Below are 57,643 nucleotides of genomic sequence, written 5' to 3'. Positions count from 1 at the left end.
ATTGAGGACAATCGTAGAAAAGGTTTCAGTTGTAGTCGTCTGGCCGGAAGTCATTCTCAACTGTGAAAATGGTCTGAGAACTCAGAAATTTAAGCTACTCTGTGTTACATAAGCCCCGCCCTCAGGAAGGAGTCTACCTGAGTATCTGTTGATTAGCTAGTTTCACCTGAAACTGACCTAATAGTTTCCATGATGGCCCAGTAATCAGTAATCAGGCCTGTTGTTTTCTGGCTGCACCTCCCTCATCACTGTTAAGTACCTGATTAGCATGTGATTGGCTTGACCACGGTGTTAACACACTGTGGTAAACTTTGGGCAGATTGAATCTCAGACCACCATTTCTGTTCAAAGAGGGGTTTTCTTTTTTCACAAAAATGGCTTCTTTGACTCCTCTTTCAAACCAACTCTTCTCTCTACTCAGTTTCAGGTGAAACTAGCTAATCAACAGACACTCAGGTAGACTCCTCCCTGAGGGCGGGGCTTAAGCAACACAGAGTAGCTTAAATTTCTAGTTCCCGTCCCATTTTTTCACAATTGAGAATGACTTCCGGAGCCGAAACGTCTTGATTCTGAAAACAGCGTCCAGACGACTACGACTGAAACCTTTTCTACGAATGATACATATGTAAACAAAAAAGAAAAGAGCCAGAGACATTTTACGCGTCGCCACAGGGAGGAAGAGCAGCGAAAACGCTGCAGCAGGGAAGCCGCCGCTTTAAAATACGGAGTAAACAAAAATGTCCATGTTGCACTGAAAGGCATCCTGGGAAAAAGTTCTGAACCTTGGAAATATAAATGATCGTGTCGTTGACGATGATAGATACCGAACCAAGATGTTATTGACATTGGTATGAGACAATCAGATCAGTGGTTAGACGTGATAAGAGAGCTCTAGATGACCTTTAGATGCTAACGCTAGCTGGTATATAAATGTTAAGATTTGTATGCACCCCTCTCTGATAATGGGCACTTTGGCTGTTATTTTTCTACCTTTCTAGTTAAACATACACATACTTTTGGCTGCATGCACAATAAATATGAAAGTTTCACTAAAGAAACCTCCGTATTTATGTTGTATACCGTCAGAATCAGAATCAGAATCAGAAATACTTTATTGATCCCCGTAGGGAAACTCTTTGTTCCAGTAGCTCGTCTTTACGTCAGTGCACACAGGAGAAAACGATATTATACACTATAAACAGGTCAGAAATAAATTAAGTATCATGTCGGTATAAGTATAAGATAAACTAAGTGTCGAGTACCAAGTGGGTTTACTGGTTGATGGTGAAGTACAGTATAAATACAATGTAACTAATTATGTAATAAATAATAGTAAAAGCGGAGGTGCATGTACTGTCGAGAGTAATTGAGGTATATCCGTAACAATAAATAAGAAAAACTAACAAGGGAAAACTAATATTGCACGGCAGTAGTACACAGAATATTGCACAATTATTATTAATTATGGCGGAGATGTAATGCTCAATGTCCAGTTTAGTGACTTCGGGTCCTACAGACTGACACTTAGAGGGAGGAGTTAAAGAGTCTGATGGCCACAGGCAGGAATGACTTCCTGTGGCGCTCTGTGGTGCATTCTGGGGGGACGAGTCTTCCGCTGAAGGTGCTCCTTTGTTTAGCCAGCACGTCATGGAGCGGGTGGGAGACGCTGTCCAAGATGGCGTGTAGTTTACCCAGCATCCTCCTCTCTGACACCACCGCCAGAGAGTCCAGCTCCACCCCCACAATGTCACCGGCCTTACAGATCAGTTTGTTGAGTCTGTTGGCGTCCGCTACCCTCAGCCTGCTGCCCCAGCATGCAACAGCATACAGGACAGCACCGGCCACCACAGACTCATAAAACATCTTCAGCATCGTCCGGCAGATGTTGAAGGACCTCAGCCTCCTCAGAAACAGAGGCGGCTCTGGCCCTTCATGTAAACAGTCTGAGTGTTCTTGGTCCAGTCTAGTTTGTTATCCATGTGTACTCCCAGGTACTTGTAGTCCTCCACACTGTCCACACTGACCCCCTGGATGGAAACCGGGGTCACTGGTGCCTTGGCCCTCCGTAGATCCACAATCAGCTCCTTTGACTTTGTCGCATTGAGCTGCAGATGGTTCTGCTCACACCATGAAACAAAGTTACCCACCACAGCCCTGTACTCCGTCAGTATAATGAAGCTGCTGTAAAGAGAATATACTGTGTTTTTTTTTTCAAACTTTCACGTGTCTCACGTGCAGTTTTTGGAGATAAAGTCAAAATATTTTTTTCAAATGATTTAAATATGTAAAATTACAAAAAACGTCCATCTTTGGCTGCAGTGAGCAGAGGGGAATGAGCTGTAGTTCGCGTTCCGGCCGGTGAGTGGCAGCAGAGTGTCGTGGCGCGTTCACACCACCGGAAGTGGTAGAAGAAGAAGGAAATCCCAAACAAACCTTCCACATGTGGCTCTGTGGACAAACTACAGCTAAAATTTAAAACTACAAGATAAAACAGTTGTTTTAAGTGAAAATGGACGACGAAGATACGGTAATTTATGCTGCACATTTCTGTTACTTTGATAAAAGAGGTAACGTTACCAACTTGTAAGCTAACGCTAGCTAAGAACGAGTGCGAACTTGGTGTTAGCTAACTGTCTGTCCACACCAAACTCCATTCAATTATTTGTCGGTTTTGTGTTATTTTCGCGCGTAAGTCATATTGCAACTAACTTTTAACAAAATCTTAGAATCTTTTCCTAATTTACACGAGCCAGTTTAACGATCGGCACTTGTTTTCAACCAAAAACGTATTTTATTTGTCAACACAAGACTTGAACCTAGCTAAGTAACGTTAATGTGGACTCCAGCTAAACCTTGAAACTCTATTTAAATCGCGTTAAATTGTCCCACGGCCAGCAGTTAGTTTGCCGAATTTACTATAAAGTTGTACAAAGCTTTTCAGTACATCTTTAAACCTTATTCGAGCGAGAATGTGTTCTTAGTATTAAACAATTACAATTAAAGTTGGATTGTTGCGATGGCAGTAGTCTTAATATGTCGTTTGTTTTTAAGATGCGTTTGTGTTAACATAGAAATAATATTTAAATGAAGTAGTTTTGGTTCTCTCTCCTTTTAACTGGCAGTTTTCTAGCTAACAGGAAGCGTCAGTTTCAGGTGTTCAGCTGGAGGTCACACTTTAACTTTGTGTGAAACTAACGAAACAAAGTTGGATTTTGTCCTCAGCCGCTGCCGTACCTCCACGTTGCTGCACATGTCTGTGATCTCTGTGTGTTCAGGCCGGGTTCAGGGAGCCCTGCGCTCAGTGCTCAGCGGTGGACTGGGGCGTTTCAGACGAGGGGCGTTTCTACTGCAGATCCTGCCACATCGTCATCGAGGTAAACAACAACAACAACAACAACGACAGCTGATCTGATGGGCGCTATGACAGAAAACACCCAGCACATCTGACAGGTTCACGTAAAGTCGCTCACTCCGCCGACTTTACACTTTCGGTTTCCTGCAGCAGCTGTTTCTCGTTCTGACCGCTGGGTCGTATTCAGGATCTTTGGGAAGTCGGTTCCACCTGTGAGCTGAAAGCCGCGGACTGCTTCCCGAAGATCTGAGGTTCCCACCGGGTCTGTGTTCGTCAAGCTGATCAGAAATGAGATCACTGAGTGATTTATAAACTCGCAGCGGCACTTTGAAATCCATTCTGAGAGTAACTGGACGCCGGTGTGAAGATTTAAGGAGAGGAGTCTGTTAAAACACAGAATTTAAACTTGGAATCAAGCTGAACAATAACTTTCATTAGCGTAACGTCCTGTCAGATATTCAAATCAATTGCACATAATAAGATAAAACTGCCCGTTTCTCAGTTATTCAGTACAGATTGCTTCAACTGATGTATTAGTCATGACCAGTGAGGTTTTGTATTTCGCCGTCGAGGATCTGATCTGGAGCTCGCTGACATTTAAAGAAAAAGAACAGCTTTTATTCTGAAGTTTGCGAACAGGAGCAAACAGGAAGCAGTAGATTTTCAGACGAGTTTCAAGCATTTATTAAACATTTGTTCGTTTTTGTGTGAAGGAGGTTTTAGTTTCAGGCCGCAGTGCTGCGGTGTGTCAGCAGGTGGCGGCGTTGTGTTTCTGGACCAGTGTTGTTGTTGTTGTTGTTATAACGTGTCCAAACGTCCTCAGAGAACCAAAGAGGTGGTGGACCCGTCCTACGCTCCCGGCTCCTCCAGGATCTCCACCATCGGCAGAGGAACCAAGACCAAGAAGCCGGGTCAGTGTTTCTGAAAACACAAACTGTGCAGCTTCAGTCGCAGTTTGAAAGCAGATTTGTTTTAGATCGAATCTTTCAAAACAGACAGAACAAGAAAAGATTCATTCAAGTTAAAAGATTAAAAATGTTGGGCTGAAACAAACGATTCAGGGCAGGAAACAGAAGATTAATCAGCAACAATTTAGATGATCGATTAATATTTTTAGTGGATTTTTCAAGTGAAATTCCCGAACAATCTCAGAGTTTCTTCTTCTTGCACAGCAAACTGCGTATTTTTGGGGTTTTGGACTGTTGGTCGGACAAAGCAAGACATTGTTTTGAGCTTCTGGGAAACTGTGACGTGATTTATACTTTAAAGGAACATTAAAATAATCGCTAGTTTCAGCCTTAATTCCAACATCAGTCAACATTTTAAAGCAGCTGAGTTATAAACCGACAGACCTTCTACTAATTTATAAATGTTAAATCAGAGCTGTTGGGTCAAAGGTTTGGTTCTGTTTTGGATGATCTTGACTTCCTGGTTCTGTTTTCAGAGCGTGGTCGTCGGTGGATGATCTGCGAGGGTTTCCAGTTCATCCTGAGAAACCAGGCCAACGCTCTGCTCAGACTGGGAGTCAATCCGCACTTCAAGGTCTGACGCTGCGTGATTTAGGGGTTTAGTTAGTCCCAGGGGGGGTGGGGGGTAGGTAGAGTAGGAAACCCTGATCTCATGTGTTGTTTCAGGACGAGGTGCTGTGTCAGCTGTGGAGGCTCTACCTGCAGAAGAGTCGACAGGCCTACACCCACAACCCCGTGACCACCGCCACGTTCAAAGTGGTCAGTTCTCAAACTGCACAGATATCTGTTTTTCTGTTAGGAATAACAGCCGTAGCCTTCTAAACCTTATTTTTCACGAGCTACTTGATCCAAATACTGATTAGAAAATGTTAAAGGTCCAGTGTGCGGGATCTAGCGGGATCTAGCGGTGAAATTGAATCTTTTTATATCTCATCTTTTTTATTAGTAAAGACCAACGTACAAAACCTTCAGGTTGTTATTCAGAACTCTGAGAGTTTTAGTTGTTGAATGTTAAGTTAGTTCGCTCTCTCCTCAGCGAGGTCCGGACTCGGACAGCGCAGCTGAGTCGTCCGTCGTGTCGGCCGGTGAGACGGACGCAGAGGCGAACCTGTCCAGCGCCGCCGGGTCCAACGCAGGTAGAGTCATCGAGGCAAACTGACGCGTTGAATGTGCGACGAACTCGGCGGACGCTGGGGCGGTTTAATGAAAAATGATTGAATAAATCACATTAGCTCACAAATACGAGTGTTTCATCCGCTTCAAATGCCTCCACAGAGAGCTCCAGTGATTGGTCGCTGTGTTCGGGCTCCGTGGACGCCGCCAGCTACCTGTCGCCTCGGCTGAGGCGGACCCGCAGTCTGATGACCATGATGAAGACTCTGGCTCTGATCCACCTCGCTCTGATCTGGATCCGCGAGCCGCTGACGCTCAGCGACCTGCTCAGGTAACAACACGCGAACTTCTAAAACGATGTTAAATAGATTAAGTGATGCCCTGGAAAGCTCTCCAGTGTAGATCCTGGAAAGTCCTGGAACAGTTAGTTGATGTGTTTGGTTTCAGGTTGGTGAATGAAGGTCACGTCCCGTACGTGAACGCTTACGAAGAGCTTCCTGACGAGATGAAGCTCGAGGGCAAAGATTCTCTCATCTTCAGAGTCGAGGTCAGAAATCAGCTCCTGATACTGTAATTAATCAGATATTTAAAGGCTGTCAGCGCTTAACTGAAGCTAAAGTTGTTTTTGTCCTCAGAGTGTCCCGTCTCACCGGGTGGTGCATCAGGAGGCTCAGACTCTGGTTCAGTTCCTGCAGCTTCCTGCTTTTCCTCCAATCAGCCAGCAGAGTCTGCTGCACCCGGCTCTGCTCAGCATGCGCTACCTGACCGACGCCAACCTGCCCGGTAACAGTACCGCTGACACCGACGCCTCCGCTGATACCGACGCCTCCGCTGACACCGACGCCTCCGCTGATACCGACGCCTCCGCTGACACCGACGCCTCCGCTGATACTAACGATAACTAACGCCTCCGCTGACACCGACGCCTCCGCTGATACTAACGATAACTAACGCCTCCACTGACACCGACGCCTCCACTGACACCGACGCCTCCACTGACACCGACGCCTCCACTGACACCGACGCCTCCACTGACACTAACGCCACCGACGCCTCCACTGACACCGACGCCTCCGCTGACACCGACGCCTCCGCTGATACTAACGATAACTAACGCCTCCACTGACACCGACGCCTCCACTGACACCGACGCCTCCACTGACACCGACGCCTCCACTGACACCGACACCTCCACTGACACTAACGCCACCGACGCCTCCGCTGACACCGACGCCTCCACTGACACCGACGCCTCCGCTGATACCGACGCCTCCGCTGACACCGACGCCTCCACTGACACCGACGCCTCCGCTGACACCGACGCCTCCACTGACACCGACGCCTCCACTGACACCGACACCTCCACTGACACTAACGCCACCGACGCCTCCGCTGACACCGACGCCTCCGCTAATACCAACGCCTCCGCTGACACCGACGCCTCCGCTGACACGACGCCTCCGCTGACACGACGCCTCCACTGATACTAACAATAACTAACGCCTCCACTGACACCGACGCCTCCACTGATACTAACGCCTCCACTGACACCGACGCCTCCACTGATACTGACGATAACTAACGCCTCCACTGACACCGACGCCTCCGCTGACACCGACGCCTCCACTGATACTAACGATAACTAACGCCTCCACTGACACCGACGCCTCCACTGATACTGACGATAACTAACGCCTCCACTGACACCGACGCCTCCGCTGACACCGACGCCTCCGCTAATACCAACGCCTCCGCTGACACCGACGCCTCCGCTGACACGACGCCTCCACTGACACCGACGCCTCCACTGATACTAACAATAACTAACGCGCCTCCGCTGACACCGACGCCCCACTGATACTGACGATAACTTCGCGCCTCCACTGACACCGACGCCTCCACTGACACCGACGCCTCCACTGATACTAACGCCTCCACTGACACCGACGCCTCCACTGATACTGACGATAACTAACGCCTCCACTGACACCGACCTCCGCTGACACCGCGCCTCCACTGATACTAACGATAACTAACGCCTCCACTGACACCGCGCCCCACTGATACTGACGATAACTAACGCCTCACTGACACCGCCTCCCACTGACACCGACGCCTCCACTGATACTAACGATAACTAACGCCTCCGCTGACACCGACGCCTCCACTGACACCGACGCCTCCACTGATACTGACGATAACTAACGCCTCCGCTGACACCGACGCCTCCGCTGACACCGACGCCTCCGCTGACACCGACGCCTCCGCTGACACCGACGCCTCCACTGACACCGACGCCTCCACTGACACGACGCCTCCACTGATACTGACGATAACTAACGCCTCCACTGACACCGACGCCTCCGCTGACACGACGCCTCCACTGATACTGACGATAACTAACGCCTCCACTGACACCGACGCCTCCGCTGACACCGACGCCTCCACTGATACTAACGATAACTAACGCCTCCACTGACACCGACGCCTCCGCTGACACGACGCCTCCGCTGACACGACGCCTCCACTGATACCGACGCCTCCACTGACACTAACGCCACCGACGCCTCCACTGACACCGACGCCTCCGCTGACACGACGCCTCCACTGATACCGACGCCTCCACTGATACTGACGATAACTAACGCCTCCACTGACACCGACGCCTCCACTGATACTGACGATAACTAACGCCTCCACTGACACCGACGCCTCCGCTGACACCGACGCCTCCGCTAATACCAACGCCTCCGCTGACACCGACGCCTCCGCTGACACGACGCCTCCACTGACACCGACGCCTCCACTGATACTAACAATAACTAATGCCTCCGCTGACACCGACGCCTCCACTGATACTGACGATAACTAACGCCTCCGCTGACACCGACGCCTCCACTGACACCGACGCCTCCACTGACACGACGCCTCCACTGATACTGACGATAACTAACGCCTCCACTGACACCGACGCCTCCGCTGACACGACGCCTCCACTGATACTGACGATAACTAACGCCTCCACTGACACCGACGCCTCCGCTGACACCGCGCCCACTGATACTAACGATAACTAACGCCTCCACTGACACCGACGCCTCCGCTGACACGACGCCTCCGCTGACACGACGCCTCCACTGATACCGACGCCTCCACTGACACTAACGCCACCGGCGCCTCCACTGACACCGACGCCTCCGCTGACACGACGCCTCCACTGATACCGACGCCTCCACTGATACTGACGATAACTAACGCCTCCACTGACACCGACGCCTCCACTGATACTGACGATAACTAACGCCCCACTGACACCGGCGCCTCCGCTGACACCGACGCCTCCGCTAATACCAACGCCTCCGCTGACACCGACGCCTCCGCTGACACGACGCCTCCACTGACACCGACGCCCACTGATACTAACAATAACTAATGCCTCCGCTGACACCGACGCCTCCACTGATACTGACGATAACTAACGCCTCCACTGACACCGACGCCTCCACTGACACCGACGCCTCCACTGATACTAACGCCCCACTGACACCGACGCCTCCACTGATACTGACGATAACTTCGCGCCTCCACTGACACCGACGCCTCCGCTGACACCGGCGCCTCCACTGATACTAACGATAACTAACGCCCCACTGACACCGCGCCTCCACTGATACTGACGATAACTTCGCGCCTCCACTGACACCGACGCCTCCACTGACACCGACGCCTCCACTGATACTAACGATAACTAACGCCTCCGCTGACACCGACGCCTCCACTGACACCGACGCCTCCACTGATACTGACGATAACTAACGCCTCCGCTGACACCGACGCCTCCGCTGACACCGACGCCTCCACTGACACCGACGCCTCCACTGACACCGACGCCTCCACTGACACGACGCCTCCACTGATACTGACGATAACTAACGCCTCCACTGACACCGACGCCTCCGCTGACACGACGCCTCCGCTGACACCGACGCCTCCACTGATACTAACAATAACTAACGCCTCCACTGACACCGACGCCTCCGCTGACACGACGCCTCCGCTGACACGACGCCTCCACTGATACCGACGCCTCCACTGACATTAACGCCACCGACGCCTCCACTGACACCGACGCCTCCGCTGACACGACGCCTCCACTGATACCGACGCCTCCACTGACACCGACGCCTCCACTGACACCGACGCCTCCGCTGACACCGACGCCTCCACTGATACTGACGATAACTAACGCCTCCACTGACACCGACGCCTCCGCTGACACCGACGCCTCCACTGACACCGACGCCTCCACTGACACCGACGCCTCCACTGATACTAACGATAACTAACGCCTCCACTGACACCGACGCCTCCGCTGACACGACGCCTCCACTGACACTAACGCCACCGACGCCTCCACTGACACCGACGCCTCCGCTGATACCGACGCCTCCACTGATACCGACGCCTCCACTGACACCGACGCCTCCACTGACACCGACGCCACCGACGCCTCCACTGACACCGACGCCTCCACTGATACTAACGATAACTAACGCCTCCGCTGACACCGACGCCTCCACTGATACTAACGATAACTAACGCCTCCGCTGACACCGACGCCTCCACTGATACCGACGCCTCCACTGACACCGACGCCTCCACTGATACCGACGCCTCCGCTGACACCGACGCCTCCACTGATACTAACGATAACTAACGCCTCCACTGACACGACGCCTCCGCTGACACCGACGCCTCCACTGATACTGACGATAACTAACGCCCCACTGACACCGACGCCTCCACTGACACACCGCGCCTCCGCTGACACCGACGCCTCCACTGATACTAACGATAACTAACGCCTCCACTGACACGACGCCTCCGCTGACACCGACGCCTCCGCTGACACCGACGCCTCCACTGATACTGACGATAACTAACGCCTCCACTGACACGACGCCTCCGCTGACACCGACGCCTCCGCTGACACCGACGCCTCCACTGATACTGACGATAACTAACGCCTCCACTGACACCGACGCCTCCACTGACACCGACGCCTCCGCTGACACCGACGCCTCCACTGATACTGACGATAACTAACGCCTCCACTGACACCGACGCCTCCACTGATACTAACAATAACTAACGCCTCCACTGACACCGACGCCTCCACTGATACTAACGATAACTAACGCCTCCACTGACACCGATGCCTCCACTGATACTAACAATAACTAACGCCTCCACTGACACCGACGCCTCCACTGATACTAACGATAACTAACGCCTCCACTGACACGACGCCTCCGCTGACACCGACGCCTCCACTGATACTGACGATAACTAACGCCTCCACTGACACCGATGCCTCCACTGATACTGACGATAACTAACGCCTCCACTGACACCGACGCCTCCGCTGACACCGACGCCTCCACTGATACTAACGATAACTAACGCCTCCACTGACACCGATGCCTCCACTGATACTAACAATAACTAACGCCTCCACTGACACCGACGCCTCCACTGATACTGACGATAACTAACGCCTCCACTGACACGACGCCTCCACTGACACCGACGCCTCCGCTGACACCGACGCCTCCGCTGACACCGACGCCTCCGCTGACACCGACGCCTCCACTGATACTGACGATAACTAACGCCTCCACTGACACGACGCCTCCACTGACACCGACGCCTCCGCTGACACCGACGCCTCCGCTGACACTGACGCCTCCGCTGACACCGACGCCTCCGCTGACACCGACGCCTCCACTGACACCGACGCCTCCACTGACACCGTTAACACAACCTGCCAGGATGATAATTTCCTTGTTTCCTTGTTTCCAGATGAGCTCCACCTGTGGGTCTGCAGGCTGATGAAGCGCGCCGGTATGGCGGATCAAACATTCAACACATTCGACGCCTCGTCTCACCCCGTGCTGCCGCGGTACGACATCCAGGCCGCCGCCCTCATCATCATCACCATGAAGCTCATCTTCGGCCTGGACGACCACACTGAATGGTAGCACGCACTTTAGTTCTTTAGTTTTTTACAGAAAGTTTTCACGTCAAACGTAAAGAGTCGCTTTGGTTTGTGTCTTTTAGGGATTTATCCAACGAAGCGAGTGACCGTGACCGCACAGGTGAGCTCTTCGCCTCGATGCCGATCGTTCGTATATTTCATCAAACTCACGAGATTTACTCTTTTGTTTGTTTTCATTAAAAAAGTTTCTGCCCAAATGTAAATAAATCCTCAAATCCTTCAGGTGCAGGTCACAGGTAAGGTCAGGTTTCTCACGTGACGCCGTTTGAGCATTTTCACAACATCAGAGAATCGACAGCTGCCGCCAAACTTCTTTAAGTCAAACAGTCAAACAGATTCATTCGAAAAACAGTAAACGGAATCAATAAAGGAACTTGAATCTGTGAAATCCTTTAGAAACGCATCTCTTCTTCTTCTAAACATCCAGTTTAGGAATTAAACCGACCTAAAATATTAGTTTGTCCATCAGAGACTGTTTATGTAACGTACGCTTCTTAAAAAGAAATTAAAAATGTAAAATGGAGGGAAAATGTTTAAACTGAGACAAACTAAAGTTTAACTTCTGAACTCCGAGACCGTCGGTGTTTTTGTGTTTCACAGGTGTAATATAATATAATATAATATAATCAGTGTTTTGTGTCGACGCTGTAAGGTGAGTTTCTGCTGTGTAACAGGAAACATGTTTAACCTGAGGAGGTGGTACCGGCTGCTGCAGGCCGCTCTGATCCGAGCGCGGCAGAGGAGACGCCGCGACGTCGCCAGGTGAGATACCGACTACCTTCACACCTGAGGAGCCTGACGTCTGTAAACCGACGGTTCACTGGAATATTTGTCTGAATATTTTTTTATTTTAATCCGGAAGAATTAAAGAGAAGCTCTGTGCTCTGTCGTTAAAGGTTTGAGAAGTTAGAGGAGCTGTAAGCGACGTTCGCCGCCACTAGATGTCTCACTAGAGCGGCAGCATCTCAGACCAAAACAAATGGGCGCTACAGCGCACCAGACTCCATTGAGAAAAATGTTAATTTTACCTCTCTGTTGGTCTTTCCGCTGCTCCAACAGTCACCAGCTCTGGTCGAAATAAATCCTTAATTCACAGAGTTAGATGAGAAGAGAAACAGCTGTTATATCGTGTTTGTTTATGGGATGATTAAGGTGTTTCGGAGCTTTCTTTAAGGGATGTTTGTCCTTTTTAGTGATTTCACATTTATTCACCTTTTTTAAAGATGAATCCGTTATACTCACTAATGTACAGTGTTTGTTATTCCTCTGCCTCTCGTCCACAGGAAACAGTGGATGGCCACGAAACCTCTTTACCCAAACAGGAAGGACAAAAGTGTCGTGATGAAGAAGAAAAGTAAGAGTCTGAGTTTGAAAGTCTGACACTGAGCTAATGAAACCCCCGGAAGTGAACGTCACACTGAATCTAAAGATATACGTGTGTGACATGTCGACTCATTAATTGTCTTAAAGTCTGGTGGCGGGCAGGGGAAGATATCCAATCAGCTGCTAGTAGTGCGGTAACATCCCTCAAGGACCATACTGGTATTTCTTTATGTTTTAGCCTGTTAGCTTAAAGCTAAATGCACTTATTCAGGGTTCCCGCGGATCCCTAACTAGCCTAAAGCTGCGGGAGCGCTGCTGTCAGTGAATGCTCTGAACCTGAAGCAGCCGTGGTGTTTGTGTGTGTGCAGGAGTAGCAGAGCAGGTGCAGGTCTGTTTTGAGAAGCTGTCCTCTCGTCCGGCGGGCGTCGAGCGCGGCGATCCTTCCAGCTTCTGGTTCTGCTGGGGGGACGAGGACGGAGCCGACGGTCCCAGTCTGCACCAGAAGAAGCTGGACGGAGTCTTGACCCTGAAACACAACGTCCTGACTCCCTCTAACGCCGCGTACTGGCACCCGGCACTCAGACCCTGCAACCCCCGGTAGGCCGGCAGTGACAGCGATGCGGGCTGAAACTCCTTCGCTGAGTTTAAAGTCAGCTGAGCGATAAACTGACTTAATCCGAGTAATCCCAGGGATGTTGCCAGGCACGCGTCCTGCGTCTCTGACGCGTTGAAATCCGAAAAGGACGCAGAGAAACTCGCCGTTGATGCGTCGCCACGTGTTTCCCCCGATGATGCGAACGGACTCTGTGAGCAACAACTCTGTGTTGAAATCAGAGAAATAAACGAGAGAAACCTCGCTGTCTAAACCCCGTTTCTTACCGTCTGCGCTCGTACTGTGTCTCTCCAGCCCCAAACAGGAAGCAGCAAACCGCGTAGTTACCTTGGTAACGGCCGACAACCTCAAGTACCGCCTCGCACACACACGAGAGACGGTGAATTAGCAGCGTTATGAGTCGGTGTTTAATTCGGCGGGTGTCTGATCCACCAACCAGCACGAATTTTAGTGAGAAATCTTAGTTTCTGAAACGCTCGCTGAAATAGCGCAGCTAAACAACGGAGGCCGGCAGCGAGCTGAGGCACAAAATCCAAAATGTGAGGAGCGTAAAGCGTGAAAGAACAGAAATACGGTTTATCTTTAAGGATTATATTGATGCCAAATTGACAAGAAGACTGTCGACATGCGACGCCTTTTATCTCGCGTTTCTAGAGTCGTGTGCTTTTAGCGGACACGTAAGGAATTGTTAAAATGTCACATTTCTTAAAGGGAGTTTGGCAGAGAGCGCAGGGAGCTTCAGTTTAATTCAAACTGCTGACACTGTATGTGGCCTGTATTTTTTTATGTTTTGTCACCACTACAGGAACACTGGGTAACTGATAAAGTATGATGAGGGTGTCTGACGTCGACTGCGGTTAGTTATTGGTTTGATTAACGGTTTACAGTCGAATAATGTGAGTTTGTATTGATTACTGATCAGCTAACTGTGCTCAGTTTCTAACGGCTGCAGTAAATGTTCTTAAACTGCTTTCCTAATGAAAGGCGAGGAGCTCGATGGCGTTTGGCTCCTGATGGAAGCTCAGCTCGTTGCCCTTCAGCTCCACTTTTAACGTTTATTCCCCCAGAAAAAGCTCGTGTTTCTCTGTAACACGTGAGCTCCTCTTATTTACAGATTTGGGATTTTATTACGTTTTTAACGTACGTGAATAATTATAACAACATAACGCCAAACACGAGTTGTTGTTGTTAAAATGGCGTCATGACAACGCGCACAAAAACGCTAATTTGAGCTCAAAAGGTAACGTAGATCATCGACATCTGTGACATATTCGCGATCATTAACTAAACAGCGACGTGACTCAACCTGCGACCCCCGTGCTTCAGATCCTGCAGACGCAGAGTCTCTTCTTGTCCTGATTTCTTCTTCTCTGCAGGAAGTGCCGGAGTCATTACTCGGAGGTGGAGCCGACGCTGCCTCGGACGTTCGTCTGGCTGCTGCAGCTCTTCTCCTTCCTGCTGGACGTGAAGCCGGCGTACCTGTACGAGGAGGTGCTGAGGGTGGAGAGGCGAGTGGTCGGCAGCAAAACGCCCAGGACGACGGCGACGACCGGACCTCAGACCAGGACCGCCGCTCGGACCAGGACCAGGACTGAGACCAGGACCGGAGCTCGGACCAGGACCAGAGCTCAGACCAGGACCAGGACCAGAGCTCAGACCAGGACGCCACAGAGAGGACGAGAAACTGGAGAAACATGAGAAACCTTCAGTTTGTTCGTTGGAGCTCAGCGTTTCCTTCGGTGCGTTCAGGGACGCTCCGACATCAGAGGACTGGCGGGTTCGTCAGAAAACCCAGAAAAACCCGGAGCCTTAAAGACACGTGACGTGAAAAATCCGTTTCCCGGCTTGTGATGCTGTGTTTCGTCTCTTGTTGCGAGCTAAATGTGTCGTTTTTGAGTATTTTTTTACATCAGAATCCGTCTTTTCTCTTCCTGTAAAAACAGTTTCGACGACTCATCGTGACCTCAGCGGCGGTTAACGTCTCCCATCGGATGCCGACCCGCCCGCCGTATACAACCACACCTGACCGTTAGCGAGCGGTTAGCTAGCAGGTTGGATTTCAGCTCGTCACGTGACGGAAGCTGAAGCCTGTCCCGCTCTCTGATTGGCTGCTGTCGCTCCACGTTGAAGCAGCATCGGCTCAGGTGTGTTTTACCTGCGGCGTGATGCTCAGTGTCTTTAATAAATCCAAACGTCTGAAACTGAATCTGGAAACGATCAGCTGATTGTCAGGAAGATGATTTTTGTCGTTTGAATCGTTTTCTCTCTTTTCTGTTCGGTTTTCTGAATATCTTCGGACTGTTGGACAGAATCTTTTTCAACACGTCGAAATGGGTTTTTGGAAGTTGTGATTGACGTTTAATCGATAATAACTGTCCGCCGCAGTCCTCCACCGACACGTGAGTCGGCTGCCGAACGAGTCTCTGGATTTGTTCTTTGATCAGAAGCTTCAGACAGAGTTGTTGTTGTACGGCTTTACCTGTAAATAAATAATACAACTGTACGCACGTGTGACAACTTATTATGTTATTAATATGCTGATGTCCCTCAAAGGCAGGTAACAAAGAACTCCACACACCTGCTGCTGCACCTGAACGCCTCATTAAAGGACATGAATAAATAAATCGACACGTCTGGATTTTGTTATTTTCTTGACGTTCGGCCAGTCGAAGCTGAACTCTGATCAGTTATCGGATCGCCAGATATTTTGCTAATCAATGAATGATAAAGAAAACAACATTCTCTCTGTGTTCTTTTGTCTGTTTTATGTGTTTTTGGGCGAGAAACCGTCGTGGTGTTTTCTGACGTTTCCTGAAACGTCCTAAACAAGTAATCTATTGATCGAGACGTCGTTCTGCAGATGACTGGATAATGAAAACGGTCATCAGTTGCGTCCTAAAGCCCGAGCTGATCAGAAAACGCTGAAGACGAAGAAGCCGCAGGAAGCTGCAGTGACAGGAAGTGAGCAGCAGGCGGCGACGGCGTCATTCATCCAGCCTTGCCCGAACCAGCAGGTACGAACACACACACACACACACACACACACACACACACACACACACGACGGCGGTGAAACACGACCTCGTCTCAAACTCTCCAAATAAAATCAACAAAGTTTCTTACGGTCATTCGCCCTCATGACGTCATCAGGACGACATCTGACTGACAGGTGAAGCTCCTATGATCATATAACGACAGCGCACCTGTCCGCAGCTGATGGTGACGCAGCTTCACGCCACTTCTGTTCTGGAAACTTTCACGTGGTGAAGCAAAGTGAAAACACCCGACCGTGTGTTCAGAAAAGGAAGCGGAGAGATGAGAGGAAAAAGCTGATTAACGTCCTTCAAAGCGGTAAAGTCAAAATAAAGAAAAATGACTAAATGAATCTTTTTCATTTCCTTCAGTTTAAAGTTTTTGTGTTGCTGCTCCCTGAACAGTTCGAGGTCAGATGTAAATATTGATAAGCTTCGAGGCTAAAATCTTTCTGATCGTTTGTTGGCAGGATTTTCTGTAATTCACGTTCAGGTCGGAGGTTTGATGGTTAGATGATTAGTGATGAAAGAGTCCAGACTTTATCGTTTTATTCCCGACAAAGTCTCGTATTTTATATTTGTTATAATAGGAAGTTAAAAATAAATCACGTCAAAATTCCCAAAAATAAATAATTAACTGATAAATCCTGATTCATTCATTTTAATTTCCTGAAAAGTAGAAATTAGTTTTGTTGTTCATCTGGAAAATATTTCATCCCTCAAATGTTTTGCATGAAATTTACGTGTTTCGTTCTGTAAATTATCGATTTGACGCCTCGTTAATTACGTCGTTACGGATTTTGTTCTGGAAATCTTGAAAAAAACTAAGTTTCATCAGAAACTGAGGTAAAACGGTTGAATATTGAAAGAAATATCTGTAAAACAGTTATTTTACTTAAACTACAAATGAAATCAGTGATTGTTAAAACTCAACAGAAAACATGAAACTGTTTTTCTACAGTTTCAGAATAAATCTGGAGCCTCTGAAGATTAAATATTTCTATTTGTGTATATTAGAAGTTTTATTATTATTATTATCTTTTAGGACTTTGGTCCTCTGTAAAATTCATATTTTCACTGCAGACGAGCTGAAGGTTCAGCGTGACTTTAACATCTTTAAATGTGTTTGTCTTCTGAATATGATTTAAATAAAGCGTTATTTAACGTTTAAAATAAAGTACGTCCGAAGCGTTCGAACGTCACGTTAACAGCTGGGAGAACTCAACTGAATAAAGTTTAATTAATAAAAAATGTCCAAAATCTTTCTGTGAAAACGTTTAAATCAGCATTTCTCTCATGAGAAGAAGATAAATGTTTCACTTTCTAAAAAACCAAAACCCAACTTACTAAATTCACTGTAAAACGTTAAAGATGAAGATGAAGACGAGTGAAAAGGAAAGTTTGACAACAAAAGTTTTGACTCGAAGTTGATTTAGACGTTAACAGCAACGCCACAGATTCCTGAGACGGAGAGAAATCAAAGGTTCGACATTAGGAGGAATTACCATCTTACTGCATCTGCTGCACACCTGGGAGGCAGGTGCAACAACTAACACGTCTAACTGATTTAAAACATGCTGACTCAATATGTTCAGATCTGCAGAATGAAACCAGAACAAGACGCTAAGCAGCCAGACTGGGAAAGATCTTCAAAGCACTGAAGAAAAACAAACCCCGCATCTGTTAATGGAGATAATCACGATAGGATCAATACTTATTAAGGAAATAGTCTGATATTAATAATATTAGTCTAATATTAATGGACTTGGTTTCACGTTCTGAGGCAAATATCTACAAACGGCTGAAAACATAAAAAGCTGTGTGTGTTTTCAGTTTGAGCTCCAGAGAGGGAGACGTGAGAAACGTTTTACACCACAACACGACGAACGCTTCCTGCTGACGAAGAGCTGCAGCCGAACGCAGACGACAAGAAACAAGGAAGTGTGTGCGCGTGCTGATTGGACGTTTGCAAACAAGATGACACGTGCTGCTGGTGCATAAGCCCCGCCTCCTCTGTGTCGTCCGTAGTTTTTCACAGTTCGGTGTTTAACGTGAACTTCACGTTACGACCTCTTCTCTCGCCTGGTGGTTAGCGTAGCTTAGCATAAAGACTGGAAGCAGGGGGAAACAGCTAGCCTGGCTCTGTTCTCCTCTAAAGCTCGCTGATCAACACGTTTCATCTCGGTTGTTTAATTCAGACTGAAATGTAAAACTGCAGGTTGTGTCAGCGGTGGAAGAATCAGATGCTTCACTGCAGTAACAGTATGAAGTATAATCAGCTAAATGTACTTAAAGTATGAAGTATAATCAGCTAAAGTTACTTAAAGTATGAAGTATAATCAGCTGAATGTACTTAAAGTATGAAGTATAATCAGCTAAAGTTACTTAAAGTATGAAGTATAATCAGCTGAATGTACTTAAAGTATGAAGTATAATCAGCTAAAGTTACTTAAAGTATGAAGTATAATCAGCTGAATGTACTTAAAGTATGAAGTATAATCAGCTAAAGTTACTTAAAGTATGAAGTATAATCAGCTAAATGTACTTAAAGTATGAAGTATAATCAGCTAAAGTTACTTAAAGTATGAAGTATAATCAGCTAAAGTTACTTAAAGTATGAAGTATAATCAGCTGAATGTACTTAAAGTATGAAGTATAATCAGCTAAATGTACTTAAAGTATGAAGTATAATCAGCTAAATGTACTTAAAGTATGAAGTATAATCAGCTGAATGTACTTAAAGTATGAAGTATAATCAGCTAAAGTTACTTAAAGTATGAAGTATAATCAGCTGAATGTACTTAAAGTATGAAGTATAATCAGCTAAATGTACTTAAAGTATGAAGTATAATCAGCTGAAGTTACTTAAAGTATGAAGTATAATCAGCTAAAGTTACTTAAAGTATGAAGTATAATCAGCTGAATGTACTTAAAGTATGAAGTATAATCAGCTGAAGTTACTTAAAGTATGAAGTATAATCAGCTGAAGTTACTTAAAGTATGAAGTATAATCAGCTAAATGTACTTAAAGTATGAAGTATAATCAGCTAAAGTTAAAGTGTTCAGTGAGAGTCGTCCCTGTGCAGTAAAACGCTTCCTGTCAGTGTTTTATTATATCTGATGTTTCTGGATTCATATTCCTGCTGAATTCATGTGTGTGTTGCATTTTACTGCTGCAGATGTTTCAGGCTGAGCTCATTTTAACTGCTTTATATCCTGTTGGGTAGTTTAACCTGCAGCAATGCATCATGGTCTATGAGGTCATCACGTGTTTGCAGCGTCGCCGTCCTGTGAGAACCACGTATCAGAGAAACAGCCTGTTTTCAGCTCTGTGACGATGCGTTTCCCAGCTGATCCGAGGGGGGGTTAAAGAGTTTATTCAGCTTCAGGAGGAGGAGAGTTTCCTCAGCACATGAAGGAAACTCTTCATCCTTCAGCTCGTCACAAACACCCGGAGATACGAGGTTTTCACCGGACAGGAAGTGGATGAAACACTGTGATCTGTAAAGTGACTGAAGCCGTCAGACAAACGCAGTAAAAAGTCCGATATTTCCCTCTGAGACGAGGCCGAGTGGAAGTAAAGTACCTCGAATGTGTACTTTAGTGCACATGTTGCATCTTGTAAGTCTCGCAGGCGCTGGTTCGGTGAACGGAGTTCATGCAGGGTGTTATGGGGTTAAAATAACTTGGATACAAACGCACACAAACAAAGTGAGTACAAAGGGTTTCCTGTTTGTGTCAGACAGGAAGTGGTCATTCATCAGTGCAGGACGGCAGTCAGGTCAGCAGACATGTTGGACTCCCAAAAAAAACAAAAGTTGAGCTTCTGACCAATACAGAACTACAGATCGCAGACAGATGTACAGTTCATTTATTCTGAAAAGGGGAAATGCTAAAAATGTCTGCGTCGACTTCAACATCGACCCGTTTCGTATTTCGGGAGGTTTTAACAGACTGCCGCTCAGGAAATACCCAAAATGCACCGTATCTGCTAGAAATGAAGTTTCTGTAGAACTGAACAGCTTTCCCAAAGATGATGTGGCGACCAGCGTGATCGCTGCCCGAACGCCGAGCGCCATCCGAAACTTTCGTGACGCTAAAAGCAAACGTGTTTGGATATTTTTGGTGGAAAACAAACATTCGCAAACATTTTTCGGGACTTGCCAGAAGTTAATTAACAGCATTTCCTCGCGTTGCTGCGTCAAAACATATTTTGCTGTTGAAAATTAGCTGCATAGTTTTACCATTCATCCCTGTGACAGTCAACGTATGTAAATGATATTTGGGGTTTTTTTTTTACACCTATTTTAGTTAATTCTTCAGACTTCAGTCGCTAATAAGTTTATAACTAACATTTTCTAGCTAGACAGCTAACGTGTGAGCTTGCTGACATGTTAGCTTTAAAGGAAAACTCCAACTTTTTAGATAAATCCTCTGATTTCAGTCAAATGTTTTAGATGATACCGGTTTCGTCTCTGTGTCGAGGACGTGTTTAGCCTAGCTTAGCACAAAGACTGGAAGCAGGGGGAAAGTACTAGCCTAGCGCCATCAAAAACACACCTTCCAACAGCTCCGAGCTGTGAGATTTTCATGTGTTTTTCCTCTCTTCAGCTTATTGAATGCGTTTATTTCTGTGCAGAGGGGAAAATTTGGCTCATGGGGATGAATTTGTGGAAAAGGATTTTTTGATGACACGTTAGTTGTCGACAGGAAATGAGGGCAGAGCGATACAGGAAGTGTTTGTTGACGTTTCGCTGCTGGTCTGGAATCAGCTGCCTCTGCGGAAAAAAAAAACGTCTCATCATCCTTTTCACTGAAGTCAGCTAAACAGACGAGTTCGATGTGAACAAAGTGTGTGTGTGTGTGTGTGTGTGAACAAGGGTTAATAGTATTTATTAAAGACGAACTCATCGCCTGTGAGTTGAAGGATCAGAGGCTTCAATCAGTTTGAATCATTGATGAAGATGTGAAAAGTTTGAGGAAAGTGGAAGAAACAAAGGAAGGGAAAGAGCTGAGGATGTAAAGCTAATGTCAAAAAATCCCCAAAAACATCCTCACTTTCCAAAAGTGTCCTAACTTCTCAAAAATGTCCTCAGTTTTCGAGGGAGGAAAGGCGGGGAGAAAGGACAGGATCTAAAGCAGAAAGAGAAACCGAGGCGAGAAGCGTGGATGTGCTGAAAGGAAAGGTTGGAACAGCCAGAATAAAAAGAAAGGAAGACGGCAAAGAGAGAGACGATAAGAAAGCAAAGAAGGTGAAGAACGAAGGAAAGCGATTAAAGACACGTTTACACGATATTTAGAAGTTTCTCTGAAGTTTTCTGCCTGAATTACTTCATCTGAGAGTTTAAATCTGTTACTGAAAACAACAGCAAATAACAGAATGATGCAAAACTCCCGACCTCACTTTAAAGGGCGGCGGTTACGCTAATGATCAAACTTCACGAACAGGTGAGCGTTGATCAGGCGGAAACGAGATATAAACCACAGGTGATGTTAAGAGACTCTGATAAACTCCAGTGAAGCAAAGCTGCTGATGAAACAGACTCCGTCAGATCCAAAGTACGTGTTAAAGCTTTGCTAGTGGCGGGAGTGACGAACAGGATTCCCTGAATGAAAAGCGGACCTTTTTACCGGACGGCAGCCATATTTATCTCCTGCTGAATGTAAAATGTGACTCCAGCTGTCGGACAAACGTAGAGGAGTAAGAAGTAGATTCCCCCCCTGAAGTGTGGCAGGGAAAGAAATACTCAAGGAAAGTAGGACGACATCTAAACCGGAGCAGATATTTACATTCTTACTGTCCGGCTCTGGATACACATGTGTGGACCGAGAGATCACAGTGATCCGGATCACGTGTGCAGAAACGTTAGCGGAGTGTTTTCATCTCGACTGCAGAAAGAAAAGAAAGAAACTTTCATTGTGTGCAGCGACGGCGCGCTCGCTGCTCCACCCGCCTCGTCCTGGATGGCGGATGGAGTGTGACCTACATTCCAGTGACCCCACCCACCCGGGACCCCCCCCCCACCCCTCCCTTCCTCCCCACACACACATACAGACTCAGTGTGGGTGTGTCCGTGGTCGGTGAGGTCGTTGCTGTTTGCTTTGGAGCGAAGTCACATCTGTTGCCCCGATCAGACTCTGAGCTTCTTGGACCAAACAGTCCCAGAAACTAAATTTAGGAATTAAACACAGGACCAAACTCAGGGGCTGAAGTCAGGAACTAAACTGGGGAGCTAAACTTTTGAACTAAACTCAGGGACTAAACTTGGGAACTAAACTCGGGGACTAAACTCGGGGGATAAACTCAGGGACTAAACTTGGGGACTAAACTTGGGAACTAAACTCGGGGACTAAACTCGGGGGATAAACTCGGGGACTAAACTCAGGGACTAAACTCGGGAACTAAACTCGGGAACTAAACTCGGGAACTAAACTCGGGAACTAAACTCGGGAACTAAACTCGGGAACTAAACTCGGGAACTAAACTCGGGGGATAAACTCGGGGGATAAACTCGGGAACTAAACTCAGGATAAACTCGGGAACTAAACTCGGGGGATAAACTCGGGAACTAAACTCAGGATAAACTCGGGGACTAAACTCGGGAACTAAACTCAGGGACTAAACTCGGGGGATAAACTTGGGAACTAAACTCGGGGGATAAACTCGGTATAAACTTGGGAACTAAACTTGGGAACTAAACTCGGGGACTAAACTCGGGAACTAAACTCAAGGACCACATTCAGGGACTAACACAAGGACTAAATCTGGGACTAAGATCATGAACTACAGTCGGGACTTAATCTGAACTAAACTAAGCTCAGGGACGGAAGTCAGGGACTAAAGGTTCCTGGTCTGATCTCAGAGTACGGCGCTGGCTGCTGTATTAACCTGCATGTAACCATAGCAACAGCAGCGACGCTTCATGCTCTGTTAGCAGTAAACTAAAGTGACGATGACGTTAAACTGACTACGAACAGTTTGAAACATGGAGGAGGATTTGAACGCAGCCTCTCGTTGTCCAGTGGAGGTTTTACATGACGCGCTGACGGGCTTCCTGGTGTCTGCGTGAGGATTTGGGATAAACATTAAAACAGAAAATGCATTAGTTTGGTCTTTTTAACATGAAACAAAAACGGCTGAATTTCCAAACAGCAGCAAAGTCTGAATGTGAACGTGAGCAATGTAAGCGTGTCGGGGGGGGGGGCTTGTAGTTCCTGGAGGTCTGATTCTTGGAAGTCTCGGAGGAGGAACGACCTTTGACCCTGCAGCAATGTGCAGGGTCACACAGAGTAGAGGATTTATTTCTGACCTTTTTACGTCGGTGCTGGTTTAAGTGAAGCTCTTATCCTGACAGACTGATGACGAGCAGCAGAACAAGCCTTCAGACACACATGTTTCTATACTTTTGAGGATCCACGAGGGTCCATGATACTTCCCCTGGACCTTGAAGCGTAACTAAACCCCTAACCTCTGCTAGCTCCCTCCCTCCCAGCATGTTTAAAAAATGCAGCAGATGTTTGTAGCTGTAACTCACTAGCTAAACCTGTTTAAAAAAAAAGCTCACTAGCCATTCGTGGGGTCGCGTTTGTGGGTGCGGTAAACATTTCCATGGTAACAGCTAGCTCCACCAATCAGAGACGTCGCTGTAACGCTTCAGGACTGTGGGTAGTGTAGTACTTCACGCGATCTCGAATAAAACGTGTTTTTCCTTAAAACAAAGTTGTTTTCACACAGACTCGTGGCTTCTGCAGGAGCATAAACCATCGTTTCGCAGTCTCATAGCTCGCGGTGAGTCCGCCTTCGATGTTCACGACATTATGGCTAATAATCAAAATCTCTATTCAGAATATGAATGGGCCGAGTCCTCGCTGGAAACACAGAGAGTCCGCGGGAGCTTTGACCGCCAGAAGCACCTTCGTGGCCCTTTGTAAAGGTGCCTGTGTGGTAGCTGAGCGCTAACGTTAGCGGCTCTCAGGTGAGCGCGTGTCAGTGAGTTAGCCGCTGTTTATCGGATCCATCGAGGGAAAGAGTGCAGTCCGGTGCACAGGTCCGAACCACTGCGCCAAAATTGAGTAAGGGGTTAGCAAAAACTAGAGCAAGCTTTGCAGCTGGGAAAGCTACGGTGCCGACCCGTCCTGGCCGCTAGCTGACGAACGCTAACCGTCTGTGGAGTCGGTAGAAGTCGGTTTATATTAGGAGCGGGGTCGGTTGGCGACGAAAGCTGCGTCCAGATCGGCCAGTAGCTAAATTAAATTGCAAAGGCGGGTTTCAACCTGTCGCTCTGCATATTTATAACAAAATATGTAGAATTCAAACACTTTGCACTAAAATGTCCAGATTTGGACCTGAATCCGTCAACAACACCGCTAACTGCCCACATCCAGTGGTTCCCAGCTGAAACGGGGATTTTGTTGGGTCTCTGTAATTAATATTATAAAGAGTTCGGTCCGGACCGGCTCTGTAGGAAAAGCACAATGAGATAACTCCTGTTATGAATTGGCGCTGTATAAATACAACTGAATTGAATTGAAAAGGTTTGGAGGTTTAGTTACTCTTTAACCCTAACCTTAAATTAAACCCGATTACAGCCTTTATGCTTAAACCAAGTCTTAACGCTCAAACAGCACTTTGAAGACGTGAGAAAAAGTCACTTTATAAAATGTCCTCCCGGTCTAAAACTGTAATCGGACCTCACAAATCTACACAGTTCAGTGTTTGCTTCTTCTCTTGGTGCGGTCCTGTTAGACGGGCTCGGGTTGGCGGCATCAACTCGCGGCGCTCCCTCGTTTCCATGACAACGGCCAGCCAATTATCACCTCGGATAGCGGTGATTGAGGAACGTCGGTACATCGTGATATAATATATGAGAAAATATAACGGACTCTTCTGTGTTTTAGATCAGAGGCTTGTTTCTTCCAGAGAAGCATCGATCTGTATTAGTTACGATTAAAATAACTTAAACTTAGCTTCATTAGGCTTTTACACTTATTAAACTGTGCTAAACCTGAACTTAACGTTTACATTTCAAACTTTTGAGTTTCCAAATAATTTTTTTGAAGTTTGAAAAACAATTTTGAATTAAAAGTAATTATTTTATTTCTTCTGTCTTCCTCATCTGGACTGCAGGTGTGAAATAAAATGAACTGATTGATAGAAATTCAGATATTTTTTTGCTGCTTGTTCGTCTTTTCCTTTATTTACCGAGTACAAGTCTCACTGAGATTAAAATCCCTCTAAAGCAGAGAGACCTGGGAAAAGGCCGAACAGGCAACATGAAAACACAGTTTCAAATACAATAAACAACATAAATTAGCTACATTAGCTGTAGCAAGACTTTTACTCGCTGTAGCAGTTAGTCAGTTCTTTATTTTTGTGCTAGCAATCGTTTTGTAGCCTGATAATCCAACTGAACGTCCATTTTGCTGCATTTGATTTTTCGTTGTGTTCGTGCGAGATGGTTTCTGTTTTGGGAGGGAGGGTTCTTGCTTTCAGGCTAGTTGGTGAACTACAGTAGCTGGTGAGCTAACGAGCTAGCCAGCTAGCCAGCAGGGACCATGCTAGCGTTAGCCAGTCACAGTCATGTTCACAATAGCTCTCCTAGCTAGCTACCATTCCAATTGTCAGTTAGCAAGTTTGTTAGCTCTGTCGCTAACAGGACAGTAAGTGTCCACAGCATAGCTGTCAAACTCTGGCCCGCGGGCCAAATTTACCAAATGGCTACTAGAGCTGGCCCGCCGGTATTATACAGCGCATTCACCGCTAATACTACAAATCCCATAATGCTCTGCTGTTGTTTTGGCGCTCCACAGTAACAGCTGTATCAGCACGACGTCTTCCTGTCTCTGACTGTGTGTGAACCAGTTTTTACTCTGAGGAGCTTCGACACACACAGCTAATAGGCTACGACAGCTTCCTCCGTGTTGGCCTCTCCGGCCAATCAGAGCTCGGCTCTGTTAAGACGGTTCGCTGTTGGGGCGCGTTCGCTTCTCCGCAAAATTTGAACTCGGCTTTACTTCGTCGCCGCGAGCGATTCCACTGATTGTTGTGATTGCATTTGAACGATTTCTCTGCAAAATCGTGTCGTCGTAAAAGCTGGCGTGAACGAGAGGCGTTTCCCGACGCTCGTCACTGTTTTTGTTGCCGACTTTTCTGTCGGCTCCTTTCTGGCTCGTAATCACACCTACAGAGCTCCGACTGGCTGGTGGTCGGTGAGGTCCGGACCGGTCGGTGAGGTCCGGAGCCGGACCGGTCGCTGTGTCGCTAAAACGCTACTGTTGAGTGTTTCGTCAACACGAACGTCCCCCTCTTCGTTGTTTTGAACGTCTTGTACTGTGAGCCTGTGTGTTGCATGCTTTAAAGGTCGGTGCGTCTTATTGTTGCTCTACTTGCTTATAATCACAACAACAACTTTGTCATTTTAATCTTCTGTTTCGACAGGACGACGGATAAAAACTCATTTACTGTGAAATAAACCAATAACTGATAACGTTTGGGGGCTGTAACAACGTTAAGGAGTGCGTCTTTAGTTTTACAGAACGGGAAGAAGGAGAAATGTTTCTCCTCCCACAATGCAGTGCGGCATCTCCCGTCGTGAGTTCAGTGAGCGATGGGAGTCTGTTGCAGGTTCGTCCTGCGAACAGCTTCCCGAGCTGCTGCTTCTTCTTCTTCTTCTTCTCTGGTTTCCTCCTGCACAAGGAGTCCTGGCAGTGTTTTCTGCCTGGAAACCGTTTCGTGTGGACGGACCGCCTGTGTGTTTTTGCTTTTTCCTTTTTTTATTTCACAACCTCACTGAACTTGAAAATGAAAATGAACTCGCGTCACCCCTGCCTGCTGCCAGATCTGCTTTTGTCCCAGTTTTCTGACTTCACCCCTCTCTCTCTCGCTCTCTCTCGCTCTGCAGACAGTTACAGCAGCAGCATGTTGAGCTAATTTACTTTGAATAATGAAGCTGTTTATCGGGTTTGTGCGCGAGCTGCAGGCCGCGAGAGGAGATCTCTCCCGTCAGTCAAACGCCGATAGCTGAAGCATCACAAACAGCGTTGGGGGGAATGAAAGGAGCTCTTTGTCTGCCTCTATCAGACAGGGTGACGTATCGCCACGGGCCACCATCACCTCCACCTTCCTCCTCCCTGCCCCCCTCCTCCTCCTCCTCCTCCTCCTGTTTGTTCATGTCACATTGCTGCTGGCGGCGGTGCGGCTCGACCTCCAGCCTCTTGCAGCAGCTTAAAGGGTTAACGTGCAGCCACAACAAAGGAGCCGGCGCTGGGCGGCGTGTGCACGAGTGTGTGAGGGGGTGGGGGGAGGGCGGCGGCGGTGGTGGTGGTGCTGCCTTCTAGCCCCGCCCTGGACTTTTTATTGGAGAGGCTGTTTACAACCTCGACGCATAGGAGTCCCCGGGTTCATCGGCCCGGTGGGGAGGGGGTGAGGAGGAGGGCGGGGGAGGTAGATGGACTCGCAGGAGAGCAGAGAATAAAATGATACAGGAAGAAGACAATAAGGAAATGTGTTGAGGGCCTCCGAGCGGCAGGATCTGAGCTTTTGTTTGTCCCTTTGTCTCGTCTTGATCCTTCATTTCCTCCTCCGTTTGTTCGGCGGTACTGAACGGGCGCGCGTCCGAGTCCGAGTCCGTGCAGCACGTGAGGGGAGAAATGCTGAGGACCGACTTCACACTTTCATTTTTAATCTTTCTTGAGCGTTGACCTTTTGCACGTGCTGCGGGAACCCGTCTGCTGCGAAAGTCACAAACACACGCTCGAGTTAGCGTGGAAGCTAACCGGCGGCCCGAAGCCGTCTCCACACTCCAGTCTCGTCTAATGTCGGTTTCGCCCGTCGTCCCTCCTTTTATCCTCCGTCCGCCTGTGCGGGGAAAGACGTGCATGTTGTTTATAATCTGCGGAGAAAAGGATGTGGCGCTCCTGTGGTTCGGCCCTCCTCCACACACTCGTGTTTACATCTACATTTTACATGAGTCTCACATCAGCTTCAGCACAATATACTCACTCAGGTGGATACGACGCATACAAAACCATTCAGCCTGCAGCCAATGATTATATTTTGCTCATCATAATTTCCCAGGGTCGACACGTTTAAATCGCTCGCTCCGAGTGATATTCAGTTTACTGTCATAGAAGAGGAAGAAAACCAGCGATTAATCACATTTGAGAAGCTGGAAACGGCACATTTTTATTATTATTTAATAACTAATCGATTAATGGACAAATTGTGTCAGCTCTAATAAAAATAAGAGCTAATTCAGTTGACAACACATGTATTTTTCAGTTCATATTTTTGTCATTTCAACCATGAAACCCTTTGTTTCTTCAGCACAGGGCAGAAAAACAACAACAAAACATTAAATAAATCCAGATAAAGTGACACATTTGTATTAATAGCTTATATTTAGCATGACCATAATATTCTAATATGATTAGACTTTAAAAAAAAAAAAACATCAACACATCAAGATAACTGTTTATGAAAACATTTTATAAAAATAAGAGCTAATTAAGTCGACAACACACACATTTGTATGTCAAGTTTCAACCATAAAAACACATCAAGCGTCAGGATGACTGTTTATGAATACATTTTATATAAATATGATCGTATTTCATGTTGTCTTTTTATTATTTTAGTTAATAGTTGATGTTTTTTGTATTTTATATTGTCTCTGCAGTTGCTCACTACCTGCCTCGCGCTCGCGCGCGCGCGCGCTCGCGGGTGTCGCGGTCCCGCCTCGCGCCTGTCTGCTTCCCAGCCTTTCACCCAGTTCGAGCGCGCTGCCGGGTTCACCGGGTTTACTCTGACACCGCTGACTCCCCGGCCACGCCCCCCGACAGCCACGCACCCCGCGTCGGGCCAATCGCGTCGCGGCCACGTACTGATCACGCACCGCCTCGCCTGGGATTGGCCGGAGCCCGCTACACCTTTGCCCCTGATTGGCTGCGTGTTACCACCCGCCAGACAGCTCTGAATTTTGTTTCTGTGTTTTATTTTTTTTTTCTGGTCTTTTTGTTTTTTTGGGCGCTCCGCTCAGCTGAAGCCAGTCTGCCGGCTGAAGCTCGGCGCTTATTATTGACTGCCCGCACTCCCGACACCGTCTCTGCCGCTAGTTTACACGTTTTGTCGCGCATTGAACTCTTCCTGATGCTCAGCTTCACGGCGGAGCGCTCCTGTCAGGTGAGTTCACGTCCAGCCAAACTGCCCGTCTTAACGGCCGGTATTTCATTACAAAAGTTGCCGCTGCTGTTTAATAACGGAGCCGTTAACCTGCGCGCTCATAACAACACGCGCCGGAGCGGTAAACCGGGCTCCGGGTTAGCTTGTTGACGCTGCTAGCGGCTGCTGTTGTCTTATTTTGGCGCTGTCGGCCGGTTTATCTGAGGTCACAGTGAACCCAGTGTCTCCTGCGTGCGCGTGCGCGCGGGTGCGTGCGTGTGCGTTCACAACAGTTGCATCGCTGCATCACAAAGTTTAAAGATGCTGTCAGACTGATGGAGACCGAGCAGATTGTCTTTGTTCCGCTGCTGCTTTTAACTGATTATCTCTATTGTTTATGTGCAGAATCAGAATTTAGTTGATTGTCTTTGTTGTTGGATCAATACTGTGATGAGTGAGGAGGCTGCGAGGTGTGTGTGTGTGTGTGTGTGTGTGTGTGTGTGTGTGTTTTACCTGTTAATGGAGTAATTTTTCTCACCGTAGGTGATTTAACTGATAAATCATGAAGTATGTTAAATGTCATGTTATGCTAGAGACCAAAGTTTAGTCTTTTAATTAATGTTACCGTCAGTCAAACGCACAAAAACCTTAAATTTACAATAATGTGAAGCATAAAAGCAAGTTCATGTTCATATCTGAAGCTGTAACAAGAACTGCTTCGATGTTGAGTATTCTTGTTGTCGATTAATTTGCAAACTAATTAATTTTTTATTTAAAACCGACAGAATATTGTGAAAAATGCCTGTTAGTTTTCCCAGTTGGCGTTTTCTTACTGCATGTTTTTGTCTGTGCAAAAGTCCAAAACGCAGAGATATTCAGTTTATCATAGAAGATTTGGAAAAAAACAGCAAATATTCACATTTGAATAAACAATAACCGGTGAATATTTGCTTTAAAACAGTCTGAGTGTGAAAAATGTTGCCCATTAAGCGTCTCTCGGTCACAATTCAAATGTCAGCGTTAGAATCGATGCATTTCCTGCTGATCAACTGGTCGATTAATCAGATTCAGGCTCGGTTTGTTTTGTAGAGCTGCACCTGAAAACGGCAGCCGAGCACAACAAAGAGGCGGCGGGAGAAACAGCACGGCGAGACCTCACCAAACCGAACCAGAACCAGAACCAGAGGGCGAAGAGCCCGATCAATAAATCCTCTCTGGGCTAAATCATGTGTTGTTGTGCAGACAGGTGTCGCATGAATCATTTAAACACTTGTGCATTAATCCTGCTGGCGATGTGAATAACTGTCTCTGCATTGTTTCCTGCTGCTGTAATCTCATTATGTGTTGCTCTGCGATGTGTTCGTGGGATCCCGTGCGTGGGAAATCACAGCGCTGATATGATACTGTCTGTGTTTGTTGCAACAGATTGACTTTGTTTTCTCCAACTATACTTCCTTTTGGGAGCTTCCTCCCTCCCTCTCCCCCTCTCTCTCCCTCTCTCTCTCTCCGGGGTGAGTCGGTGCATGTTAATGGGGGGCGGGGCTTGATTCGTTCAGGGGTTTTTTAGGGGGGGGTGTGTAAGAGGGAAGGAAGAAGAAGAAAGACGAATAGACTACTGGTTGAGGACCAGCTGATGTCCACTCGACCAGGTTATTATGAAGTCGTTACCGCAAATGTCACCAGCAGCAGCGGACAACTCCTTAAACATTTTGCATCCCTGCTGCTGCTGCTGCTGTTAGTTTGTTGTCAAGTTAAACAGATTTTATGGACACAAAATAACTTTAAAAATATGTTGCAGAGACATCAAGACATTTTCATTAGAGAAGGAACAGTTCCTTACCTGGGAGCCAGTCTGAATCATGTGCAGAGAGCCATTTGGGATCCCAACTCATGAAGAAGACACTTCGTCTCATTAGCTGTCAAACTTTCTGGACACACAAGAACATCAAAAACATCACTGCTGGAATCATTAGGGAGCTCAGCCGAAACCCATTTGGGATCCCACTTCGTGTTTTAAGTAATTGTTTATCTTGTTAGCTAAGAAATCAAACGATTTTCTGGACACAAAACAACAAAAAGCAACATTATAGAGCAGGACATTTTCATTCGAGCAGGCTACCAGAAATCCTGTGGGGACTCATTTGGAATCCCAACTCTCATGTAAAGTTGCTTTTTCATGTTTTTGGCTGTTAAAACATTGCATTCCTGCTGCTGCTAGTTTGTTGTCAAATTAGACAGATTTTATGGACACAATTTTAAAAAGTATGTTGCAGAGCATCAAGACATTTTCATTAGAGAAGGAACAGTTCCTAACATGGGAGCCAGTCTGAATCATGTCCAGAAAGCCATTTTGCATCCCAACTCATATTTAATGTTGCTGTGAAAGGAAGCAGACACTTGTTCGTCTCATTAGCTGTCAAACTTTCTAGACACAAAAGAACATTAAAAACTATCATTATGCTAATCATTAGGGAACTCAGCCAAACACAGTTGGGATCCCAACTCATTCAAAGTTGCTGTGAAAAGAAGAAGACACTTGTTCGTTGATTCAGCTGCGAAATAAAACGGACACAAAAGAGCAAAACAACATTGGACATTTAATTTGAGGACAGTCTCAGACTGAATAATGAAGGAACTAAGCAGAACACATTTGGCATCCCACATCATATTCAGTATTGTTGTGAAAAGAAGACACCTTCATCTTGTTAACTGTGAAATCAAACAGATATTTTGACACAAATGAACGTTAAAAAAACATTATAGAAAGAGGGACGGTCTCAGTATGAAGCTTTAGGGAACTTAATAAACCCATTTTGGATCCCAACTCATATCTGAAGCTGTGGTGAAAAGAAGATATTTGTTCATTTGACATGTTGACTGATTGGATATAAAGGATCTTAAGAACAGCATTGTAAGGCAAAGGACATTTCAAAAGTCTGAATCAGGAGGGATCTCAGCCAAACCCATTTGGGATCCCAACTCATATTTGGTAATTAGTAATTGTGAAAATAAGATCCAGACGCTTTTTTAAAATCTTGTAAGTTGAGAAATCAAAACAGATTTTCTAGATGCAAAATAACAAAAAGCAACATCATAGACATTTTCAATAGAGAAGTACCAGAAACCATTTGGGGACTCAGCAGAACACATTTGGAATCCCAACTCTCATGTAAAGTTGCTTTTTCATGTTGTTGGCTGTCAAACTGATTATCTGAACACAAAGAAAACATAAAACACAACATCACAGAGCATATTGTCATCAGAGGAGGACACATTTGGGATCCCCGAGTGCTGTTCAGTCACTGTGAAAAGAAGAAGTGAAAGTTTGACAGACACATGAGTTTTACGGAAGCAAAATGGTGGAAAAACGTCCTTTCATCGCAATTTTAAAGAATAAAATCAGTGCTGTTAATGCTGTGTTTGAGCCCGCAAAGACTGTGCTTTTAAAAACATAACGTAACTAAAATTTGGAATCGTTTAGGTTGTATTGATTTTTGATTTCAGTTCTGCTCGTTGATTCCAGTTTGTTTTGAATCCTGCTCGTCCTCAGGTCGACCGTATGGACGGCCGGACGGCGACGACCACGGAGCTGAAGCCGTGCGTCGAGTACCACGACCTGGAGGCCGCCGAGGCGCTGGTCAGCATGAGCTTCTGGGGTCAAAGGTCGCACAAGCCCCGCCCATTGACCCCCACCTCCGATTCTTGCGACTCCATCCATCTCCACCCGGAGGGGGGGGACACTCCCAAAGACCTGATCGCTCTGTCCTCACTGGTAAGAAACATTTATTAATTCTGCCGTCAGCTTAAAAACTGAGAAATAAAGTTAACGTCGCTGAAAAATACGACTACAGATCAAAGTAATTAACTTTTAGGCTTTCGGAAATTACCATTGATTGTGTAATAGTAATGACGACGATAATTGTTAGTAAATCAAAGTAATTTATTTTGTCTTTATCTGTTATTTAAAATAAATTCAAAAACTTTATTAAAAACTTAAAAATAACACAAAAATCACCGTCACAAAAAAAAAGACTAAAGTGATGATTCAACAATTATAAAATATGAGAAGAAATAAATTATAATAACTAGGGAAAATTAATTTATCAGACTTTTTAAATATGCTTTTTTTGTGACGCTTTGATTTTTGTTTTTTATTTTTAACTTGTTTGAATTTAGTTTCCTTTTACTTGATAATTTAAGCACTTCTTTTTTCAAACAAATCACAAATATATTATAATTATTATTATTAGTAGCAGTGAAGTTGTTATAACTGTTATATTAATTAGGTTTTAGCAAAAATATGTGATGTTTTGTTCTGAATAACGTCAGAAAATAGTGAAAAACCACAATTTCCTAAAGGTGAAATCATCAAATTGCTTTTTTTTGTACGACCAACAATCTAAAACCCAGATATTCAGATTACGTCACGCGAGACAAAGAAAAGCAGCAGATCCGCACAGTTGAAAGTTTGTTGATCGATTTAATCGATTAGTCGATTCAACTGTCAAAGAATAAGAAGGCTGTAACTTCATCTTCTGCGTTGTTACCTCCCTCAGTGTATGACTCCACCTCACAGTCCGTGCTTCGCCGAGGCCTCCACCACCACCACCTCCGCTCTGAGCCCCGCCTCCAGACCAGTCTTACCCCGCCCTGGCCCCGCCCTCCTCAGTGACTCCCTCACCTGCCTCCCACAACCCTCCTCCCCCTTCACCTCCGAGACCTCCGCACTTCCACCTCAGGCGGAGTCGTCCTGTGTGGCTCCGCCCGGCAGAGCGATGGCCACCAGCGTCATCCGCCACACCGCCGACCGCCTCGGCGTTCCTCCTCCTCCTCCTCCACCTCCCTCCACCTCCCAGCCGGCAGAAACCTCCACGCCGCCTCAGCCGGGACTTCCAGAGACTCTTCCAGAGGACAAGGACGGACCTCCTCCGTCTCCTGACAGCCCGTCCTCTCCTCCCTCCTCAGCGTTGCCTCCTCGCTCCTCCCCGCTGTCTTCTTCCTCCTCTTCCTCTCCGGTCCTCTGCCAGGTTTTCCCGGTGAGCAGCCGGACGGGGATGATCTCCGCCTTCGTCCAGGCTCCGGTTCAGGTGCAGACTCACGGGGGGCCCAAGCCCATCCTGCCCCAGTCTCCTTCCAGCTTCGCCCAGCCTCTGCTGGTGGGCCCCGCCATGACGCAGGGGACCGTGATGTTCGTGGTTCCCCAGCAGCCCGTCCCCCAGGCGCCGCAGGGCCCGCAGACTGTCATGACCCTGGGCAACACCAAGCTCCTCCCCCTGGCCCCGGCTCCCATTTACATGCCGACCGGAGTGAGCGGCGGCGCCTCCCAGGCCGACTTCTCCCGCAGACGAAATTATGTCTGCAACTTCCCCGGCTGCAAGAAGACCTACTTCAAGAGCTCTCACCTGAAGGCTCACCTGCGCACACACACAGGTAAGACGCTGAGGCGTTACAGTTCACCTGTCTGCCGTCCGGGTCGCAGGAATGTTTTGTCTTGTTTTTCAGATAAACTGAAATATTAACTAGCAGTTAAACGCCACGCTAGCTGCTCAGTGAGGCTGCGCTCCCGTACGGTGGCTAAATTAAACGCCACGCTAGCAGTTCAGTGAGGCTGCGCTCCCGTACGGTGGCTAAATGAAACGCCACGCTAGCAGTTCAGTGAGGCTGCGCTCCCGTACGGTGGCTAAATTAAACGCCACGCTAGCTGCTCAGTGAGGCTGCGCTCCCGTACGGTGGCTAAATTAAATGCTAGCAGTTCAGTGAGGCTGCGCTCCCGTACGGTGGCTAAATTAAATGCTAGCTGCTCAGTGAGGCTGCGCTCCCGTACGGTGGCTAAATGAAACGCCACGCTAGCTGCTCAGTGAGGCTGCGCTCCCGTACGGTGGCTAAATTAAACGCCACGCTAGCAGTTCAGTGAGGCTGCGCTCCCGTACGGTGGCTAAATGAAACGCCACGCTAGCTGCTCAGTGAGGCTGCGCTCCCGTACGGTGGCTAAATGAAACGCCACGCTAGCTGCTCAGTGAGGCTGCGCTCCCGTACGGTGGCTAAATGAAACGCCACGCTAGCTGCTCAGTGAGGCTGCGCTCCCGTACGGTGGCTAAATTAAACGCCACGCTAGCAGTTCAGTGAGGCTGCGCTCCCGTACGGTGGCTAAATGAAACGCCACGCTAGCAGTTCAGTGAGGCTGCGCTCCCGTCGGTGGCTAAATTAAATGCTAGCAGTTCAGTGAGGCTGCGCTCCGTCACGGTGGCTAAATTAAATGCTAGCTGCTCAGTGAGGCTGCGCTCCCGTACGGTGGCTAAATGAAACGCCACGCTAGCAGTTCAGTGAGGCTGCGCTCCCGTACGGTGGCTAAATGAAACGCCACACTAGCAGTTCAGTGAGGCTGCGCTCCCATACGGTGGCTAAATTAAACGCCACGCTAGCAGTTCAGTGAGGCTGCGCTCCCGTACGGTGGCTAAATGAAACGCCACGCTAGCAGTTCAGTGAGGCTGCGCTCCCGTACGGTGGCTAAATTAAACGCTAGCAGTTCAGTGAGGCTGCGCTCCCGTACGGTGGCTGTACGCTGCTGCCACAGCTAATAACCCCACAGGATTACACAACGCTGCAAACAGGGCTGTTTCTTTTCGCTCATGAACGATTAGTTCTTTCCCTTGTCCAGGTGCTGTGACCTCTGACCTTTGAACTCCTAGCCATTGTTTGCATGTTAACTTGGTGCTCTAAGAGCCGACGCTTCTCACTGACGAACTAACTTGCGTGTTTTATTTCTGTTTCCGTCCTCTCGTCTTCGCCCTCTGCAGGTGAGAAGCCGTTCAGCTGTCACTGGGAAGGCTGCGACAAAAAGTTTGCCCGCTCCGACGAGCTTTCCCGCCACCGCCGGACGCACACCGGCGAGAAGAAGTTCGTCTGCAACGTGTGCGACCGGCGCTTCATGCGCAGCGACCACTTGACCAAACACGCCCGGCGGCACATGATCACCAAGAGGACGTCCTCGTGGCCGGCCGAAACCCGAGACCTCAACAAAGTGGCCCTGCCCAAAGGCCAAAACAGAGGCTCCGCACTTCCTGTCGGCATGCTGGCCCCCACAGCCAACTAACAGACTCAGTGGTCTGAGTCTCGGTCAGGCCAACTCAGGACCGCGGGGGGGGCGGGGCAACCAGACAGGTTAAACTGGGACTGGCTGTTTCAATCAGCTCCACATCTTTTCTACTCTACAAATCACGGCTGGCGAACAGTGAAGGCGGTCACTGCGCTCCGGCTACGTTTACACGAAGAACAGGGTCATTAAAACATCGTCAAGTCTCGTTAACAAATTCCAGGTAAGATGGCCGCCATTTTAAAAAGGTTTCTGTGGCATGAAACCATCGCCAGACTCATCAACCGACGCACCAGCGACGCCGTGAGGCCGAAATGTTTATTACACTCTAGAAAACTAAACTTTTGGCTGGATAACAAAATAAATCCTTAGCACATAGTTTGTCCTGAAGGTGGCGCCAGAGGAAAGGTCGCGAAATCAAAAGGGTCTGTCTTTTGTACGGAGGCCTTTTTAGGACATCTCAGACTTTCAGGCTCCGCTGTAATTTCTGCTGCATGCTAACATTAGTAAATTAGCATGATGATGTTTTTTTTATATGTCATAAAATGTTAACATGCGGATGTTTTTGTCTAAGAAGAGTGCGACCTGCGAGAGGTAACTCCTGTTGGTGCTATATAAATAAACTGATGTTTAGCGTGTTAACGAGCTCACGGTTAGCATGTACAAACGCTAACATCTGGTATGTTAACCGTAGCTCGTTAGCATGCTAACACGCCAGCTTTAATATGCTGACATTCGTACAGTTAGCACGCTAATGTTAGCACGTAGCTCGGACGTCATTCATTCGTTTTACAGTCATCCTGTCCTGAATCGACGTGTTGAAATAGCGGAAGCTTTGACCTGCTGGTGGCGCTAGCGGGAACGTTAAAGGATCACCAAAGTCAGAAGGATCCGTCCTCTGGGGATCATCAATATCTGAACCAAATTTCAGAGCAATCAATTAATTTTACCTGCAGCTTCGTCAGCAGTAGTTCTGACTCAGATTATGGTTTACACGTGGTTTAAACCAGTTTCACACGATGCGATTGATCATCGCAGGGACCAGCTTGAGTTTTAGTAGTTCGTGTTTTTAGGATCCGCTTCCGGTTGCCAAGTTTGACTCGACAGATTTATAATTCAAAGTGTTATTTTACTTCATATTTCAAGTCTGTTTTTGAACACATAAACAGTGTTGAAATGTTCTTCTGCCTGTTTTTAAAACAAACAAATCAGAACAAAGTGTAAACATGTGCCGCAGTAATAAAAACGATTGAGATTAAGGTAAATCTCTGAAATAATCTGAGAGTTTCGCCGTAATCTAATTCAAACCGAGATATTCTGAGTTGAAGTGACGTAGACGGAGCCGGAGCGGCCGGCGGAGGACGGAGCGAGCTTCCCGCCCTGCTCAGGACATTTTATTCCCACCAACCACAAACTCACCAGAGGAGGAAGAGTGAGGAGGAGGAGGAGGAGGCGACAGGCTGCTATTCATCCACAGACAGAAACAAACAAAAACCTGAACATTGCACTGGATTTTTTTTTTTTTTTAATCTGGCTTGTTTTTGTACTCTCTCCGCGTATAATCATGTTTACTTCATGTGTAAATGTCACGTTTAGCAAAATGTATGCACTCTGTATTTTTTGCCAAAGCCTCAGTACCGTGCTTCTGCTATTAGCCTACTTCTGTTAATTTGTCTGTGACTGTAAATATTGTAAATATATTGATATCTATATGAATGTTACGTGTATTCCAATCTGCATTTATTGACAGTATTCCTCACTGTGATACTACCTACTATCTTTGCTTTACACATTATTATTATTATTTAATAAACAGTTGTTGAGGAAAAAAAGTGCTGTTTTTGATAACTTGATTTGGCCCATAGTGTAGCCAGTAAGAAAATACCTCATGTTATTAAATGTTATTCTTAATAATAACGTCTTATATCGGAATAATCCCATTTCTGAACATTAGCCTGTAAGCGATGGTGAAGAATATGGCTTTTATAATAAAAATGTACCACGAACTGAAGTGTTGGTTTGTAGTTTCTTTCTCTCTGGACTACATTTACATCACATGACGTTTTGTTTTTGGGTACATTTAGACGAATTGTCCAGGGACGACAGGTGGAAAATTAGCATAATTGCTACGCTAAATGTGGCTTATTTAAGTTTTTTTCCGTTGCGTTTTTGTCCGGGGGAGTTAAAGGAAGAGTTGAACGTCTTCTGTCGGAGACTGAGATGTTCAGATGGACATCAGTTCAGTGTCTGCGTGCTCAGTACGGAGCTGGAGCCAGGACATGGTTAGCCTAGCTTAGCATACAGACTGGAAACAGGTGGAAACAGCTAGCCTGGTTAGAGTAAAAAAAAAATAATACACCTCTAAAGTTCACTGACATGTTTTACCTTGTTTGTTTAATCTGTAACAAACTGAAATATAAAAACCACAATTTGTGGTTTCAGGGGGGAGTTATGTGTCTTTATGCTAAGCTAGGCTAACTAACGATGTCCTGACTCTGTAATGAACTCGCAGACATCGAGCATCTCGCTCGGGAATAAAGCAAATAAGCATATTTCCCAAAATGTTGAACCTAAATGTACAGTACAGCAGAGGTGCAACGTAAGTACTTTTACTGAAGTACTGCACTTCAGTACAATTTTGAGGTTCTTATACTCGAGTATTTCCATTTTATACTTCCACTCCGCTACATCTCAGAGGGAAATACTGTACTTAGTACTCCACTACATTACTAATAGTACAAGTATTGCACACGTCCATTTTGTCTTACGTCGACCTGGTTTGGACTTTGTGGTGATTAACGCGTATTAATACTTTTTAATGGGTTTATAAATGCTAACAAATGGCTTTTTGAATGGTTCATTTGCTTTGTATATTTGTCACAAGAGAAAAACATTATAAATGTTTGGTAAACTATTCATAAATACCCACAGGTTTCTAATTTTATAAAGCTACTGTGTAAATAATATTTAATTTAATTAACTTTCCAATAAGCCAACAGCGAAAGTGAGTAAATCATCTGAAATTATACGTTATTATTTATTTAAAATGACAAGATGGCAACCCGAAGCTGCTGCCATTAAACCCAGCACAGTCCTGCGTTCAGACGCTTATTAAATGATTATCATCATCATCAGTTATCTTGTTACTTCATCACTGTATTATTTTCATTGATTAATTCGCGTGAAAGCAGCATTTTAATGATGTTTTATAAACGAATAACATGTTTTGTTGGTAAAATCTTAATCTGCACAGTTAAATCAGACGCAGTAGAAGTTCAAATAACTCAAAGTGCAGAACTTTCCACCATTGATAAAGACTTTTAACTGATCAATAACGCATTAGTGAGTGATTAACATGTTGGCATTATAAACCACAAACACCTCGCAGTACAAGTACACATTTCAGGTACTTTATTTGAGTATTTCCATTTTCTCCGCTACGCCTCAGAGGTGTTGTACATTTATTTTATTTATTAATACAAAATAAATATGACCAACAAATAAATCACGATGCGTTATTACAGGTTAAGATAAAACTTTATTGATCCCTTGGTGCAATTCACAAGCTAATAATATATGTTGTTATGAAATAATGAGTACTTTTTGTACTTAAAGTATATTTTGATGCTGATACTTTTGTACTTTAGTAAAACTTTGACTGTAACAGAGTATTTCTGCTCTGTAGTTTTACTGTTTCCTGTTTCACCTGTAGAGCTGTTTGTCTACAGGTGAGAGGAAACGTGTCATAATATTTAATATTTTGGGTGAGCTGTGCCTTTAAGTAAAGGATTATGACCTTCAAATGAAAACCTCCCTAAAAGTCGGCTCCATTTTGAAAGTCGGTCAGAAACCGCTTTATATAAACAAACACTGTCCCGCGTGCGAAGTTTCTGCTCGACGACAGCGGAGCCGTTACACAACCGGAGCCGCGGCCCTCACCCCACACCACCCGGTAACAGCGATCATCCAATCAGGAGCCGGCGCTCAGGGGGTGTGACCAATGGGAGAGGACGACGCCGTGCCAGAGGGGCGCCTCATTGGCTGATGAGGTACCCGCCCACTTGCCTTACTGACCGACATTCAGCCGGAGCCAAAGAAAATGAATAAATAACAACGGGACTCTGGTGGAGGCGGAGCGGCGGGGTGACAGCGACACCGCGTGGCGGGAGGCGGTACTGCAGCGCCACTTCTATTAGAAAACAACATTACATCGATACACAAGGGGGAGAAGAAGAAGGTTATTTATTCATTTTACTTTGTTTGTAAAATGCTACACACAGAACGCTAAACATAATAATTACATTTATATTAGACGTGAAATAAAATAAAACAATATATAGTTATTGATACAGCAGCAGCTGTTGATCTGGCTGCTACCAAAAGGAAAAGTACTCATCATGCAGAACGGCCCATTTCAGAATAATATATAGATTATATATAATTATTGATGCATTAATACTGCTGGGTCGCTTCATCTATAATAATAATACATCATCATTTACTAGTTGATTATATTTTGTGTTAATAATCCGAATCTGAAAAGTGATTAAAAGTTAGCAAATAAATGCAGAAAATGGAAATACACTAAAGTACAAAAACCTCAAAATTGTGAGTAAATTTTCAGCGTATGAAGCTTCATGAAGGTTATTAGAAAGTATTATATTGAGGTGTGTTTACAGACATAAACCGCTGTGATGCCATTTTTAAGGAGTTAAAGATTAAAATATTCAGTTTGGCATCGATTGATGCGTAAAGAGTTTCCAGTTCAATACAAGAAAAAAAAAAACATTCTTTGCAAAAACTGTCCCTTCATGTGTTACAGGGATTATATATCTGTGCACCGTAAGATCATCTTAAATGTGTTTATTTGGTGAAACAGTTTGATTCAAACGCAGCAGCACGTTTTCTTGGCTGTAACATGAAGAAATACGCGCATGCTGCGTGAGAACAATAGAAATATGTGAACCAGAGGTCAAAGGTTAAACACAGCGGAAAAGAAAAAGGGAAACAAACAAACAAAAAGGTTTCACACAATGACACTTCACAGCCTCTCTTCACAGTCTTTAAGGCTTTGTTGCATTTCATTCATGGAAATTTCAAATGAAGGTTTTTTTTTTTCTTCTATAAATTTAATTGAATATTATATTTTGCTGAGATTTAAAAAAAAAATGTTTCGTTTGTTTTGAACCGCAGACATCATAAAAAAACAACAAAGAGAAGATTCTTATAAACTTGTGTATATGTGGGCTTCACTACTCCCCACATTCAGGGTCTATTTATTAACATCTGCTTTTCTATACCTGTATTTTTTATTTATTTTATTTATTTTATCTGTTGCATCAGACAGAAAAGGTCCACTGCAGCTGCAGACAAACGCCCTCCAGCCGCCAGGGGGCGACTCTGACGGCAGACCTGCGTTTACAGGCCGGCTCGGTGGCTTCCCCAGCAGCCAATCAGAAGGCGCGCTGACCGGAAACAGCTGTCAGTCGCTTCCGCCCGTTGAGAGGGAAAATTAGGCGAATATTTGCTAATATATTTGTGCTGCAGAGACTGAAACTTTACCAATGAAAGGTACAACAAGTTCAAGAATCCATAAAATAATTCAGCCTTTAAATGTGCGTTTATAATGTCGAAGTGGCGCCAAACAAACCGGGTTTTGTTTCCTCGTTGTCTGACGCTGCTGGCAGTTTTTAAGCTAAACCTTTTCTGTCAGTTCAAGCTCTCATATCTGAAAATACACATGAAACCTGCAAATGTAGAGTTATAACAGTACGTGGTGTGGAAAGTTATTTTTTGGCGCTAAAGTGCCTTAAGTGACAACGCCTTTAAATCACAGTAAACAACAAAAAGCGCGGCGGCGGGAAACAAAGCAGGAATGAAAACTAGAAACAGTTTATTCTATAAGCAGGATGTGTAGAACCGAGTTAACGGTAGACCACTTGTGTTTACATGCCACTTTAACCCATCCGGAGTCACTTAAATGCACATTTAACTCCCATTGAGCTCCTTTACGAGCTAATATCTCAGTACGGAAGTCTGTTTTTGTGATTTCAACATAACGTTTAACTTTGTGGCACTGTTTTAAACAGTTTAACGGGTTTTAATGTGAAACAAATGTGTGTTTTTTCGTCCGAATCAGAAATGTTGCGTAAACGCTCGCTTTTAGTGGTTTTGTAACACCGGTTTCGGGCAGTTTTGTAACTCTGCTCAAACAAAGGCGTTTGAATTTCCCGCAGCTGGCGGGCGGCACGTGAGCGCGGCTCTCCCCCTGATTGGCTCCGTCGCAGCATCAGTTTAAAGAGCCATCGCGAGCTGCGTTTCTATTGGCCGGCTGCGTTCTAGCGCCAAGATTTCAATAAAAGGCGAGCGGACAGCAGAAGCCGCTTCAGTCTCTCCGTCTGTGTCCGCTGCTAGCTTAGAGCCTCTCGGTCTCTGTTTACACGCACTTTTAACTTCTTAACTTCTCTTTTATTTATCTGAACGCCAGGAAATCAAAATGCTTTCTGCTCGCTCTCCTCTTTCCGTCAAGAATGAAAACGCCCTCAGCGGTCAGATCGCCGACATGTCGCTGGACAAAGAGAACACGGTGAGGCCCGAAATACCTGGAAACTGATGTTTCATGTTCCGTTCAAACGTTAAAGTCTCCATTTTAAGCTGCGATCTGAGTGTTTTTAAGTTAAAGCTCAGGGCAGCCATTTCCTCAGCAGCTCGGCCCCGATTGATATTCGATCTGTGTCGCACACGGTTGATGGGATCGATCGAAACGTATCGATCCGGGACAGAAACGAGGTTTTTGATCACTGAGGAGGTCTTGTCTTTTGTCTTTTGTCTTTCAGCCACCGAGCCGGAACGCGACCCGCATCCTGGCGTCTAAAACGGCGCGCAAAATCTTCGACGGCCCTGCGGTGAGTGAGTCCGGATGCGCGGAGCCCTCCGGGACCCGGTGCCGGTCCGGCAGGCTCTGTGCGGCCACATTAAGGGACCCGGTGCCGGTGCCGGGCTGCGCTGCTTGTTGCGCTCAGCTGGCGCCTAAAATGTCGCTTCTGGCGCCAACACGGACAGTCAGCTGCTGATGTCCCGCTCCGGCTGCAGCTCGTGTTCACGCGGACAGCGGGACAGTTTCCCGCTTTGTTTACTGTCCAAATGTCCACGAACTCTGGAGGATTTCCTCTTTATTTCTCCCCGGCTGCAGCCGGACTCTAGTGGACTCAGAGAGCAGGAAGTGCGGTTCCGGTTGGAGCCGGAAGAGGCTGCAGACTGTAGCGCTGCCTGTTTCCACCTGTCTGGTCTCTGTAATACAGCACGATGCGTGTTGCTCACTGTGACGCTTCTCAGCTGACTGCAGCACAGCAGGCTGGAGGCTCTGCAGCTAATTATTATTATTATTATTATTATTATTATTATTGATTAATCTGCAGATTGATTTCTGACTGATCAGTCTTAGAGTTATAAAATGTCACATGATGGTGGAAAGTGGCCCCTCACAGTTTCGGAGCCCACGCTCTGCAGCATCAGCCCGTACAGACGGACAGGTGTGTGTGTGTGTGTGTGTGTGTGTGTGTTTGACAGTCTTGTGTTTTTCAGCCCAAAGCCGTGAAGAAGAGCGGCGGCGAGGAGGAGGAGCCGCTGCTGAAGGAAAACCCCCGTCGCTTCGTCGTCTTCCCCATCCAGTACCACGACATCTGGCAGATGTACAAGAAGGCCGAGGCCTCCTTCTGGACCGCGGAGGAGGTACGCGTGGACTCGAGTCCCGGCTCTGATCCAGATGTCGGCTCGCGGCGCTCTGAGCCGCTCCGTTAGAAACGCTGAAGTCTGAAATGTGCTCTGAGTTTAACGGCTTGTGTGTCCAGGTGGATCTGTCCAAGGACCTGCAGCACTGGGAGTCTCTGAAGGACGAGGAGAGGTTCTTCATCTCGCACGTGTTGGCGTTCTTCGCCGCCAGCGACGGCATCGTCAACGAGAACCTGGTAAGTCGAGCCGCTGCTCGTTTTCTCGATGAATCGTCTGAAACGACACAAAGTGATTTTATTTTGTCAACTTCCTGTCGCGTGAGATGAAGAGACGCAGACGTTTGTCTTTACTTGCTGATCGATTATCAGAAGGTCCTTCTGATTGATCGTTGCTCTCGGTGACTTGATGCCGTGGCCGTAAACGTCGCCGTGTTTCCTCTCCTTGTTCTCCAGGTGGAGCGCTTCACACAGGAAGTGCAGGTGACGGAGGCGAGGTGTTTCTATGGTTTCCAGATCGCCATGGAGAACATCCACTCCGAGATGTACAGCCTCCTCATCAACACATACATCAAGGAGCCCGCGGAGAGGTGAGGCGCCGCTCTGTTACTGGTCTGTTACTGGGTCTGTCCCGCTCTGTACTGGTCTGTTACTGGGTCTGTCCAGGTCTGTTACTGGGTCTGTCCCGCTCTGTTACTGGTCTGTCCCGGTGTGTGACGCTGTGTTCAATGACCCGCAGAGAATACCTCTTCAACGCCATCGAGACTCTGCCGTGTGTGAAGAAGAAGGCCGACTGGGCGATGGACTGGATCGGCAACAAGGACGCCAGCTACGGTAAACCTGCTCCCCGTGGCGTTGGCGCTCCCGGCCGATCGGCTTTGATATCGATCTTGTGTCTGGTATCGATGGTATTGATGCTGACTCTGTGGTCCCCCCAGGAGAGCGCGTGGTGGCCTTCGCCGCCGTGGAGGGGATCTTCTTCTCCGGATCCTTCGCCGCGATCTTCTGGCTGAAGAAGAGAGGCCTGATGCCCGGCCTGACCTTCTCCAACGAGCTCATCAGCAGAGACGAGGTGACGCGCCGCCGATCGCCGATCGCAGCGGCAGTAAGATCAATATGCAGATCAATATGTATCTGACAGGTGTGTGTGTGTGTGTGTTCAGGGTCTGCACTGTGACTTCGCCTGTCTGATGTTCAAACACCTGGTGAACAAGCCGTCGACAGAAACCGTCACCAGCATCATCAAGAACGCCGTGGAGATCGAGCAGGTGGGTCAGACGGACGGACGCAGGTCCGGAACGCGTTCTGGTTTCTCTGCTTCGCTCGGTCGCCGGTTTCTCCGGTTTTAACGCTGCGTCGTTGTGTTTGTGTCCAGGAGTTCCTGACGGAGGCTCTGCCGGTGAAGCTCATCGGGATGAACTGCGAGCTGATGAAGCGCTACATCGAGTTCGTAGCGGACAGACTGATGCTGGAGCTCGGCTTCACAAAGGTAACCGCACCACAGCAAAACCGCCGCCCCCAGTAGGACGGGAAGGTGGCGTTCTCTAGTGACGAGCAGTCCACAAGGAGGGCAGACTGAAACTGATCCAGGTCTCTTATTGTTCTAACAGCTGCAGGGTTGGCCACCTGATGATGATGATGAGTTTAGTTTCTGTCCCAAACATTCAGCACTTTAAAAATCCTGTCGCAGGATCAGAGAAAGTCTTTTACATAAATAAGAAATAAAACTTTATTTATACAGCACTTATCAAAACAAAGTGCTTCACAGAGAGAGAAATAAAACACCACAGTGAATCATGAAATAAAATACACAAAAGCAATAAAATAAACAGTTCAGGTAAAATCAGGATCTGCTTTCAGATAAAAATGTGTTTTGAGACGAGACTTAAACGAAGACTCTGACTCAGACAGCCTGATGTCTTCGGGCAGGTTGTTCCAGAGCCTCGGGGCCCTGATGGCCAAAGCTCTGTCCCCCTTAGTTTCCATCCTGGACTCAGGAACAGACAGGAGACCCCTGCCCGAAGATCTCAGACTACCTGAAGGTTCATAAGGGATTACAAGGTCTAAAATACAGTCTGGAGCCATGAAGAGCCTTAAAAGTAAATAACAGGGACCAACAGGGAGCCGATGTAAAGAGGCTGAACCAGGTGTGATGTGGTCGCACCTCTCGGTCCTGGTTTACAGCCGAGCAGCTGAGTCCTGTACAGTCTGCAGTCTGTCAGAGTTTTTAGATTAAGACGAGTGAACAGGCTGTTACAGTAATCGAGGCGTGAGGAGATAAAAGCACGTACAACAGTTTCTGCATCACTAAGATTTAAAATAGATCGTTTTTTTGCAATGTTTCTGAGGTGATAAAAACCTGATTGGACAAGCTGAGTGATATGTTGCTCGAAACATAAGTTGCTATAAAACAGGACACCAAGATTTCTTGCAACAGGCTTGATATGTTGCGACAGGTTACCAGTGGATGGCAGTATTTGTTTAGTGATGTGTTGGGGCCCAATAACAAGGATTTCAGTTTTATTTGAGTTGAACTGAAGAAAATGTATCGACATCCAGTGTTTTATGTCAGACAGGCAGTCCTGCAGAGAACTCAGCATACTGAGGTCAGTGGGCTCGACAGGGAGGTACAACTGTGTGTCGTCTGCATAACAATGAAAAGAAATACCATGTCTGCGGATGACATCACCCAAGGGAAGCATGTATAAGGAGAACAGTATTGGTCCCAGAATTGAACCTTGAGGCACACCGTACTTGATATGGGAAAAGGATGACATCAAGTTATTAATGCTGACACAGAGTTTCCTGTTGGACAGATAAGATGAGAACCAGTCTAGTCTTTTAAATCTCAAATTCAGCCGCAGAAGTCTTCAGGTTTATTGTTCCTCGTGCAGACGAGACGCTGAAAGCTTCAGTTTAACTTGGCGGCTCCTTGTGTCGCATCACGTGACGTGTTTGAGGATCAGGGTCGGGTCTGTAGAGGATCGGGTCTGTGATGATGAGAGGCGCAGGGGTACGGACCTCAGCCGATGATGGGGGCTGAGTGCTGCTGCAGACGCTCTGATTGGAGGACGAGTGGTTCGCTGACAGACGGGCAGCAGCACGAGACGGACGCCTGTCTGAACAGACCGCTCGAACTCGAAACGACCCGCGTTGTAGTCCGTTAGCGCCCGTTAGCTCGGCGCGTGCTAAGCTTAGCCTCAGAGTCTGAACTGGCGCTGGCGCCGGCGCGTCTCGCGGCGATAATAACAAAATGTCAAACCAAAAGCTTCGGTCGGATATTCAAATGTTGCTTTTCAGCGTGTCTTGGTGGCGTCGCAGAAGAACGAACTGACCTCTGATCTCTCCGCAGATCTACCGGGTGGAGAACCCCCGACTTCATGGAGAACATCTCTCTGGAGGGAAGACCAACTTCTTTGAGAAGCGCGTGGGCGAGTACCAGAGGATGGGCGTGATGTCCGGCGCCACAGACAACACCTTCAGGCTGGACGCAGACTTCTGAGGCCGACCCTCGCTCGGACTCGGGACTCGGTGCTCGGACTCGGCGCTGCAGCTGATGTCAAGTTAAAAACAGGAGAAACATTTGTGACTCTCAGAGTCGACCTGATGTAATTGCGTTCCTGCGATAGACTCTACCTCTCGCCCAGTGCATGCTGGGATTGGCTTCAGTCCCCTGAAACCTTCATTACATGAACAGATGGACCGTTTGTACAGAACAGTTTTATGGTGCAGCTCGTTTTTTGTAAATAAACTTGTTTTATCTGCGTTTTGTAATAAACTGTAAACTCCAGATTTATATATTAGTGCTTAGATCAGCGTGGCATGTGTACATTTTTAGAAATGAACTTTTTTTTGTTGTCCTTTTTATTAAAGCTATATAAACAGAAACCTGGTTTATAGTTTCTTTCCTGTGTTGTCTTTGTTCCTCCCCCGAAAGCACAGAATCAAAATGTATTTACATAGTTCTGGTATAACCTTTATTTAATAGTTTCTGGGATTTTATATTTCATAATTTCTATATTCTGGGAGACGGTTATGGAAGTTTATTCAGTGTGTGTCGGCGTCTCGCTGGTGAAATATCTGTAGGTTAATGTTCCGACTGATTTTCATACACCTGTGTGACAATTTCAGTGATTAACAGCAATTTTCACGTTAAACAAATGAGTCATTAATAAAGCTTGTTAGGTTATTTTGGTGATACAATTATTAAATTAATCGCAGGAAGGAAGGTGATGGCTTCAAATTAGAACAAAACCCAAAGAAATTAGGTTTAATATAATATAAAAATATAAATAAAACCAGAAGGTGCACTTTTAAGGAGCTGGAACCATAAAATGGTGTCATTTTTTTACTTGTATGTGTGTGTGTATGTATGTATGTGTGTGTGAATGTATGTGTGTATAAATGTATGTGTATGTTTTTTTTAAATGTATGTGTATAAATTTGTGTGTATGTGTGTATAAATGCATATATGTGTGTATGTATGTATTTTTTTTAAATGTATGGATGTGTATATATGTGTGTGTGTATAAATGTATGTATGTGTGTATGTATATAAGTATGCTTGTAAAAATGTACGTGTATGTATGTATAAATTTATTTTTTTATAAATGTATGTATGTGTGTCAAAATGTATGTATATATAAAATTATGTATGTATAAATGTGTGTATGTATAAATGTATGTTTTTATAAATGTATGTGTGTGTGTATAAATGTATATATGTATAAATGTGTGTAAGTATGCGTGTGTAAGTATGTATTTTTTTTAAATGTATGTATGTGTGTATGTATGTGTAAAAATGTATGTATGTATGTGTGTATGTATAAAAGTATGTATGTATGCATGTATAAATGTATGTATGTATGTATATATGTATATGTGTATGTATGTATAAATGTGTGTAAGTATGCGTGTGTTTGTATGTATGTATGTATGTATGTATTTTTTTTAAATGTATATGTGTGTATGTATGTATGTATGTATGTGTAAAAATGTATGTATGTATACATTTCTGTATGTGTGTATGTATGTATAAATGTATGCATGTTTAAATGTGTTATGTATGTTTTTATAAATGTATGTATGTGTGTGTATGTATGTATGTTTAAATGTATGTTTTTATAAATGTATGTATGTGTGTGTGTATAAATGTTTGTGTGTATGTATAAATGTATGTATGTGTGTATGTATGTATGTATGTATGTATAAATGTATATGTGTATGCATGAATTAAAGTATGTATTTATAAATTAATTTTTTTATAAATGTATGTGTGTGTAAAAATGTATATATGCACGTATAAATGTATGTATAAAAGTATGTATGTATGTATAAAAGTATGTATGTATAAATGTATGTATGTATGTGTGTATGTATAAATGTATGTATAAATGTATGTATGTATGTATAAATGTATGTATGTGTGTGTGTAAAAATGTATGTATAAAAGTATGTATGCATGTATAAATGTATGTGTGTATGTATAAATGTATGTATGTATGTATGTGTGTATGTATAAAAGTATGTATGTATAAATGTATGTATTCATGTATAAATGTATATATGTATGTATGTATAAATGTGTGTAAGTATGTGTGTGTATGTATTATGTATGTATGTATGTGCGTATGTATAAAAGTATGTATAAATGTAAGTATGAGTGTAAAAATGTATGTAAATATAAAATTATGTATGTATAAATGTATGTATGCACGTATAAATGTATGTGTATGTGTAAAAGTATGTATGTATAAATGTATGTTTTTATAAATGTATGTATGTGTGTGTGTATAAATGTATGTGTGTATGTATAAATGTATGTATGTATGCATAAATTTATTTTTTTATAAATGTATGTATGTGTCTGTGTAAAAATGTATATATGCACGTATAAATGTATGTATAAAAGTATGTATGCATGTATAAATGTATGTGTGTATGTATGTATAAATGTATGTATGCATGTGTGTATGTATATAAGTATGTTTTATAAATGTATGTGTGTATGTATGTATAAAAGTATGTATGTATAAATGTATGTGTGTATAAATGTATGTGTGTATGTATAAATGTATGTGTGTATAAATGTATGTGTGTATGTATGTATGTATACATGTATGTATGTATGTATAAATATATGTATGTATAAATGCGTGTATGTATGTATAAATTTATGTGTGTATAAATGTATGTGTGTATGTATGTATAAATGTATATGTGTATGCATGAATTAAAGTATGTATTTATAAATGTATTTTTTTGTAAATGTATGTATGTGTGTGTAAAAATGTATGTATGTATAAAAGTATGTATGCATGTATAAATGTATGTGTGTATGTATGTATATGTATGTTTTTATAAATGTATGTGTGTATGTATGTATGTATGTGTGTATGTATAAATGTATGTATGTATATGTGTATGTATGTATAAATGTGTGTAAGTATGCGTGTGTATGTATGTATGTATGTATTTTTTTTAAATATATGTATGTGTGTGTGTATGTATAAATGTATGTATGTATAAATGTATGTATGTATGTATATATGTATATGTGTATGTATGTATAAATGTGTGTAAGTATGTGTGTGTATGTATGTATGTATTTTTTTAAATGTATGTGTGTGTATGTATGTATGTATAAATGTATGTATGTATGTGTGTATGTATGTATAAATGTATGTATGTATGTATGCATAAATGTATTTTTTTTATAAATGTATGTATGTGTGTGTAAAAATGTTTATGTATAAAAGTATGTATGCATGTATAAATGTATGTGTGTATGTATGTATAAAAGTATGTATGTATGCATGTATAAATGTATGTATGTATGTATATATGTATATGTGTATGTATGTATAAATGTGTGTAAGTATGCGTATGTATGAATGTATGTATGTATTTTTTTTAAATGTATATGTGTGTATGTATGTATGTGTATGTATGTATGTATAAATGTATGCATGTTTAAATGTTATGTATGTTTTTATAAATGTATGTATGTATGTGTGTGTATAAATGTGTTTGTGTGTATGTATAAATGTATGTATGTGTGTATGTATGTATGTATAAATGTATATGTGTATGCATGAATTAAAGTATGTATTTATAAATTAATTTTTTTATAAATGTATGTGTGTGTAAAAATGTATATATGCACGTATAAATGTATGTATAAAAGTATGTATGTATGTATAAAAGTATGTATGTATAAATGTATGTATGTATGTGTGTATGTATAAATGTATGTATGTATGTATGTGTGTATGTATAAAAGTATGTATGTATAAATGTATGTATTCATGTATAAATGTATATATGTATGTATGTATAAATGTGTGTAAGTATGTGTGTGTATGTATTATGTATGTATGTATGTGCGTATGTATAAAAGTATGTATAAATGTATGTATGAGTGTAAAAATGTATGTAAATATAAAATTATGTATGTATAAATGTATGTATGCACATATAAATGTATGTGTATGTGTAAAAGTATGTATGTATAAATGTATGTTTTTATAAATGTATGTATGTGTGTGTGTATAAATGTATGTGTGTATGTATAAATGTATGTATGTATGCATAAATTTATTTTTTTATAAATGTATGTATGTGTCTGTGTAAAAATGTATATATGCACGTATAAATGTATGTATAAAAGTATGTATGCATGTATAAATGTATGTGTGTATGTATGTATAAATGTATGTATGCATGTGTGTATGTATATAAGTATGTTTTATAAATGTATGTGTGTATGTATGTATAAAAGTATGTATGTATAAATGTATGTGTGTATGTATAAATGTATGTGTGTATAAATGTATGTGTGTATGTATGTATGTATACATGTATGTATGTATGTATAAATATATGTATGTATAAATGCGTGTATGTATGTATAAATTTATGTGTGTATAAATGTATGTGTGTATGTATGTATGTATGTATAAATGTATATGTGTATGCATGAATTAAAGTATGTATTTATAAATTTATTTTTTTGTAAATGTATGTATGTGTGTGTAAAAATGTATGTATGTATAAAAGTATGTATGCATGTATAAATGTATGTGTGTATGTATGTATATGTATGTTTTTATAAATGTATGTGTGTATGTATGTATGTATGTGTGTATGTATAAATGTATGTATGTATATGTGTATGTATGTATAAATGTGTGTAAGTATGCGTGTGTATGTATGTATGTATTTTTTTTAAATATATGTATGTGTGTGTGTATGTATAAATGTATGTATGTATGTATATATGTATATGTGTATGTATATATAAATGTGTGTAAGTATGTGTGTATGTATGTATGTATTTTTTTAAATGTATGTGTGTGTATGTATGTATGTATAAATGTATGTATGTATGTGTGTATGTATGTATAAATGTATGTATGTATGTATGCATAAATGTATTTTTTTTATAAATGTATGTATGTGTGTGTAAAAATGTTTATGTATAAAAGTATGTATGCATGTATAAATGTATGTGTGTATGTATGTATAAAAGTATGTATGTATAAATGTATCTATGCATGTATAAATGTATGTGTGTATGTATAAATGTATGTATGTGTGTATGTATAAATGTATGTATGCATGTATAAATGTATGTATGTGTGTATGTATAAATGTATGTATGTATGTATAAATGTATGTGTGTATTTATGTATAAATGTATGTATGCATGTATAAATGTATGTATGTGTGTATGTATAAATGTGTGTAAGGATGCGTGTGTATGTATGTATGTATTTATGTATTTTTTTTAAATGTATGTATGTGTGTGTGTATGTATGTATAAATATATGTATGCACGTATAAATGTATGTATGTATTTTTTAATGTATGTATGTGTGTGTGTGTGTATGTATGTATAAAAGTATGTATGTATAAATGTATGTATGTATGTATATATGTATATGTGTATGTATGTATAAATGTGTGTAAGTATGCGTGTGTATGTATGTATGTATGTATGTATGTATTTTTTTAAATGTATGTGTGTGTGTATGCATGTATGTATAAATATATGTATGTATGTATGTATACATGTATGTATGTATGTGTATATATGTATGTATGTGTGTAAAAATGTATGTATGTATAAAAGTATGTATAAAAGTATGTATGCATGTATAAATGTATATGTGTATGCATGAATTAAAGTATGTATTTATAAATGTATGTTGTTATAAATGTATGTATGTGTGTATGTCTAAATGTATAAATGTATGTATGCATATATGTACGCATAAATGTAATTTTTTATAAATGTATGTATGTGTGTAAAAATGTATGTATGTATAAAAGTATGTATGCATGTATAAATGTATGTGTGTATGTATGTATAAATGTATGTATGTATAAATGTATGTATGCATGTATAAATGTATGTATGTATGTGTGTATGTATAAATGTATGTATGTATAAATGTATGTGTGTATAAATGTGTGTGTATGTATGCATAAATGTGTGTAAGTAAGTGTGTATGTATGTATTTTTTTTAAATGTATGTATGTATGTGTATATATGTATGTATGTGTGTAAAAATGTATGTATGTATAAAAGTATGTATAAAAGTATGTATGTATGCATAAATGTATGTGTGTATGCATGAATTAAAGTATGTATTTATAAATGTATGATTTTATAAATGCTTGTATGTGTGTATGTATGTATGTATGTATGTTTTTATTAATGTATGTCTGTATGTGTGAGTATGTATGTATAAATTTATGTATGTATAAATGTATGTATATAAATGTATGTATATGTATGTATGTATAAATATATGTATGTATGTATGTGTGTATGTATAAATGCGTGTATGTATGTGTTTATGTATGTGTGTGTGTGTATATATGTATAAATTTATGTGTGTATAAATGTATGTATGTGTGTGTATAAAAGTATGTATGTATAAATGTATGTATGTATAAATGCGTGTATGTATGTGTTTATGTATGTGTGTGTGTATATATGTATAAATTTATGTGTGTATAAATGTATGTATGTATGTGTATGTATGTATAAATGTATGTACGTATATGTGTATGTATGAATGTATGTTTTTATAAATGTATGTATGTGTGTGTGTGTAAAAATGTATGTATGTGTGTATGTATAAATGTATGTATGTATGTATTTATAAGTGTGTGTGTATATAAATGTATATATGTATGTATATATAAATGTATAAATGTATGTATGCATAAATGTGTTATGTATGAATGTATGTTTTTATAAATGTATGTATGTGTGTGTGTTTAAAAATGTATGTATGTGTGTATGTATAAATGTATGTATGTATGTATTTATAAGTGTGTGTATATAAATGTATCTATGTATATATGTATAAATGTATGTATGTATGTATGCATAAATGTATTTTTTCATAAATGTATGCATGTATGTATGTATGTCTGTATGTATAAAAGTATGTATAAATGTATGTATGTAGAAATGCGTGTATGTATGTATGTGTTTATGTATGTGTGTATGTATGTATGTATAAATGTATATGTGTATGCATGTATAAATGTATATGTGTATGCATGAATTAAAGTATGTATTTATAAATGTATTTTTTTATAAATGTATGTATGTGTGTGTAAAAATGTATGTATGTATAAAAGTATGTATAAAAGTATGTATGCATGTATACATGTATGTGTGTATGTGTGTATGTATGTATGTATAAATGTATGTATGTATAAAAGTATGTATAAAAGTTTGTATGCATGTATAAATGTATGTATGTATGTGTGTAAAAGTATGTATGTATGTTTTTATATATGTATGTATGTATTAATGTATGTATGTGTGTATGTATGTATGTATGTATGTATGTTTTTATAAATGTATGTATGTGTGTGTATGTATGTATGTATAAAATTGTATAAAAATGTATGTGTAAAAATGTATGTAAATATAAATGTATGTATAAATGTATGTATGCACGTATAAATGTATGTGTATGTATAAAAGTATGTATGTATAAATTTATGTTTTTATAAATGTATGTATGTGTGTATGTATAAATGTATGTATGTGTGTATGTATAAATGTATGTATGTATGTATGCATAAATTTATTTTTTTATAAATGTATGTATGTGTGTGTGTAAAAATGTATATATGCACATATAAATGTATGTATAAAAGTATGTATGCATGTATAAATGTATGTGTGTATATATGTATAAATGTATGTATGCATGTATAAATGTATGTATGTGTGTATTTATAAATGTATGTATGTATGTATATATGTATATGTGTATGTATGTATAAATGTGTGTAAGTATGCGTGTGCATGTATGTATGTTTTTATAAATGTACGTATGTGTGCGTGTATAAATGTATGTATATATGTATGCATAAATGTATTTTTTTATAAATGTATGTATGTGTGTGTGTAAAAATTTATGTATGTATAAAAGTATGTATGCATGTATAAATGTATGTATACATGTATAAATGTATGTATGTATGTGTGTATGTATAAAAGTATGTTTTTATAAATGTATGTGTGTATGTATGTATGTATAAATGTATGTATAAAAGTATGTATGTATGTTTTTATATATGTATGTATGTATAAATGTATGTGTGTATGTATGTATGTATGTATGTTTTTATAAATGTATGTATGTGTGTGTATGTATGTATGTATAAAATTGTATAAAAATGTATGAGTGTAAAAATGTATGTAAATATAAATGTATGTATGTATGTATAAAAGTATGTATGTATAAATGTATGTGTGTTTTAAAATATATATATGTATGTATAAATGTATGTGTGTATAAATGTATATAAGTATGTATAAATGTATGTATGTATAAATGTATGTGTGTATATATGTATATGTGTTTGTATGTATAAATGTGTGTAAGTATGCGTGTGTATGTATGTATTTTTTTTAATGTATGTATGTGTGTGTGTGTATGTATGTATAAATATATGTATGTATGAGTGTAAAAATGTATGTATATATAAAATTATGTATGTATAAATGTATGTATGCACGTATAAATGTATGTGTATGTATAAAAGTATGTATGTATAAATGTATGTTTTTTTAAATGTATGTATGTGTGTGTGTATAAATGTATGTATGTGTGTATGTATGTATGTATAAAATTGTATAAAAATGTATGAGTGTAACAATGTATGTATATATAAAATTATGTATGTATAAAAGTATGTATGCATAAATTTATTTTTTTTATAAATGTATGTATGTGTGTGTGTAAAAATGTTTATGTATGTATGTATAAAAGAATGCATGTATAAATGTATGTATGCATGTATAAATGTATGTATGTATGTGTGTATGTATAAATGTATGTGTGTATAAATGTATATATGTATGTATGTATATATGTATATGTGTATGTATATATAAATGTGTGTAAGTATGCGTGTGTATGTATGTATGTATTTTTTTTAAATGTATGTGTGTATGTATAAATATATGTATGTATGTATGTATACATGTATGTATGTATGTGTGTATGTATAAAAGTATGTATAAATGTATGTATGTATAAATGCGTGTATGTATGTATGTGTTTATTTATGTGTGTGTGTATGTATGTATGAATTTATGTGTGTATAAATGTATGTATGTGTGTATGTATGCATGAATTAAAGTATGTATTTACAAATGTATGTTTTTATAAATGTATGTATGTGTGTATGTATAAATGTATGTATGTATGTTGAATATATGTATGTTTTTATAAATGTATGTATGTGTGTGTCAAAATGTATGTATGTATAAATGTATGTATGCATGTATAAACGTATATATGTATAAATGTATGTATTCATGTATAAATGTATGTATGTATGTGTGTATGTATAAATGTATGTGTGTATAAATGTATGTGTGTATGTATGTATAAATGTATGTATGTATAAATGTATGTGTGTATGTATGTATAATGTATGTATGTATTTTTTTTAAATGTATGTATGTGTGTGTGTATGTATGTATGTATAAATGTATGTATGTATGTACGTGTGTAAAAATGTATGTATGTATAAAAGTACGTATAAAATTATGTATGTATGTTTTTATAAATGTATGGATGTATGTATGTATAAATGTATGTATGTATGTATGCATAAATGTATTTTTTTAAAAATGTATGTATGTGTGTGTAAAAATGTAT

The 57,643-nt window shown here is 43.0% G+C and overlaps 3 protein-coding genes, 1 long non-coding RNA gene and 1 other non-coding gene across 11 annotated transcripts; 4 read left to right on the top strand and 1 right to left on the bottom strand.

The window, feature by feature from the left end:
- The first annotated feature begins 2,106 nt into the window (after positions 1–2,106).
- taf1b (TATA box binding protein (Tbp)-associated factor, RNA polymerase I, B) lies at positions 2,107–16,051 on the top strand. Of its 4 annotated transcripts, none has more exons than XM_044168167.1 (15): positions 2,110–2,527; positions 3,276–3,374; positions 4,176–4,263; positions 4,797–4,894; positions 4,987–5,079; positions 5,357–5,456; positions 5,596–5,764; positions 5,881–5,980; positions 6,069–6,216; positions 11,296–11,470; positions 11,554–11,591; positions 12,166–12,253; positions 12,775–12,845; positions 13,183–13,411; positions 14,804–16,051. In XM_044168167.1, exons 1-15 carry the CDS (start codon positions 2,510–2,512, stop codon positions 15,123–15,125), a joined length of 1,836 nt encoding a protein of 611 aa, XP_044024102.1. In that variant the 5' UTR covers positions 2,110–2,509; the 3' UTR covers positions 15,126–16,051. The 4 variants fall into 4 exon arrangements, with proteins under 4 accessions (XP_044024105.1, XP_044024103.1, XP_044024102.1 ...); XM_044168169.1 differs by having other exon boundaries at positions 3,223–3,374; XM_044168170.1 differs by lacking the exon at positions 13,183–13,411 and having other exon boundaries at positions 2,107–2,527; positions 14,804–15,036.
- A 168-nt stretch (positions 16,052–16,219) lies between these two features.
- klf11a (Kruppel-like factor 11a) lies at positions 16,220–38,722 on the top strand. Of its 4 annotated transcripts, XM_044168162.1 has the most exons (5): positions 31,211–31,267; positions 31,417–31,635; positions 33,169–33,390; positions 34,175–35,048; positions 36,416–38,722. In XM_044168162.1, exons 3-5 carry the CDS (start codon positions 33,178–33,180, stop codon positions 36,709–36,711), a joined length of 1,383 nt encoding a protein of 460 aa, XP_044024097.1. In that variant the 5' UTR covers positions 31,211–31,267; positions 31,417–31,635; positions 33,169–33,177; the 3' UTR covers positions 36,712–38,722. The 4 variants fall into 4 exon arrangements, with proteins under 4 accessions (XP_044024098.1, XP_044024095.1, XP_044024096.1 ...); XM_044168163.1 differs by lacking the exons at positions 31,211–31,267; positions 31,417–31,635 and adding an exon at positions 16,220–16,441; XM_044168160.1 differs by lacking the exons at positions 31,211–31,267; positions 31,417–31,635 and adding an exon at positions 29,090–29,639.
- Positions 26,394–29,254, bottom strand: LOC122862684. Its single transcript, XR_006374826.1, has 2 exons — positions 29,148–29,254; positions 26,394–28,579 (listed from the first exon to the last, which is right to left on the bottom strand). It is a non-coding gene; the product is annotated as an uncharacterized LOC122862684 (long non-coding RNA).
- Positions 38,723–43,078: 4,356 nt separating the features above from the next.
- On the top strand, positions 43,079–48,326 carry LOC122862665 (ribonucleoside-diphosphate reductase subunit M2-like). Its single transcript, XM_044168207.1, has 10 exons — positions 43,079–43,297; positions 43,548–43,616; positions 44,296–44,442; positions 44,562–44,678; positions 44,895–45,028; positions 45,178–45,272; positions 45,377–45,510; positions 45,602–45,706; positions 45,814–45,927; positions 47,791–48,326. Exons 1-10 carry the CDS (start codon positions 43,208–43,210, stop codon positions 47,938–47,940), a joined length of 1,155 nt encoding a protein of 384 aa, XP_044024142.1. The 5' UTR covers positions 43,079–43,207; the 3' UTR covers positions 47,941–48,326.
- Positions 47,428–47,566, top strand: LOC122863728. Its single transcript, XR_006375077.1, has one exon. It is a non-coding gene; the product is annotated as a small nucleolar RNA SNORD94 (small nucleolar RNA).
- Positions 48,327–57,643: the final 9,317 nt, after the last annotated feature.

This window comes from Siniperca chuatsi, linkage group LG16, assembly GCF_020085105.1.
Source record: "Siniperca chuatsi isolate FFG_IHB_CAS linkage group LG16, ASM2008510v1, whole genome shotgun sequence".
Classification (NCBI taxonomy): Eukaryota; Metazoa; Chordata; class Actinopteri; order Centrarchiformes; family Sinipercidae; genus Siniperca; species Siniperca chuatsi.
The sequence above is the reverse complement of the archived record's forward strand: the minus strand, read 5'-3'. Positions and strand labels throughout refer to the sequence as shown.

Coding starts and splice junctions, on each gene's coding strand:
- taf1b (XM_044168167.1), top strand. Junction 4,264..4,796: donor AACCAAGACCAAGAAGCCGG/GTCAGTGTTTCT, acceptor TTCTGTTTTCAG/AGCGTGGTCGTCGGTGGATG. Junction 5,457..5,595: donor CGCCGCCGGGTCCAACGCAG/GTAGAGTCATCG, acceptor ATGCCTCCACAG/AGAGCTCCAGTGATTGGTCG.
- klf11a (XM_044168160.1), top strand. CDS start 29,106: ATGTTTTTTGTATTTTATATTGTCTCTGCAGTTGCTCACTACCTGCCT. Junction 33,391..34,174: donor TGATCGCTCTGTCCTCACTG/GTAAGAAACATT, acceptor TACCTCCCTCAG/TGTATGACTCCACCTCACAG. Junction 35,049..36,415: donor TCACCTGCGCACACACACAG/GTAAGACGCTGA, acceptor CGCCCTCTGCAG/GTGAGAAGCCGTTCAGCTGT.
- LOC122862665 (XM_044168207.1), top strand. CDS start 43,208: ATGCTTTCTGCTCGCTCTCCTCTTTCCGTCAAGAATGAAAACGCCCTC. Junction 44,679..44,894: donor GCATCGTCAACGAGAACCTG/GTAAGTCGAGCC, acceptor CTTGTTCTCCAG/GTGGAGCGCTTCACACAGGA. Junction 45,928..47,790: donor TGGAGCTCGGCTTCACAAAG/GTAACCGCACCA, acceptor ATCTCTCCGCAG/ATCTACCGGGTGGAGAACCC.